General features: G+C 38.6%; 2 protein-coding genes and 2 long non-coding RNA genes across 6 annotated transcripts in view; 1 reads left to right on the forward strand and 3 right to left on the reverse strand.

Annotated features, from left to right (window-relative positions):
• Nucleotides 1-31856: 31856 nt before the first annotated feature.
• LOC112167299 (fatty acyl-CoA reductase 1) lies at nt 31857-35067 on the reverse strand. Of its 2 annotated transcripts, XM_024304306.2 has the most exons (10): nt 34974-35067; nt 34777-34880; nt 34439-34641; nt 33761-33861; nt 33345-33540; nt 33076-33237; nt 32872-32953; nt 32398-32667; nt 32163-32290; nt 31857-32065 (listed from the first exon to the last, which is right to left on the reverse strand). In XM_024304306.2, exons 1-10 carry the CDS (start codon nt 35050-35052, stop codon nt 31909-31911), a joined length of 1482 nt encoding a protein of 493 aa, XP_024160074.1. In that variant the 5' UTR covers nt 35053-35067; the 3' UTR covers nt 31857-31908. The 2 variants fall into 2 exon arrangements, with proteins under 2 accessions (XP_024160074.1, XP_040362910.1); XM_040506976.1 differs by lacking the exons at nt 34777-34880; nt 34974-35067 and adding an exon at nt 34696-34721 and having other exon boundaries at nt 31861-32065.
• Nucleotides 35068-48590: 13523 nt separating this feature from the next.
• On the reverse strand, nt 48591-55417 carry LOC112167528. Its single transcript, XR_002923821.2, has 4 exons — nt 55217-55417; nt 55030-55144; nt 49909-50406; nt 48591-48605 (listed from the first exon to the last, which is right to left on the reverse strand). It is a non-coding gene; the product is annotated as an uncharacterized LOC112167528 (long non-coding RNA).
• A 2164-nt stretch (nt 55418-57581) lies between these two features.
• On the forward strand, nt 57582-60400 carry LOC112168201. 2 transcript variants are annotated; one of them, XR_005800650.1, is made up of 6 exons: nt 57582-57805; nt 57959-58158; nt 58543-58700; nt 58943-59038; nt 59170-59248; nt 60069-60400. It is a non-coding gene; the product is annotated as an uncharacterized LOC112168201 (long non-coding RNA). The 2 variants fall into 2 exon arrangements; XR_002924132.2 differs by having other exon boundaries at nt 57583-57805; nt 59165-59248.
• A 9584-nt stretch (nt 60401-69984) lies between these two features.
• The window catches only part of LOC112202108 (fatty acyl-CoA reductase 3), a 7289-nt gene continuing 5184 nt past the window's right edge, over nt 69985-72089 (reverse strand). The window contains exons 6-10 of the mRNA XM_024343023.2: nt 71450-71611; nt 71258-71339; nt 70879-71145; nt 70371-70498; nt 69985-70267 (exon numbers count right to left, since the gene is read on the reverse strand). Of these exons, the coding sequence (XP_024198791.1) occupies nt 70114-70267; nt 70371-70498; nt 70879-71145; nt 71258-71339; nt 71450-71611 (793 nt within the window). The 3' untranslated portion in view covers nt 69985-70113. The remainder of the gene's footprint in view (nt 70268-70370; nt 70499-70878; nt 71146-71257; nt 71340-71449; nt 71612-72089) is intronic.

Consider the following 72089-nt stretch of genomic DNA (forward strand, 5'->3'; position numbering starts at 1 on the left):
CTCGAATCCTCACGGATCGAATAAATCGATCGGTATGAAACTGTAAAAATCATAACAATTTCATACGAACTCCAAAATTTGTATATAATATATCAAAACGCTCGTATCAACGACTAGAACATATAAAATACCAAAAAAGTTCTCCACATGGCCGGAAAGCCACCGGAAAGCCGCCACAGACCGTGGTGCACCGCCGCCGGCCAAAACTCAATATTTCACAAAACTCCCAACATCAAAAATCTTCATCTAAGCATGCTTGTGAATTCTCATAACTAGCTCGAAGTCAGAAAACAAGCATAAAGGGTCGAAAACTACCTCACAAACTTTGAATTTTTGCTCAATCTGAGTTGAACCGATTTCCACATAAACCAATCGAAACAAACACCATAGATCGATCAAGGAGCCTCCCACGAACCCAAAGATGGAAGCTTGTAGCCTTGACGTCGCCGGAACTGTGTTTTTCGGTCGGGTCTGAAAACACCAAGCTGCACCACCTTTCTCCGTCACACACCGTAAGAATCAACGCTAGAGAATACCACAGGGAGGAGCGCATGGAGGAGGCGAACTGATCTGGGCTCGTTTCAAAGGAAAAGGTCGCAGGAGCTGTGAGTTCCGACCGGGTCGGATCTGCCGGGTTCGGGTCGGGTCAGTCGAAAAACTTCGTTTCTGAGGGAGTCGACCGAGAGAGAAGAGAGAGAGAGAAAAACCTTTCCGGAAATGGAAAGTGAAAGAATGAAAATAAATTCCGATTTTTCTCTATTTATACCAAAATGGAAACTTCTTCCGATAGCCATAACTTTCACATACGAACCCGATTGACGCGTTCCGCATGTCCACGAACTCGTATCGACGCGCTCTACAACTTTCGTGAAGGAAGTTTTCCGAGAATCCCAACATATAAAAAGTCAAACTTCACACGACCCCCTAAACTGTGAAATTCGAATAATTATACGTACAAAAACTATTCCACTTCACATACAACCTACGAATAAAGTACAATAACAAATATTCGTACAACTGGTCCATTATTAATTACCAAAATTAAATAACAGAAAACCAGGTCATCACAGTCTAGCCTCCTTAAAGGAATTTCGTCCCGAAATTCACGCTTGTTAACAACAAACAACTGTGGGTACTTCGCTCTCATATCTGACTCCAACTCCCAAGAAGCATCACCCTCGTCATGGTGACTCCACAATACCTTGACCAAGTCAACTTCCTTCCTTCGAAGTTGCTTTGTTGACCTATCCAAAATACGAACAGGTTCAACAACAAAGGTCGTATCCGCATGCACCTTAATCGTGCCATAATCGATCACATGTGACTCATCCTGGACATACTTCCTCAACATAGACACATGGAATACATTATGCACACCAGACATACTAGGAGGTAAGGCAAGTCTATAAGCCAAATCTCCTATCCTTTCCAGAATTTCAAAAGGTCCGACAAACCATGGTGATAACTTTCCTTTCTTGCCAAATCTCACCACACCCTTCATGGGCGAGACCTTCAAGAACACATGATCACCCTCTTTAAACTCAACCTGCCTCTTTTTCAAATTTGCATAACTCTTCTGTCTACTCTGTGCTGTTCAAATCTTGTCCCTGATAATTGAAATCTTGCCAGTGGTCTCCTGCATAATCTCAGGACCCAATAACACCTTATCTCCCGCCTCTGCCCAGCACATCGGTGATCTACATGGCCTACCATACAGGGCCTCATATGGTGCCATGCCAATACTGGAGAGACAACTGTTGTTGTAGGAGAATTCAATCAACGGCAGATGATCCTCCCAACTTCCTTTGAAGTCCAACACACAGGCTCTCAACATATCCTCCAACACCTGATTCACTCGCTTAGTCTGCCCATCAGTCTGAGGGTGAAATGTCGTACTCATATCTAAATCAGTTCCCATGGCCTTTTGGAAACCGCTCCAAAATTTTGAAGTGAACCAAGCATCACGATCAGAAACAATTGACACAGGCACACCATGAAGCTTCACGATTACCTCGATGTAAAGCTCGCACAACGTGTCAACTGAATACGTCATTGACACCGGAAGAAAGTGCGCCGATTTCGTCAAACGATCCACGATCACCCACACCGCATCGTGACTTCTTTTGAACCTAGGCAGTCCAGTGACAAAATCCATTGAGATCTGCTCCCACTTCCATACGGGAATAGGTAACGGCTTCAACATACCTGCAGGTCTCTGATGCTTAGCCTTCACACGTTGGCAAGTAAGACACTTGGAAACATACTCTGCCACATCCCTTTTCATTCTATTCCACCAGAATTGCCTTCGCAAATCCCGATACATCTTAGTGCTTCCAGGGTGCATAGTATACCGCGATCGATGCCCCTCACGAAGAATCTCTCCCTTGAGGTCAACACGATCCGGAACATACAACCTATGGTTCATCCTCAAACCACCATCCGTTCCCACCGACCACTCCGATGGAACGCCAATTGACGAATCCGTAGCCAACTCTGCCAACTTCGCACGTGAGAACTCATCCTCTATCTGACCTTGAATGATCCTGGAAATCAAGGTAGGCTGTACCGTGATACTTCCAAGGAAACTCCCATTCTCAACTCTTGCTTACACAAGGTCAAACTCAGATGCAGTCTCCAACATAAGCCACTCCTGAACCATAATAGAAGCAACAATACCTCTGGGCTTCCTACTCAAAGCATCCTCCACCACATTGGCCTTTCCTGGATGATACTCCAAGGTGAAATCATAGTCCTTTATGAGCTCCATCCACCTTCTCTGTCTCATGTTCAACTCCTTCTGAGAGAACAGATACTTCAAACTCTTATGATCCGAAAAGAGTTCGAACTTCTCCCCATACAAGTAATGCTTCCAAATCTTCAAGGCAAACACAACCGCCGCCAACTCCAAATCATGAGTGGGGTAATTACGCTCATGCACCTTCAACTATCTAGAACCATAAGCGACAACACCGCCATGCTGCATCAACACACACCCCAAACCCTGATGAGACTCATCACTATAGATGACTAAACCACCACCGCTTGTGGAAATAGTCAACACTGGGGCTGTGGTCAATCTAGCCTTCAACTCATTGAATGCTCGCTCACATTCCTCAGTCCACACAAACTGGACATCCTTCCTGGTCAACTTGGTCAAAGCCGAAGCAATGCTAGAAAATCCCTCAATGAATCTTCGGTAATAACCTGCCAAACCCAGAAAACTATGTACCTCAGTAACAGTAGTGGGTTGACCCCAGTTCATCACTGCCTCAACCTTAGAAGGATCCATGGAGACTCCATCCTTCGAAACTACATGACCAAGGAACTTAACCTCCCTTTGCCAAAATTCGCACTTCTCGAATTTCGCAAACAACTTCTTTTCTCTCAAAATCTGTAGCACAATCCGCAGATGCTTATCATGGTCCTCCAACGTCTTGGAATAAATCAAGATATCATCCACGAACACCACCACGAACTTATCCAAGTACGGACTAAACATACAGTTCATCAAGTCCATAAAGGCAGTAGGTGCATTGGTTAGACCAAAAGGCATGACAACAAACTCTCAAAGTGTCCATACCTAGTCCTAAAAGCAGTCTTAGGAACATCATCATCCTTCACTCTCAACTGGTGATATCCAGATCTCAAATCAATCTTCGAGAATACAGTAGCTTCCTTAAGCTAGTCAAACAAGTCATCAATCCTAGGTAAAGGGTACCTATTCTTGATCGTCACCTTGTTCAATTGCCTATAATCCACACACAACCGTAGTGAACCATCCTTCTTCTTCGCAAACACCACAGGTGCACCCCAAGGAGAAGTACTAGGTCTAATGAACCCTTGTTCAAGTAAACCATCAATTTGCTCCTTCAACTCTTTAAGTTCAGTTGGTGCCATCCGAAAAGGTGCCATGGATACAGGTGCAGTACCTGGTATCACATCGATAGCAAAATCCACTACCTTCCTTGGAGGTAACCCTGGTATTTCCTGAAATACATCACTGTACTCGGAAACCACAGCAATCTCTGCCATAACCGCAGTACAACTCACCGACTCCACATGAGCTAAGAATCCTGCCCTCAAAGCAGTATCTGATCTAAGACACCGATAACGAAACACTGGCTGTCCAGGTATATGAAATGACACTACCATTTCAAAGCAATCAATCATAGCATGATTTGGCCTCAGCCAATCAATTCCCAAAATAACATCATACGTATGATCTGCTAACACAATCAAAGTTACAGAAAGCTCCCTACCACCGATCACAATCGGACATGCATCACAAAACATATCAAGCTCAAGGGAAACACCAAGTGGGGAAATAACACACAAGGGTCGAGCAAGAGGCCTAAGAGTCAATCCTAACATATCAACCACAGGGCTAGATATGAAAGAGTGGGACGCTCCCGTATCAAACAACACTCTAGTAAAGAAATCAAATAAGGATAAGGTACCTTCCACTCTGGTATTCTGCTGACCAATAGCAAACACCCTAGCCTGCCCTTGAGGCTGTTGCCTCTGCTGATTCCCTTGTCCTCTACCCTGCTGGGTACAATCCCTTGAGAAGTGCCCCGTCTGGCCACAGGTGAAGCATGCCAAGTTCTTCGATTTAGTGCAAGCTCGAGCAACATGGCCCATCTCATTGCAATTGAAACACTTCGGGTTCGCCACCGACCTATTAGATGTAACCCTAGCAGGTGCAGCTGCAGCCCTAGCTGGCGCCTGCTGATTAGTCCTCTGTCTCTTCCAGAATCCACCTCGATTGCCAAATGTTTTACTGCTCCGCGCAGTTGCCGTTCCCTTTCTTTGGAAATCCCTCTCAGTCGATTCATGTTCCTGGAAAGTCAAGTTCTCCTGCTCAATGGCCATAGCCTTAACGAAAATGAGCTCTACCATCTTCAGTCCCAGAACAGCGACATCGCACTGGATCGAAGCATTCAATCCCCACTGAAACTTCATAGCTAAGCTCTCAGCATCCATCTGCCTCACAAAGCGAAACAACCTTGAGAACTCAACCTTATACTTTCTCACACTTTTAGTCCCTTGGACTAACGAGATAAACTCCCTTTCCAATTGCTCCCTCACAGAAGGCGGAAAGTACTTCTTCCTGAACAGTTCCATAAAACCGTCCCAGGTCATGGTGGACACATCCATCACTCTCTGTGTGCCATTCCACCAGACCCGTGCATCGCCTTGGAGCATAAATGTGGCAATCTTCCTCTTCTCAATGTCGTCGCAAACGACCATCTCGAAGTAGGTCTTCATGTTCTCGATCCACTGATCTGCCAACATGTGATCTGTACCTCCCTGAAATGGGACTCCCCCCAGTCTCGAAATCTCCTTTGCCAACTTTGACAAACGAGTGGGATCTATAACATTTTCAACCTCCACAACAGGTGGAATAGGCAGCTCAACATTCGATGCCTCCACATCATTCTCGAACATATCCTCAACTGGAGGAGGAATCCTGCCCCTACCTCGGGCTCTACCCCTGCCTCTGGGTCTACCTCGACCCCTAGCTCTGCCACCTTGAGAATCCATCACCTAAGGAGCATAACAACATGTGGTTAATACAAGTATAACTCTCAAACACAAGTATAAGTCAACGCTATGACTCGATCAGTCATAGTACTACGTCAGAGGATACAATTCCATCCCATACTTCAATCTTGAGTTAAAACTAAAGGTCATCATTCCTTAAAAGTCTTTAACTCATATAAGCTACATTTAGCTCCTACGCTTCCTCCCCTGAGCCGACACTACCCAGACGACTCACAACCTACCGCTCACTACATACCCAATGACTATATCAATACCGAAGAGCATCTGATTGGGATCCACTGCAGACGGGCCATCACTCGAGGAGTATTGATTGTCACCAAATATGTACTTTACGCTCCGATACCAATCTGTCACGCCCCTGATTTTTAACAATAATAAAAATCGATATATATAATCTCATAATTATACATGCGCGATTGTTCAACGATCAAGACAAGGTACATGGAGACATCTTCCCTTTACAGCAAGTACATAATGATGCCCTGAACCCACAATGTCAAATATTGACCCACTCCACAGAGTCATATATTACAAAACTTACGAATTAAATTGTCATCACAAAATAAAACGTAAATGCTCCTCAGAGCTTACTACATAGCGGAAGTCATAACAATGGCAAAGCCAACAAAATTTGCTTCCTACCCGTTCAACTGCCAACAAGCTACCTCAGCTTAAGCCACGATTACCCTGACCTGCAGGATTAACCCCTACACCAAAAGAATGGTGCACCGGGTTTCCACACAACAAAACCCGGTAAGCTTATGAAAGCTCGTAAGAGTAACTCATGAACATCAATCAACAACTCACACACATCAGCTAAAGGAAACCATGCAACCATGATTCCTTCTAACACTCCATAACCTTTCCATCTAAAGGACAACATAAATCACCGCTGTGACAATGTTCCATTTGCTAACTTAACCATCAAGAAGCAATTCAAGTCTCATCTAGACAATAAAAGAAGAATACTCAAGGAATTCTCCTTTAACTACATACTTATGAGTCTCCAGCAACCTCGACCGTTACCCCCATAATCTATAATGGCAGGCAGACTATAGCTCTATTGAAATCGTAACCACTCGTCCGACTACGGACGTGATTACCTATTTCCTGCCTTGGTCACCATCTGCGACCTGTCACCATCTGTGACATGTGGTTTCAGACCCCGTCTGGTCTCAAAATCAACATTAAGGTCACCATCTGTGACACATGATCTTCAGACCCTGTCTGGTCATGAAATCAAACATCAAGGTCACCGTCTGCAACCTGTCACCATCTGTGATATGTAATCTTCTTAGACCCTATCTGGTCTTAAAGTCAAACGTTAAGTAAGTCGCACCCGACCTAAAAACGTTACAATCGTCTAGCTTCGGCTTTCCTAATCCCTGCTCACAATCTGTGACTCTTGGTACAAGGACCAATACATTTAAAATGAGTCACGCTTGACTCAAAAATGTAACATCAAGCTCAATACTTTTCAAACAATAGAAAACATCTTTTTCCACAATATTGTTTCTTGAAAAGTCACATTTAACAATAATATGAATACCATCATGCATATTATTATTCATCACAATCATCCACAAGGATATATATATATATATATATATATATCTCAAGTAATATATATATACGTAGTCATTCGCTCAGGAATGCCTACTAATACCAACTATAGTTTGCAGTCAAATGATTAACGCCAAAACAATAATGGTAATTCTGTTCATAAAGAACCTTGTGAGATTACTCACCTCGAACTCTTGCTGCGTCTTCAATAAAGCACAAAGCTGCCAATTCACAAATAATCGTCCAATGTACTTCATCAAGTACCTAATCACATACGGTTCCAACTTAGTGACGATTCACATTTGATTTAAGTTTGAAACCCCTGTTTTGAACTAAAATCCTCAAAGTGGTGCCAATCGAGGCAAAACCACATCCGAGACCTCCCAAAGTCTCCGGAATACGTTCACGATCGATGTGACCAAACCACAAGTTGATCGAACACTCGAATCCTCACGGATCAAATAAATCGATCAGTATGAAACTGTAAAAATCATAACAATTTCATACGAACTCCAAAATTTGTATATAATATATCGAAACGCTCGTATCAATGACTAGAACATATAAAATACCAAAAACAGTTCTCCACATGGCCGGAAAGCCGCCACAGACTATGGTGCACCGCCGCCGGCCAAAACTCAATATTTCACAAAACTCCCAACATCAAAAATCTTCATCTAAGCATGCTTGTGAATTCTCATAACTAGCTCGAAGTCAGAAAACAAGCATAAAGGATTGAAAACTACCTCACAAGCTTTGAATTTTTGCTCAATCCGAGTTGAACCGATTTCCACGTAAACCGATTGAAACAAACACCATAGATCGATCAAGGAGCCTCCCACAAACCCAAAGATGGAAGCTTGTAGCCTTGACGTCGCCGGAACTGTGTTTTCCGGTCGGGTCCGAAAACACCAAGCTGCACCACCTTTCTCCGTCGCACACAGTAAGAATCGACGCTAGAGAATACCACAGGGAGGAGCGCACGGAGGAGGCGAACTGATCTAGGATCGTTTCACCGGAAAAGGTCGCCGGAGCTGTGAGTTCCGACCGGGTCGGATCTGCCGGGTTCGGGTCGGGTCAGTCGAAAAACTTCATTTCGTAAGGAGTCGACCGAGAGAGAAGAGAGAGAGAAAAACCTTTCAGGAAATGGAAAGTGAAATAATGAAAATAAATTCCGATTTTTCTCTATTTATACCAAAATGGAAACTTCTTCCGATAGCCATAACTTTCACATACGAACTCCGATTGACGCGTTCCGCATGTCCATGAACTCATATCGTCGCGCTCTATAATATTCGTGAAGGAAGTTTTCCCAGAATCCCAACATATAAAAAGTCAAACTTCACACGACCCCCTAAACTATGAAATTCGAATAATTATACGTACAAAAACTATTCCACTTCACATACAACCTACGAATAAAGTACAATAACAAATATTCGTACAACTGGTCCATTATTAATTACCAAAATTACATAACAGAAAACCAGGTCATCACATTTTTATCCCACTGGGTTTTTGTTACCTGGCAAGGATTTTGATGAGACAACATTAAGCGCGTCCTACACCATATCATTTAGTGGTGGACATCCAAGGGGGAGTGTTATAAATATTATATAAATGTGGTTGTCCACTGTAAATATTCATTAGTTATGTCCTTATGATGTAAACATTACTCCTATATAAAGGAGTCTAATGAGAATGAAATACACACTTCTACCTCCTCCTACATTTTGTTTCTTTATTCTATCTCTCTCTAATTCTCTAGTTTATAACAATATGTATTTAATGAAAAGATATTGTGTATTAAGAATGAGGATAGTTTAGGAAATTTGGAGTTGTGTTTGTAGTAAAATATTAAAATAAAAAAGTTAATAGGTTGTGTATTAAGTAAGAGATGTATATCTATCATTTCGCAATGTGTGAATAAAATTTCTCTATGTTTTTATCTCTCATAAGCCACAAAAATATAAAAAATATCAATATATATTTAAACGCCACCGCATTTTTAGTTTTCATTATTATGAAAATTGAACCACATAAACAACTATTATTATTATTAATTGAAAAGGTACTACCAGCGAACAAAGAAGCTACTGTCAAATAAATAAAAAGATTTTGTCCAGGATAATACTTGGCTAACCATAGCAAGGCTAACCATAGCTAATGACAAGAGGAGACGTGTCCATTTGACAAGGATAATAATAATAGTTTATTGTGATGGAATCTTCTTTAAATTTTTGTCAAACACTTTTAACTAGTAATTAGACAGGTGTCCTTTTATTATTAGGATAACCATAACTGGTTAGCCAAGTATTGTTCTTTTGTCAATGAACTAGAAACCGATTGTTATTCTTCATAAAAGTTACTGTCATTCATTGGAAAAATCACTACCATCATTCAAAAAGCTATTGTCCTACACTGAAAAACAATTGACATCTTTCTAAAAGCTATTGTTGACAAAACCATAGAGCTAATTATAAATAATTATTTATAAGTGTCTTTTTAAGACTTATATTATCAATTAAGTTACCATATATTTTTACCCACAAGTGTCGCGAATAACTATAACTTTTCTAGAAAAATGACAGTAGCTTTTTGATTCATTGATAGTAGTTTTTTTATTATTCGATCATGTGGTAGTAGTGTTTTTGGTCATTGCTGGTAACTTGTTTGTTCATTGGCAATAACTTTTCAATTAATGACAATAGTTATTTTGAAACAGTGATATTTTTTATAAAATAATAAAAATTTAAAAATGCGGTGACATTTTTAAAATATTAATATTTATTATATTTTGTTGGCTTTATGAGGGGAAAAAAATTATGTGGCGTGTGACCTTATATATCACCGACCCTACAAATTATGTAAACAAACCCATCTTAACTAGGGAAAAAAACAATAGCAAATACTGATAACCAGCTAAAAAAAAAAAAAAAACTAACCAGTTGATACATGGAGAAGTATCTCTAGTTTGAAACATTTGTTTGCAAAGCTTAAGACATGCATAACTCCAAAAGTATTTACTGCTAGTGAAATATCATATATATCTGCACACAAACATATATGTAATGTTACATGATAATATACTTCTTTAAGCTTGAAAATATAAGATATGTATATATGCATATATATGGCTTATTGCAATTGGTTAACCTTGTGAACTATAGATCGAACATTGTGTTAGTCCATATTCTTCCAGTTTCATCAAAAACACTCTTATACCTACCAATTTAATCAGTCTAATTCAATCGTTAGTGATTTAGTCACATTTGATGTGACAATGACATGGATAGTGGCATAGCCATAAATCCTATCAAGGAGGGTTAAGAACATGATCGAAATAGTTCACTAACCTCATGTATAAAAGAACTAAATTTTCATAATAAAACAAATAATAGTTTTATGGTTTTTTCGTATGTTTGGGCTTTCTTCTTCTTCTTCTTGTTTTTTTTTTTTTTTTTTATCTTAGTCCACCCTACCCTTACATATATCAGTAAGAATCGAACTCATGACCTTTACACTCTTGAAATTGTTCAAGTAAATCCAGAATATGTGTCTGGCCCAAACTCTAGGTTACTTGACCGAGTGGTAATATGGTTAGAATTAGAGATAATCTCGGAGAATCTTGGAGATATCCAATCAATGTAATATTACGTTTCCTTGTACAACTCTGATTCTATGCATTGTAATCCTCTATATAAAGAAGCCCCTATTATCAATGAAAGCACGACAATTTTCTCTCCCAATTTCTGATTCCCTAAAACACTTTATCAGCACGAAGCTCTAACCCTGAAATCCTAAAATCGTAGCCTTCAAACCCTAACAACCACCGACCCCCACCTTGAAGCTCTCGATCCCAGGAGCCCAAAACCACCGGCGGAGTCACCGAAACCCCCCGGAAAAGCCCCGAACCGACCCCAAGAAGAGAAAGACAGTCCCCTGACCGGTTTACAACCTTCCAGTCCGCCTCCTACCATAATATTTGGTCACCGTTGGCACTTGTACTCCAAAATCCGGGAATCGGATAATTAACTCCCTGAACCGGCCATAAAGTAACAGGATCGGCCAACAAAACCGCCGTACAGCTTTGAATCGCCAGATTCTCAGATTTCTGCACCTGCATCCCGCTCCAGTCCAGCCTAGATCCTTGGAGAAGTGGCCCAAGCAGAAAAGGAAAAAAAAGTGGGCCTCAAAAGAAGAAAGAGAGGCGAGCTCAGAAAAGGTTGAAGAAAAAAAAAGGAGAGATCGAGGCCTGCCTGGTGACGCAGCCTAAAGCCCACAGCTGAAAGGAAAAAAAAAAAAAAAGGAAGCAGCCCACCGCCAAACACCTTTAACTACCACCTTCGGCGACCACCTCTGGCGACGTTTTTCGGAGAATTTCTAGCACTTTTTCAACCACTTTTCGGCGACTTTTTCTGGCAACTTTCCGATCACCATTTTGAGGTTTTTTTTTTACTAAAAGTTACCGTTTTTGAGTTTTTTCAATTTCTCTTCTTTTTCTGGGGACTTGCAATCTCGCTTTTCTACCCCCCTTTCTTCTTCAGAGGGGAGACCAAAAGCCGGACTGTGGGGGTTCGTGCTCACTCCAAGGTTGGAGCTTGTTGAGATCTCCAAACTTAGAGTTTGTAGAGAATTTATGATCGACCACTTACATCATTGTTTCGATCTAATCCAATACCTCTTGGAATTGGGTTTCTTAGAAGCGACTACGCTCAGAAATCCGTAATTTCTTGGAAGCGATTATGCTCAGAAATTCATCAAAAATTCATAATTTCTTGGGAGCGACTATTCTCAGGAATTTTATATATTTTCATGGTAGCCTTTTTCACTTCGAAACTAACCCTTTTTCTTATTCTCTTTTAGGATGAGTAACCTGAACAAACTGGACTTCGCTCCATTGGGAACAACTGGCTCTGGATATCACAAGTGAGTTCGTGACGTCCGCCAACATCTCAAGGCCGATGGAATCCTAGATAAGATTCTCAAGCCTAGCCAGGACGTGCTAACTATTGAGTAAGCTCAACATTTGGAAGCAAATAGAGCTGCCTTAGAGGCAAATAAGGCGAAAGCCATCATCCTAATAACTCGTCATATGGATGATTCGCTCCAGTACGAGTATATGAATGAAGAAGACACCAGAAGGCTGTGGGTCTCACTCGAAGAAAGATTTCGCAACGTCCCTGACTCCCTGCTTCCTGAACTAGAAGTGAGATGGCATACCCTCCGCTTTTGTGATTTCAGGTAAGTTATTGGCTACAACTCGGAGACACTTCGCATTAAATCATTAATGAAATTTTATGGAAAAGATATCACAGATGCGATATTGATTGAGGGGACCCTCTCTACCTTCCCCGTCTCTGCTTTGATGGTTGTAAAGAACTATCGAATCGATGTTACTGCAGGACGGATTACAAGGTTTCATAAGCTCATTGGAGTCATGAATGTCGTTGAAAAGCATGAATACAACATCTTTTTGAAGAACTATAATTCGAGACCCGTGGGAACTGAGCATATTCCGGAGTCCAATTATAGTCGCGCCCCTAAGGGAGGGCGCCAAGAGCGAAACCCTAAATCTAGGGACAATTCTGGATGTTTTGGTCCATATTCTCGCTCTAATGAGGAAGATAACTGTCAAAATAGGCGAACACAGAACCGAAGAGGTCAACGTGGAAAGAGAGAGAGAGGTAATGCCTCTGGCGATGTTGGTGGCACCACTAGCACTAAAAGCCATCCAAATGACACTTTCAAAACTCCTTAATCAATGGAGTCTGAGCACATAGATGAATGTTCTCAATGTGGAGTATTCGGTCATTGGGCACACATTTGTAGAGCTCGTGAAGAAATTGTCACCGCCTATAAAGCATATTGTGAAGCAAGAGAAGCTCACTATATAGAACAAGAAGATTAAGAAGATGATCCAGAGTGAAGGGTTGAAGACTTCAAACCTGGCTGGGATCAATAGATCACCAATTCTGTTTAAGTCTTTATTTTTCCAAGAGATGTAATAGGCAATTGCCATATACTTTGCAGTAAATGCCATTGGTTTAGTTTTTTTTCACATAGGCTCATCCAAAATGAGTGTGATGTCTAGGAAGGTTTTGAGATAAGTGGTACTTAAGCGAGCTTTGCTCCACCGACATCTCTCTACTTAAGCGAGCATGAATCAAAAGTTGAATCCTAAACTAAGTGTGACCGCCGCTGCTGCCTCCGACACCACTGCCGTCCACCACCAATTGAAGGCTAGCACAATCCTTATCCATGATGCCATGGATGGAATCCATCATGGTGATGGCACCCTAGGTGATGCTGCAATCATCAACTTTTCTTCAAATAGCATTTCAGACGCTCAGGCCCAACCATAATTCTCATCGGTTTCTTCTAAAGCCTCTCGCTTGTTTTACAAAGCCCATTCCTGAGGGAAATTAGAACTGAGATCGTCCTATGCAAAGTATATGAACATACTCATTCTGCTCTTACATAGAATCCGTGGGGATTCTGTGGGCTGATTCAACCAACTTGCGGACGTTTAAATATTTCATGATGTTGGTTGACACGTAAACACGCTGGTCACGTGGTGTGCCATTGTCCACCTGTAAATGTTGCTTATACTACAGTCCTAGAACATATCATATGACAACGGGCTCACTCCCCGGATCATCCTATTCAGTCAATTGGACTTGACAATGCTAGAGAGTTTACATCGAAGACTTTCGATGCTTATTGTTGTTCAGTAAAAATTGCACACAGTGAGCGAAAACATCACCCAACATAATTTTACTCGTATTCATTAAAAGAATAGAGTTTTAATTAGTTCAGGTTGGACCCATTCAAGACATAATGTGTCTATCAATTACAATCCCTATTATAGGGAACCACCCTTTGATTACTATTATGAAGAAATCAATTGTAGGGATGTGTGTGTTTGTTTGTTTTTGTGGTTGCACCCAGATATCTGAATAGGTTGCCTACGTACCTTTGGAGAGGGATCAAGCCATTCGTAGTTCAAGAATTCCAATGAGTGAATGACCCATTGGAGGGTATTGCTTTTTGGAATAGGAATAGTGTTTGGACGAATTTGGTGTAAGTGAACCAGGGATTCGATTTTGGATTTGTTTAGAAAGGCTGTGACATTTCCAGGTGTTTGGCGGAATTTGACTATGAGGTCAGGGATTAGGATCGGGTGAACCAAGGAGTCAGAGATTTTGTTTGGACTTGCGGTTGCATCTAGTGGGTCGCTAAATTACCTACATACCCTGGAGGAGGGATCAAACCGTTGTAGTTCTTGAAATTTATATTTCTGGTGTTGGGAGAATTTTTGTGTCGACGGATGTACACATATTTATTTTTGAATCCGTCGAATGTATTTCTTTTGCAGACACCTGAATTTAATTTGGGAACTCGATGTGTTGAATTTTGTACTGGGCCGTATGAATGGGCTTTTGTGTTATTGACAAACTAATTTGGCCAAGCCCGAACATCGAGATGAACTGTGTGCAAGTGGGCTTTAAGATTCGTGGATGGGCAATTCAGCAAGTCCACCAATTTGAGCCCAATATGAGTCTTGCACAAGTGTGAAACTCTAAGCCCAACGAAGGAAGCCCAGTCCATAAACAAAGAGAAAAGCTTGAGACTCAATAAGGTTGAGAGTTTGGCGTGATCATCAGAGCCTGAGTTAGAGGTTGAGTCGGAGATGGACACCAGCTATTGTAGTCCAAGACGGAGAAAAAGCTGTACCGCCGAGGCTTGTATAAATGGATTGGATCCGGTACTCCGATCTTACACTCTGTCTCTTGTGTCTGGGATTAGGTAGCAGCTTCAATCCTCATTATCTTCAGAACTGGTACGTTGTTGGAACTTATGGGACTTTAGTCCCACATAGAAGAAAGGTTTAAGGGTGATAGCCTTAATAAGACCATTTCCTTGCAATCAATTAAATGGATGACAAGTCTTGATATAGACTTTGGTGGCTTTGGTGGCCTTTTCCTCTTGGATTTCCCATAGGAATAAGCATATATATAAAAGTCATAGATGGGCCTTAGGGCTCTTGGGCTCTATTGACTAAATCTGATTTTATTTTTTGAATTATTATTAAGAAAAAATCTAACAGTTGCAAACGGATGAAATGAAACTGCCGACGCAACTGTTCGTTTTGGCTTCTATATATGGACGAACCAAGGTCATCATTCATCATCGAAAAATCCTCTTCTTCTTCTTCCTCCTAAATCGTTTATGAGAGAAGCATAAAGTAAAATTCACCAAGGTCAAGTTCTTGTGCAAGAACTTGACCAGATAGTTGTATCCTCTAGATAAACGTTCAAAAACTATAGCACAAGTGGGGGGGAATTTCTGTCTTAGGTCACTGCATTGCAGGCCTCTATATGATCAAGTTAGTAAAATTTAATTTCTGTTCGAAACTAGTTGATTTCAATGTCGTTTATTTGTTGTTATATATATTTTTTATATTCGTATTATATTCTGTTTGTACATGCATATACTGATTGGATGTAACAGTACGGACCCATTTCGGTACTTCTCTTCTAATTACCAATTGCCTGGGTTTAGTTGTAATTCAGAGATAGAGCATCTTCTTTCTTTTGTGTTTTGCTTTGATTGAGAGATGAGCACGTAGCATTATGTTTCTTGGTCTGATTTGTATTCAAAATCACCATGCTGCACACTTGTTCAAATACATATATGTTTTTGAAAATCTTGACTTGCAGCACACCTTGTCATCTTGACTTGCAGCACATTTTTGACAAGATTACAGCTATTTGCCGCCCCCCCCCCCCCCCCCCCCCCCCCCCCCGAGGGGGGGCAGGTCTTTGAAAGGTAAGCTCGTTTGCACAGCATCACTCCTAAAGGCAAAGCAATTGTTAATTAACTTTGTTCACCGCTACTCACTGAAAACAGTTAATATTGTTGCACTTTGCCTTTGTTGTTGTCTTCCTAATGTCAGCACCTCCAAAGATTTAATTAATTAACAGGCCATCTTTTTGTCCTCTAGCTTGTGACATACAAAGTTTAAGTCTTTATTTGACTCTTGTCTTCTTACTGACTTTGTATAGCAAGTGTAAGATTGAAACAATTAATTGAATTATACTTGCCACCGTTTATATTTGTTGCTTCCCAGTTTGCATCCACGATTTCAAAGAAGTCATATAATTAAACTTGCTACCAATAGCTTTGCTTTGACCATGTATAGCAACAACTAAAATTTGACTTCATTTGATCGCATGACAGCGTCAAAATAGCTGCTCCACCACCGCCTCACAAAGCATTTGATAACTGTTTTTTTATTTATTTTTTATTTTTATTCATGAACATCAATCTAGCCTTTTCATTTCAAAGATTTTATGCTCTGTATGCAGGCGTCGTTGTGTCTCCACCGCCAAGCTTTGCTGCCAACCTTTCAACCTTTTAGAATGGTAAGCACTGCAAAGACCGGCAGTGCTGCTAACTCTCTTCTTTTATTTCTTTTTCTCATCTCAACAATTGCATTAGGACTGATGTTGGACATCATATATCCCCATGAACACACCCAATGGTCTCACAGAAATGACTACGATAGTAGCGCGGACATTAGTAATGCGCACCAATTCCTTATATCCGCTTAGGGTGATGCAATATCGCATGCAACTATACTAATTCGTTTATGACCCACTGCCACTTAATCTACCTCTACGTTATAGCTAGTGACTGGGTACCAGTATCTCGTACTTACGCATATTTGAGTGTGTTATTTAGGTCCTTACAGACGAATGGGCAACCAAGTTGGATTTGAGACTCCAACAATCGTCCGCCACTTAATGCCCTTGCTAGGTAATCTCCTTACCACTATATTTTCGGATTGTCACTTTGATGAGACATTCTTCCCGTCATTAAGGGGAGATAAGAACATTGATGTTCAGCAGGAATGACAGGAATTATCGTGGCTTGTCCCCACTATGTCTCCTCTCGATCCCTGCTTAAGTGACGAGATCACACATATCTGCTGCAAACATGCCTGCAAGGATGGATGTCCCTATGAGAGGACGTAACGCCAACCTACACGAAAGTAGGCATGGTGCCAACGCCATAGAGAGTGGCACTCTAGTGTTACAGGTCATGGCCCCAACTAAGATGCATGGGAGACCCGTGGGTTTGAAGGATACTTTGACACAACTCAATCCTTGGATCATCGACACTCAAAATCTGTCTCATGAGAATCTTTAGATTATGGTTATCATTGGGGGACGCCTCAACGTTAGAACCTATTTTTGAGAATATAGAGCTATTTGAAAATTACACTAGTGTACATGAGACGTGGGATAGAAACTCCATCATGATTGATGATGTATTCACGCATTTCATAGTGCATGAGTTTGTTGAGTCAGATGATATCGAACCACACTCCTTTGATGAATGAATGCCAACGTAGAGAGATTTGGCCTAAATGGAAGGATGTGATCCAGGTTATGTTGGATTGTCTAACGAAGAGGAAGGTTTTCGAGCCAATGATGCCAACAACTCCAAACAAAAAATCTATTGACTAATGGATCTTCGTTAGAAAGTGTGATGAGAAAAAGAGATGGAATCTCGCCTTATGGTCCAATGCTTTTCACAAAATGCCCTGGAATCGACTGCGATGAGACATATTCTCTCGTAAGGATATTATTGTACTCCACTACCTTGTCAGTTTGGTAGTTCCGAATAACTGAACATGCAGCTTATAAATGTGGTCATTACGTATCTTTATGGGGATCTAGCTACTGAAAATACATGAAGGTTCATGATGAACTTCATTTACCCAAGTCAAGTGGCTCTGGACCACGGAGCGTGTTTACAATGAGGTTGAAATGCTAACTAAAGTGACTACTTGATTGGAAAGGGATATGCCCGCGCATTTCTAAGACAAGTTCCGGATTCTATCGTGGTTCATGTTGGACATGATGTTCATTGTAAGCCCTTAAAGAGTTAAGGGAAATAGCTAACCACTTGAAATCCGAGTTTGAGATGAAGGATTTTGGGAGAATACGATTATGTCTGGGTTTGGAACTTGAGCATCTTGTTGATAGATGTTTACACATTTTGACAAGGTCAAGCCTTCAAGCAACCCCATGATCGTCTATAGTCTTGATCCTGAAAAGAATCTTCTTCGTCCAAGGGATAATGACGAAGATGTGCTATAGGCAGAAGTGCCTTACTTAAGTACAATAGTACAATAGGCGCATTATTGTACTTAGCTCAAAGCACAAGACCAAACATCTCATTTGTCATGAGCTTGTTAGCTAGATATATCTTTGTGCCAATGTGACGCCCTTGGATTGGTGTAAAAGATATCTTTTGGTACTTGAGATGCATGATTGATATGAGCTTGTTCTATCCCTACAGAGCATAGTTAGTAAAAAACTGGACGTGTATAGTACACGAAAAATACGTACGTGTATTATTCGGACATTTTATCAAATAGTTCGTTGAAAAGTTCGGCAAAATATTTTTAATTAATTAAATAATTAAAAAAATTAATTACAAATATTCATTTATATTCATTTTTGTTCAATAATATGTGTAAAATACGTAAAAAAACGTAAAAATCGTGTATAGTACGTCTATAATACTTTTGGCATCAAAAGTACGGGAAATTTAACGAGTCTCTTTCAAAAATACGAAGTACAAAAGTATTTTTCAATAAAATGTAAGTACGTGTTTTATTCGCGTATAATACCAAAAATTACTAACTAGGCTACAGAGTGGATCCATCATCTGACCCATCATATGTCAAGAACGCCATCAATAGTGGTCTGCGTTCCCTCCCTCTCCCCATCCCAAAACAACATTAGTGTTTTGGAAGGTTTTGCTGATCTGGGTACCTCTCTAACCCACACATAGGTCATTCCCAAACTGGTTAAGTATTCACCATGGGTAAGATCGCGAGGTCTTGGAGATCTACAGAACAGACCCTAGTCGTTATATCTTCGAACTATGCAGAGATTATTGCTCTTCACGAAGTGGTTCGTGAATGTATATGGATTGGATCCATAATAACGCATGTTCGAACAATTTTGGTTTGAAGTCTACCACAGATGAGCCTACGAGCATTTAGGATAATGCTGCTTGTTTTGAATAAATGAAGCAAGGCTACATCAAAAGCGACAACATCAAGCATAATCAGCAACAACAGACTCTCCTCAAATTCAAAGTGAACTAGGTTCGATATGAGGATAGTGTGGCAGACTTGCTCACTAAGTCATTACCTGAAATGCACTTTCGAGAAACATGTTGGTAGCATCATTTGTGGAAATTATCCGAACTCCCATGACCGTTGTCATCAGAGGGAGATGCAGACATCATGGGGAGATGTCTACATATATGGTATCGAAACGTGAATGGTGTGTAGTGCTCTTTTTACCCTTCGACTGAGGTTATTTTTGTCACATTTGGGTTTTTGTTACTCGGCAAGGTTTTTAATGAGGCAACGAGAGGAGCACCACGTTTGGGCTACACAATGGAGATAATTCAAGTAAATCCAAAATATGTATTTGACCCAAACTCTAGGTTACTTGACCTAGTGGTAATACGGTTAGAATTAGAGATAATCTCAAAGAATCTTTTTTTGACTTTGTCAAGGGGAACCCAAAGGCTTCCTAGGCCCAAGATAAACTCCTTCAACGCATGTGAAATGCTCCAAATATGCATTGCAGCACAGTGCCTGGCCACTTTGACAACTTCAGGGTTCGAACCTAGGTTGGGGAGCACACCCAACTAGGCAAGAACCACTAGACCACTTGCAGTGGTTTAATCTCAGAGAATCCAATCAATGTAATATTACGTTTCCTTTACAAGTCTGATTCTATGCTTTGTAATCATCTATATAAAGAGGCCTCTATTATCAATGAATCAATGAAAGCACATCAATTTTCTCTCTCAATTTCTGATTCCTTAAAATATAAATTATAATTTACTAACAGGTCATAGCTCACCGACATATTTAAGCTTAAATTTATTAATACTTAATTGATTTATAAAAAATAAATAAAAAATCATAAATGTCGTAAAATTTGAAAAGAAATAAAGAGGTCAACAAAAACTTTACATTTAATGTAAAATTAGAAATATCAAATAAATTTAGGGAAAATGGTCCGTACGGCACCCGAACTTCTCCTCTTTATAACTTTTGGTACCTGAATTTCAAAAAATATCACTTTGATACCTGAGGTTCTCAGCCCGACCGAAAATTGGTACCTAAACCCGTTACGTCCGTTACGAAAGTTGCCAACTGGCAATTTTAAACTTTAAATGATTGATTTACCCTTTGTTCTTTTTTTTTTCTTAATTCTTCTTTTTTCATATAATAAAATATATATATATATATATATATATATATATATTTACAGGAATATTCATCGTCACTTATCAGTTCTTCTTTCTTCTTCTTCATTTCCATTAATCTGTGAGTGTCAACAGTAACAACAAGGATTGAACTTCTCTCTCTTTCCCCACTTCAACTTTGAACCATCTTCTTCAAGTTTCAGTCAGGAGAGAGAGAATCCATACACACCCAAATCATAAAATTCCAAACCTCTTCTTATCTTTCTTGGTTTCCTCCCCCTTTGCTTTTTTGGGTTTTCTCCCTCAATTTGATTCCAATCTCGTCCCACCTCAACTGTAATCAAAGTCCAAGACTTGATACTCTCATGTAAAGCTATTTGTGGCTGGTGATTATGGTGAAGAGTTTGAGATTGTTGCGTGTAAGATCTAAGCTTGAATTGGAATCTGGGTTTCCGAAACATTTCTAGTGTGCTTCTCAATCTTTGAAGAAAATTAATTGTTTTACAATACAATTCTGAATTGGCCATGGTTTTTATGATTCGGTCTTGGGTGTAATTGATGGCAAGTGACTTGGATACACATTTACGCAAGCGTACGTATCATTGTCAAGATAGGGAAATATTATGCCCAAAGTTTATCGTACCACTGGGATTAGTGGCTAACCCACAATCCTTGGGTAATCGGAAATAAAGACACTTAGCAAACAAAGAAAAGAAAAAGAAAATAAATAAAAATGTTAATCTAAGGCACCAAGTTTTAGCAATGCTCGGTGTTGGTTCTCACCAAAGCCTAATCACAACTAAGAGCCTAGTGATGATTATCTACAATGAGTCGAAATTCAATATTTTGAGAGATGATTTTAGATTAACAAAAATGTAATGAAATGTAAAGCAATTAATAAAAATGCAAATAAATTAATAAAAGTGTAACCAAATAAATGGGAATGTCGGGTGCTACGGAGGTTCCTTCACCCAAATTCTATGTGTCGAAAGATAATCTAATGTAGATGCAAATCCCTACTTTGGCGGTAGTTGTATCCAAGGCGGTTCAAGGCTCAAGGACCGAAATTCTCTTTCATGGTATTCCTACTCCGGTTCAAGGGTCGTAATGTGATGACCTGGTTTTCTGTTATTTAAATTTGGTATTTAATAATGGACCAGTTGTACGAATAATTGTTAGTATGCTTTATTCGTAGGTTGTATGTGGAGTGGAATGGTTTTCGTACGTATAAATATTTGAATTTCACTTTTTAGGGGGTCATGTGAAGTTTGACTTTTTATATGTTGGGATTCTCGGAAAACTTCCTTCACGAAAGTTGTAGAGCGCATCGATACGAGTTCGTGGACATGTGGAACGCGTCAATCGGAGTTCGTATGAGAAAGTTATGGCTATCGGAAGAAGTTTCCGTTTTAGTATAAATAGGGGAAATCAGAAATTATTTTCATTTTCCTCATTTCCTTTTCCGGAAACCTTCCTCTCTCTCTCTCTTCTCTCTCGGTCGATACCTTCGGTATCGAAGATTTCTGTCTGACCCGACCCGAAACCGGTCGACCCGACCCTTACTTTTCCGGCGGACTGCGGCTGTCTCCGGCGACGAAACTTTCCAGACAGGTTCGCCTCCTCCTCCCGGTCGTCCCTGTGGTGTTCTCTAGCGACGAGATCCACCGTGTGCGGCGCTGCAAGGCCGTGCAGTTAGTGTTTTCAGACCCGGCCGGAAAACACAACTCCGGCGACTTCATGGCTTCATTCATCCTTGGTTGAGTTCAGAATAGGCTTCCTGATTGATCTATGGTGTTTGTTTTGATCGATTCACGTGGAAATCGGTTCAACTCAGTTTGAGCAATAATCCAAAGCTTGTGAGGTAGTTTTCGATCCCTTAAGCTTGTTTTCTGACTTCGATCCAGTTATGAAAGTTCACAAGCATGCTTAGATGAAGCTTTTTGATGTTGGAAGTTTTGTGAAATATTGAGTTTTGGCCGGCGGCGGTGCGCCACCGCCTGTGGAGGCGTTCCGGCGGTGTTCCGGCCATGTATGGGACTGTTTGTGGTATTATATATGTTCTAGTCGTTGATACGAGCGTTTCGATATATAATATGCAAATTTTGGAGTTCGTATGAAATTGTTATGATTTTTACAGTTTCATACCGATCGATTTATTCGATCCGTGAGGATTCGAGCGTCCGATCGACTTGTGGTTTGGTCACATCGATCGTGGGCGTATTCCGAAGACTTTGGGAGGTCTCGGATGTGGTTTTGCCTCGATTGGCGCCACTTTGGGGGTTTTAGTTCAAAACAGGGGGTTTCGAACTTAAATCAAATGTGAATCGTCACCAAATTGGAAACGTATGTGAATAGGTACTTGACGAAGTACAGTGGACGATTATTTGTAAATTGGCGGCTTTGTGTTTTGTTGAAGACGCAGCAGGAGTTCGAGGTGAGTAATCTCACAAGGTTCTTTAGAACAGAATTACCATTATTGTTTCGGCGTTAATCATTTAACTGCAAACTATAGTTGGTATTAGTAGGCATTCCTGAGCGAATGTCTACGTATATATATATTTACGTGAAATATATACATATCATTGCGGATGATTGTGATGAATAATAATATGCATGATGATGTTCATATTATTGTTGAATGTGGCTTTTCAGGAAACAATATTGTGGAAAAAGATGTTTTCTATTGTTTGAAAAGTATTGAGCTTGATGTTACATTTTTGAGTCAAGCGTGACTCATTTTAAATGTATTGGTCCTTGTACCAAGGGTCACAGATGGTGAGCAGGAGTTAGGAAAGCCGAAGCTAGATGTTATAACGTTTTTAGGTCGGTTGCGACTTATTTAACGTTTAGCTTTAAGACCAGATAGGGTGAAAGAAGATTACATATCACAGATGGTGACAGAGCACAGATGGTGACAGGTTGCAGACAGTGACCTTGACGTTGATTTCATGACCAGACGGGGTCTGAAGATCATGTGTCACAGATGGTGACAGAGCACAGATGGTGATAGAGCACAGATGGTGACCTAAATGTTGATTTTGAGACCAGACGGGGTCTGAAACCACATGTCACAGATGGTGACAGGTCGCAGATGGTGTCCAAGGTAGGAAATGGGTAATCACGTCTGTAGTCGGACGAGTGATTACGATTTCAATAGAGTTCTAGTTATCTGCCATGATAACTTATGAGAGTAACGGTCGAGGTTGATTGAGACTCATAGGTACGTAGTTTAAAGGAGAGTTCCGATGGTATTCTTCTTTAATTGTCTAGATGAGACTTGAATTGCTACTTGATGGTTAAGTTAGCAAATAGAGCATGGTCATAGCGGTGACTCATGTTGTCCTTTCTTTGGAAAGGATATGGAATGTTAGAAGGAATCATGGCTGCATGTTTCCTTAAGTAGATTGATGTGAGTTGTTGATTGATGTTCATGAGTTACTCATACGAGCTTTCATAAGCTTACCGGGTTTTGTTGTGTGGAAACCCGGTGCACCATTCTTTTGGTGTAGGGGTTAATCCTGCAGGTCAGGAAAATCGTGGCTGAAGCTGAGGTAGCTACAGGCACCTGAACGGGTAGGAAGAAAATTTTGTTGGCTTTGCCATTGTTATGACTTCCGCTATGTAGTAAGCTCTGAGGAGCATTTACGCTTTATTTTGTGATGGCAACTTAATTCGTAAATTTGTGTAATATATGACTCTATGGAGTGAGTGCATATTAACTCGGATGGTTTCAGGGCATCATTATGTACTTGTTATTAAGGAAAGATGTTCCAGGTATTTGTATTGATGACTGAACATTCACGCATGTATAATTATGGGATTATATATATCGATTTTCATGTGTGTAAAATCAGGGGCGTGACACGTAAGAACTCACTTGACATAAATTAGAGCCGGTTCAAGGGTCCCTAATTCACATCAAGAGGCGTAGAGATCGAGGAATTAGACTACTAGGCGACCCGCCCGCTCAATCACGCAACTGGTGTAAATCACCATGCTTATAAACCCTCAAATACGAAATTGAAGGTTTCTAGTTTAGGAATTAGAGGGGGTCAAGCCTCTAACTCCGTCCTAGACATGCTCAAAATACACACCCTAGAGTTGACTAGGCTCCTAGACATGCATTTTAACCCAACAAATATAGATATAAGCATCCATCATATGAAAATTGCATCATTACATTAAATTAAACATCTTTTACACAAAATTTGGGTTAGGGACACAACCCTAAACCCCACTAAGAAAATTACTCACAACCCATAATTATAAACATCAAAGATACAAAATTCAAAGGGAAAAGAGTATAGAAGTGTAGGAGAAAACAAGATTAATCACAAATAGCTAAAAAGCTAGCATGACTAGTCTTGAATTACAACTCCCACAATTACCCTAGCCTTTGATGAATCCTTGAAGCTTTGGGTGAGTAAACCCTTCAAATCCCTAAAATAAAACTAAAGAGAATATGGAAAAATGGTGGAGAAAGATGGGGAAGAGAGCCTCTGTTTTTAGTGTGGTGCGGCTACTGATCTCCCTTAGGGTTCTGTGAATATCTCTATATATATACGTGCCGTCTGTGACTCGAGCTGGGAAGAGAGGATAGTGAACTAATTATCAAATGGATGGCTAAGATTCAAGGGAGGAAGAAATGGGAGTCAAGGAGCTGTTTCGGTGGTCTTCCAAGAGTAAGAAAAAGCAACAAGACTGCCACGTGGCAATATTTGGTTGGCTAGAGATATAAAAGAAAAAGCTGATGGCAAGCACGTGCACTTTGGAAATCATGGTGAAGATTGCTTTTGTCTGCTCTTTGCATGATTAATTAAGTAATTAATCATTTGATTAATTAACTTAATTAATTATGCACCATTTCTTTTCCTTGCTTTTCTTGTTCTTGGTCTTCTTTTGTATTTTTTTCTTTCTTTCTCGCGACACTCTAGCATATAACTCCATGAGTTGGACTCCACTTTCTCACTCGAGTTGACCATGGTTGATCAATGTTGACTTTTCGTCATTTTCTCAGAACCTTCATTTTGCTCCAATTTCACACAGCTTATTCTGAAATCTACAACTCCGCTTATTTACTACAAAATAAATAAAAATGTATTAATTAGATAATAATTGACTTGAGGATTAACTTAATTCTAGTGTTTAGATACAATTACATGCATAGAAATACGTGTAATCAGCAAGCTTTGTTCGACTAAGGCTCAGGTAATGGGTGTGATTGATTGAGAGATTTTTCTTTGATCTTTGATATGAAAAAGAGGGAGAAAACCCAGAAGACGAAGCAGAGTTGGAAACAGAGGAACCCACTATTCCATTAGCCCCAACTTCCTTGACCTCTTCTCTCGTCGAAAGGTAAAGCTTCAAGCTAATCTCGCCTCTGATATAAGAAAAGAGGCTTCTTTTGTCGAGAGTATAAAGCTGAGGAATCTCCTCACCTTCTTTGGCAATATTGGACCCTGAAACTCTGACTTTACCTAGAAAATTTCTACTGTTGTCGGACCTCCTCTCGTTGAAAATGTTGACCTCTATGGCTTTGTAGGGAAGATCAGCCACCTCCTTGACACGAAAGACTAGCTTCTCGTTCCAGACCGGGTTCCCTAATTAGAAATCCACAAACACAACTATCCAAAGGTCAACCCACCACCCATTTTCATTAGCAATCCACATGATTAAGCCACCGCAAACAAACAAGTAACCCCAGCACCCAAAATCAAAAACCCCATTTCAAAATTCAGAGTCGGTAATCCTTTCGGTTCGTTTTTGGTTTTACTCTAAAATTCAAGTGAGGCTAAAACAATGGCGGTATAGAGAAGTGAAAGCTAACGAAACGGTTCGTTTTGGTGCTCAATTCTTGGTCGGAGACCAAACGGGAGAGCTCTAGAGAGAGAGAGAAAGGGGGTCGAGAATAAAGAAGAGAGAGAGAGAGGCGTGAAGAAACATAAAGGATGAGGCGGGGGGAGGGAGGGAATAAACAAACCTGAAATGTGAATCGAGCAAATCGACATCGGAGAGCAGCTTTGGACAAACCCAACCAATTCCAATTTTCGAAACGACGATGGGGTTCAGGTCCTTGTACTTGACCTGGGTTCGGAGCCTCTGGTTTTCAAATTCGATTTCGACGAATGGGGACGATGAGCCTTCGCCGTCTTTGGGCATGAGGTTGTGGGCCGCCACAACCTTCACCACAAGGCGTTCTTTGTCGGTACTGTTGCTCACAGTCATGGATGGGTTTTGGTGAGAAAACATAATCACAGTCATGTACTACCCAGATGGAAAAAGCCTTCTTTTTTCCTTTTTCCAAGGTACCCAGATTGAATCTATGGACTTTGACGGGTTATAATTCCATTACAATTGATATTCAATAACTTGACAAATAACCATACCCAGCAATTAACACTAGTAGGTTCAATTAAAGATTCAGAATACAGATAAGAAAAACAATGAAGGAACGATTGAATTGAAACAGAGGAAGGAGGAAGGGTGGTGGTGCATTTTTTTTTATTTTTTAATTGCAGATAGAGGAAAAATATATTTAGAGAAAAAAAAATTAATGGAAGCCCTGAAGTGACGATAATATCCTTCAGCTGACGACCTTTGTAACGGAGGTAACGGCCATATGTACCAATCCTCGATCGGGCAAAGAATCTCATGTACCGATTTGATATTTTTTTAAGTTCAAGTATTAAAAGTTATAAGGAGGAATAGTTCAGGTACAATACGGACAATTTTCCCATAAATTTAAAAGCCAATGAGAATTGACCGCTCCTCTACCATTCTTTGCTATGCCCGTGCACATGTAAGTCTTCGTCAACTCAGGGGCTCCACTTGAGTACGCGGCGTGCTGCACACTGTTTGTCCGACCAACTAATTATGATATGGCCTGCCAACCCGAAGAGGGTATTGTGATCTGAGGACAGTGATAAGGCCATGAGGGTAATGGCGTGTACAGAGTACCCTGAAATATTTATTAGTAGTGTTATGATATGGTCCCTCACAATTAATAGCGACTCCGGTCTTCTTTGTCAGGGAGTGGTTTAATCAATTATGTTCTTGTCTATGTTCACACTTCCTGTGAATATAGAAAACCATTTGGGAAATAATATTAAATAAAATACCATTTTTCAAGCAAAAGAAGAAGAAGAAAAATTAACTGCCAGGTAGTTAACTAGTTATGGTACGTTAATTACCATTTCTCATACATATTATATTTTATGTAATATTTATTACTTTAAAAACTCATGTTATTTTAAGAATTAATATAATAACCAAAAAAAAATCTTCATTAAGGTAAATAAGATCCTTGTTAGAGTAAAAATATGTTCTCATTTGAGTAATTAAGTGCAAAAAGTTCAAGGGTGGGAATGGGGTGGTTTTTTTTTTTTTTTTTTTTTTTTTAAAGTGCAGAGAGTGATAATTATATGTATGTTAACATATTGTAGAATTTTCCACTATAGGTCATTTACTCGTTAATTCACTTCTAAAATCGCTATAGTATAAAACTTAGCCAAAATCCCCCTTCAAAAAATAAAAATAAAAATGAAAACTCAGCCAAAATATTATAGTAACTTAACAGAAACTTCAAAAGTAGACTAGTACTTTCGATCGATCATTGAAAGCACCATAAATGTGGTGCAGATCCCTCCCTGCAGCCTCTTACGTACACACATAATTTACAGTAGCTGTACATGTTCTCTTTGGAATGGTGTAAATGAGAACGTACATGTATAGTTGGGGTGTAAAATAAATATGTTTCAGAACGGTGTAAAGACGAACATAGATAATATATATTGTTGGACAGCCAACAAATATGCAGGTTGAAGTGATAGTCTTACCTTTCGTCAAAGTTGGTAGTGGCTGCGGAGTTGAATATGATCTGCATTTCATTGAACAGTTCTTCCATCAATCTGGGTATCTTCACTCCGAAGTTCTCGAAAGTGACATCTCCCGGTAGAGCAACAACTTTTTCGGTATGCTGTCAAACTCCATTGCAAATAAACAATGTGAAACCTGGGGGTGGGGATGTTATCCTTGGTTGAGCTCTTAATCGAAAGCGTACGAGGATGTTTGCTTGTATTTGGTAAGTTCTAAATATAAAAGGCTTGTTTAGGTTTTATAAATAACCGAGTACATAACCAAACTTAACTCGCTAAATTTATAGATGGACAATTTATTTCCTCAATGACATAATGAAGCCGGAATAGTTTAAAATTAATGTACCTGCTAACTACTAACTGTTAGTTTTACAATTTTCACCTAAAACATACAAGGATGATTGCTTATAATACGTAAGTTCTAAATATCAAATGCTTGTTTAGGTTTTATAAAGAAGTTAGTACAGACTCATGGGCGGAAACATGATTTGATCTTTGGGGGGGTCCAGACTTACAGTATCGATCATATAACCGAACTACTATATGATAAAAGAATTCAGTTGAAGATTTGATCGATGAAATATCAAGTTTAGACAAGAAAGAAATAAAAATATAATACAGCAAAAAGAAAAAGTATCGCAAAATACCTTTCACAGTTTGCTTGTTCAGTGGCTTGGTGCAAATTAAGAGAGAGAAAAAAAAAACCAAGTTACGAATGCAAAGCACGGATTACAAACCCAATATAGGAAATATAAATACTTATTTATTATTATTATAATTTTTATTTCTTATTTTATTGCTTTTTTATAAAATAAATATTATTATTATTATTATTTTAGTACAAACTGACGTTTGGGTTTAGGGAACCAAACTTAACTCACTAAATTTATAGACGGACAATTCATTTCCGGAAAATTTCATAGTACATACCAGTATCTCATACACACATTTTCAAATGTGACAACAAATTTGTTGTCAGAGTGGTAATGTTGAGTCCTATTTTGTGTAATCTTAGTTCTAATAATGGTAATTACACCTCTTACGACATTGTTACAAGCTTTTGAACAAATTCATTGTCAATGATGTAATTTTTGTTTAACTATATGCAAATAGTGTAAATGAATATGGTAACTTTTGTTCTCAATGTTGTAATTTTGATTCAAATAATTGTAATTTTTTGTTCAAATAGATATAAAATGAGTGTATGAGATACTGATATGTATAATAGTTTGTCTCTTCATTTCCTCAATGATATGATGAAGTGTGAATAGCTTAAAATTAATATACCTGCGAACTACTAACTGTGAGTCTACAATTTTAAATCTACATAGGATGATGATATTTATTCATTGATCCTTCATTTTAGTGGAGACTCACATTGGTCATTTGCCGTCCAGCATAACAATATCATGGTATTAATATTGACATTGATCGATATCTCTTTGCTCAGGTAGTCATCACCCAGCCTCAAAATAATTGCTGGATATCAGAGAGGTTGCATCTGCATGCATAAGTATTTTCTGTTGAATTATATTGTCCTAGTTAAATTATGTTCCTAATCTTAGTATCTTTGTATTTACTTCAATACAATGTAATGCATATTGGTGGAAAAGAATAATATCATAGAATATTATTGAATCCCATAAAAATGACATGGTTAGGGCTTGTTCAATCTAGAACTTGGTTTTCTTTAACACATAGAAAATTTATGAGCCATTGCAGAGTCAACTGTTCTCTGCACACCCATGGGCCATGTACTGATCTTCTGATGCTGATTTAATTTATTTCAATGTGCAGTGTAAAGGAAAATGAAAGCATATTGAAGAAAAAAAGGTAAAATAAATAAACGGCCTAAACAGCTTGCTATGTCATGTTGTATGCTGCATTCCAAATCACGTCGCAACTGCCTTGTTAGCTTGGGTATTGGAAAAAAATGATGTTCACTCTTATACTTAATACGCTTTTTCTCCGTAAGTAGTTCTCGATGATGAATGCTAAGTAGACCCTGTTATAATATGAATGCACGTGTAGACACTTTGATTATATTTTTCAAAGGTTACGTGTCTTCGTTCACACTGATATTCAGGTATATATTTATAAAGTAATTTAGGATTCACATCTAAAATCAATTGGTAATAAATGGGATATATACTCTTATAAACCAATAGGCAAGGTTCCCATTTTTTCATGTGCGATATATACTCTTAACACACTCCTGAACGCATGGTTAATTTTTAAGCCTATAGGTGGACAACTTATATTGGGACAATTGGGTGACGTCGAGCCCGTGTGGCCATAAGGCATGCACACTGGGATAACTCGCTCTGATACCATGATATAGTAATTTGGGGATCACATTCAAAACTAATTGGAAATGGATGGATTAGCCCAACGCTTATAACCCTATAGGCAATGTCTCATTTTTTCCATGTGGCCGGGATCTATATATTCTCAACATATACAACGATCAACAATGTTTTCTTTAAAACCAAAAGAGACAACGGTAAGGTCGGTGTCTTCTTCCACACTGATCTTTAAGTATATATATAGATCAACAATGTTTTCTTTAAAACTGAAGGAGACAATGATAAGGCCGATAGCTTCTTCCACGCCGATCTTCAGGTATATACATCGATCAACAATTAAAACCGAAGGAGACAGTGGTATCATTGAACTTGAGGTACCATTGTGACTACATGGCCATCAAACGTGACTACATTGCCAAGTGCATAGCTTAATAAATACTTGCAATGTGCAGAATAGTACAATATGTGGAAATGAAACTGCCAGTAATTTGATCCATTTCTATTTTATAATTGTAATGGTCTGGACACACCTTATGTTGAGTGAGGAGGTGAGAGGCAATCAAATATAGCAGCGCGGTAGTCTTCAAGTAATGTCGTTGTTGAAGGGTTTTGACTAAAATTTGTGGATCTTGAATTAGAGATGATTGGTATCGACCCATACAAAATTGATAGATCCACTAAGAAGTAAATAAACTGGGATCTAAGACAAGGTGCTGAGGCTTAAAAAGTTGAAGGAATGATTCATTGGATGATGGATTGATGATTTCAGTGAGTACGTTCAATGAGAAGAGAAGAAGATGCGAGTGTAAGAGGACTGAAGGGAGAGAATAGAGAGGAGAGATAAAGAAATGAATATAATAGGAACTATGAATGACCATTATCAAGTTTTAGTACAATAGGAATTTCCTTATCCACAATTATAAGCAGTCGTGAGATAAAATACCAACTGCATTGCACTCAAACAGTGAAAGCTCCCACCATTGTTTAATTCGTGGCAAAGCAAATGTTGCATTTGCCGATTATTATAGTATTGATATAATGAATACATAATGTCATTTTGAAGACTAAATCCCTAAAAGAATAACACATCCCTTAAAAATATAAAAATAAAATAAACCCGAAACAACAAAGAAAAGCGATAACTTATAATATTGGATCAACCACAACGATAAACTGATCATCTATATATAGGAAAGAACTTTGGACCACATAATTTCCTTCAAATATATGAGTTATAACAAGATTCATGTATGACGTGTGACAATGCATGTGCTTCTCAGATGTAGTTATCATTTGATCAAAACATGTTTTAGGAGGCCAGGAATGTGAGTATGCATGATGTACTCTTCCCAATCTATGCATGTCGCATCAAAATTAAAACTTTCAACCTCTATGAAACTGTCCCTTGCAGTCCTCCACAACTTCTCTGTATTGGTGTCATCAAAGCTACATAACACACCAAACATACTTAAATGTCAATGGATGATTATAGTCAATATAAGAAATCATTAAGCTAAATAATTCAATAGAAAAACACACGTACATTCCTTTGAATAGCATATAGGGTTCGTATAGCTCTACCAAGCGCATGACTAAGTTGAGTTTCCGACTATAGTTGACATATATCTCTTGGAAATACTGGCCGAATGCTTTGTTCATGAACTTCAATCCCTGAAAAGAAGAATGAAATTAAAATTACAAAGAACAAGAATCGTTGACTGTTAAAGAAAAAGAAACAATTATTCCATGATATAAATTTGTAGCTTGCTTGAACAAACCTTCAAAGGTAGCATGTAGCGAATATTCATGTACATGCGAAAAGTAGCCATAGTCGTCAATACTGTACCCTTGGTAACAATGACAGGCTTACCATCCTTATCAAGCCATGGATTCTTGGTGAAGTATTGGAAGATAAAGTTGTGCATTTGAAAGAAATTCAAAGGGTTTCTCAGTGAGGATCCGACATGATAAATAATATTTCCAGAAGACTGATTTGCATTTGCCACCATTGCTATGATTATTGAATTTACCAACATGTCAACAGGAATCTGCAGCCAAAGTTCAAAACTTAAGGCCCTTTAGATCATTCACATATCAAGCAAAAAAAAAAAAAATTACTGGTAATTGACCGAATGACTTACCATATCGAGTACTCTTGCAGGATCGACAAGCAAGCATGTCAGCTTGCCTTTGCAATAACCAGCAATTACAAGCAAAAAAAAAAAATACTGGTAATTGATTGAATGACTTACCATATCGAGTACTCTTGCAGGATCGACAAGCAAGCATGTCAGCTTGCCTTTGCAATAACCAGCAATTACACTATCAATAGTTCTGCATACACCAAGATTGAATAGTGAGTAATGACATGATTAAACAATGTTGGGTGTTTGAATTAGACAAAATTAATTTTATCACCTAAAGCTCATAAAGTGCATTGAAGCTAGTTGTCTTACCTGAAACCTTGGATCCAACCGGAAAATGGTTCTTTGTAAGTGCTAGTAACTATTGTTGGACGTACGACCACAAGAGGCAAATTGTCTTTCGAGCGTTGTAGAAATATTTCACCCATTGCTTTCGTGAACACATACGTGTTTGGCCATCCATATAGTCTAGCCCTAATTAAAGATTAATTTGTGTAGACAAAAATCCAAATAGAAATTAAATAGGGTGATAATAGTGTAGTAGCTAGGCTTTGTTAATGCATGGATGCTAAGTTGAAGACCTTTTAATGCCAAAATCCTTCATTGTGTTCGTAACAACTTCTTCTGAAGCATCTATTGCTTTTAGTTCATTCAATTTCTCCTGCACAAGGCCCTTTTCCACTGCTTCAAAATCAAAATTACCCATCTCCTTTACCATCTTATCCATTGAAGATGAGTCTTCTAGTATGAGCCCCGCCCTTTCCCCACACACGTAAGCTGGAAACATATAATTCACCATCAGTACGTGAGGAAATATATATGATATTTCTGATTATATTCTTTTTAGTTTATATACACTTCTAGTACGAGTCTCCCCCTTATCAATTAGTTTTCTTTTTCACTATACTTGTAAGCAGGCCGCCATTAACTGAACCAAACTACAAAATTTATTATGTAGACCAACCCATCTTAACTAGAAAAGAAAAGTAATCCTAACCAGTTGATACATGGAGAAGTATCTGTAGTTTGAAACATTTGTTCGCAAAGCTTAACACTTGCAGAACTCCAAAAGTATTTACCGCCAGTGAAATATCATATCTGCACACAAACATATATGTAATTGTTATATTGTGTAATTATATATCATAGTAATTAGCAGGCTGGGTTACTATGAGAGAACCGGCGGCTGGCCAATCATGGCAATGCCTCCAAAGTCCCCAAACCACATTTTCTTTCTAGTAGAGGGGGTATGGGTACTTTTCACCCTCCCTCTCCCTCTCCCTCCCTGCATTATTGCTTTTGGCCGAGGGCAACTTCGATGGTCAGTTGACCAAAATATCATCAGTAGTTCACTTCAAAAATAATCAAATTATAAACTACTCAAACAATTTTTAATATCAGCAAGACCATCTTTTTAAAATGTGTGAATCGAAACTTCAAAAGTAGACTAGTACTTGGATGGATCATTCAAAGCACAATAAATGTCGTGCATGCAGATTTCTCTCCCTCTCTCCCTCTCTCTCTGCAACCTCTTAATTTACAGTAGCTGCATCTTCTCGTACTTATATGGTTGGGTGTAAAATAAATATGCATAAGGTCTAGAAAGGTGTAAAGATGAACGTACATGTTATAGTTGCCTCTTAAATAAATATGCAGGTTGATGTAATGGGTTTACCTTTCGTCAAAGTTGGTGGTGGCTGCAGAGTTGAATATTATCTGTATTTCATTGTATAGTTCTTCCATCAATCTGGGTTCTTTCACTCCGAGGTTCTCGAAAGTGACATCTCCTGGGAGAGCAACAACTTTTTCGGAAATGAAAGAATCAAAATCTGTCCTCCATTTCTCCCTCAGAACCCTGAACAATTCCTTCCCTATAATCTATATAAGATATTGAAGATCTATGTTAGTCAATTAATAATCATAACGATTTACCTGCATCACGTACAAATTACATGAAAATGTAAGTCGTTTAATCTCGTTACTGATTAGGGCAGCTGTGAATTATGTACAGACCTCATCTTGCATGCGATGTGTTGCTGACTTGGTATCAGAGGCTCTTACGAGAAGATAGAGCTTCTTCACATTTGGTTGCACCCTTAGAATTTTCTCCACAAAGACTGCATGCCATGCAATATCCACATATTCACAAGTACTCAAATGTGCGTGTGTGTGTGTGTGTGTGAGAGAGAGAGAGAGAGAGAGGTATATACCCATTCCAAGGAAGCCGGTCGCACCAGTGATCAAAATGGTCTTATTCTGCAGATAACCTAGTATGCTGTCCAACCCCATTGTACAGAAAGAAATCAAACAATACAAAAACTCGGGAGTTGATTGCTTATGTTTGATGATTCAAAAGCTTGTTTAGGTTTTATAGAGGACCTAGTAGGGAACCAAAATAAAGTTAATTTGAGAAAATTATAGATGGAGAATTTATTTCCTTGGGACTCGTTTAAATTAAATGTACCTGCCAACAACTAACTATGAGGAGTTTGCAGTTTTAATGTCTGACAAACTAAAGTTGATTTTACAAAATTATAGATGGAGAATTATAGAAGCTTTTCTGTAAGTTATGAGGTTTTGTACTTTTCTGCCCAAATTAGTGGTCCTTCTTTTTGGTAGAGATCAACATGTCATCAGTCATTTGGTCGTCCGGCAAGAATTACATGGAATCATATCAATATTGGTACCGATATTGATATCTTTTACCCACTTGTCATTAACTCATATGGACTTTGCTTCTTCCTTAATCAAAATAATTGCAAAATGCGATAGATAATGTTCAAATCTTCGGCTCCCATGCTGGCTAACGTTGCAACCACACACATTAATGCATAAGATTTTTGTTAGGCTATTTTTATACACCTAAATAGATGCATAAAATGCCTATGACTTAACTCTATAAGAGTGTTGAAAATAGTATATGTAAGTAGAGATCTCTTGCGGAAAAGATTGTAGTCTAATCACTAATCTAAAAACTTAAAACAAAATAAAACTTAAACTGTCCAATTATAAAGATCTGACTGGCAGACGACTCTAAACTATTTTAAATATCACAAAAATTTACACACAGACTTTAGACACGATAAATTAACTACCGACAAAGTTTGATAATTTTTGAAGATGTTTTGGTTAACAAAATGATTTAATAAAGACTAAATAATAAATGACTCTGAAAATAAAAAGACTTGATTCAGGGTTTTGAAAATTAAAGATAAAAAAAGTTAGAGGATTTGCTTCCACCACCAATCAATCATGCAAACTAATCATGTTCAACCTAATTACATTAATCTATGGATGAAGATGCTCAAGTTAACCCAACGCCTGAATTAACATATTGTTTTTCCTTACTTGTATGTTAGGTGAGAGACTCTCTACACCTAACCTATTTTCTAAATGCAACCTAGGTTGACGCTACTCTAGATTTAACACAAAGAAATCATTACACAATATAAAAATGAGACATCACAAGGCATCTTTAGTACGACACATCTCAATTAACCTAGGAACCTAATCACTTGCCTTATAGACAATTTACTACTCTAGAACTCTCAACGGAACCCTCGAAACAAGGCACATGCAATGATTATTCTTAGCAATAGAACCCTAAACATGCAATCAAAGTTGCGCACCAAATAATACATGCAAAGGAATCATCAATGTAAAAATAGAAATTAGGTTCTCATCCAATAGATAAACAAAACTAATTGAAAGTCATATCAAGCTTACAATCATGATTTAGGGCTTCAACAACCCCTAACTAAAGAGTTAGTTTCTCATAGAAGAAAAACAAAAACAAAATAAACTAAAGAAAGGGAAAAAGAAGTCGCGGAACATGAGAAGAAGAGAGAAGCTTTTCAGATTTGCATAGCCCTTTTATATTGCTCCTTGAGTCCTCTTTCATTCCTTTTTTGGTTTGAGATTCCTTCAATTGTAAAGAAAACCAACTTCTTAATTCTCTATTTGATTTAGGATTCTCCACACTTTGTCCAATGAGAATTTGTCATATCATCATCAATATTTTCTCCTTTATTGCTACGTCATCTCCATGGATTGGACTTCTCGATTAATCAAGGTCACTTGCTAGGGCCAGGACTTCAAGATTTGTTTATTTGCACATCTTTCCTCCATATTATCTTCTTTTTGTATATTTGTCCCCAAAAACCTAATAAACACAAAAATAAATAAATAAAGGGAAAATAGAATAAACTAACAAAGCATATTATTATAGGGATTAACATTATAAACGTTGATAAAATGCTTCTATCAAACACCCCCACACTTAAGTTTTGCTTGTCCCTAGCAAACAATTAGACACTAACTATCCAAGACATAGACCTAATGCCTTCCAACATCTTAGAGAACTCTTAACACCCACACATATGGTCAACAAGAATCAAGCTTACACGAGATCAAATCCATAATCAGACTTAAAAGCTAATTTACTTTGATAACCACCATACTCAAAATATAATGCAAGGATAATCAAAACCAATGCAACAAAAGAAAACCCAACATCTACATGTTTCAAACAAACTTCATGATAGGACCTGCCCTGGATTTCACCCTGAAATCCGAAATGGCCCTGTGGGGCCTACCTTAGAAGAAATTCTACCAAAAATTTGGCGGAACTTCCTCTAAAAAGGGACTACCCAAAACCTGTAGAAAGACATTTTGTCACCCCCCTGATTTTACACACAAGAAAATCGATATATATAATCCCATAATTATATATGCGTGAACGTTCAGTCATCAATACAAAATACCTGGAATCTTTTTCCTTTTAACCAAGTACATACTGATGCCCTGAATCCTCAAAGTTAATATACACTCGCTCCATAGAGTTATATATTACAATGCTTACGAATTAAATTGTCAACAACAAAATAAAACGTAAATGCAGCTCAGAGTAACTATACAATGGAAGTCCTTATGAACGGTAAAGTCACAAAGATGGCTTCCTACCGTAAAGCTGCAAAAGCGCTACCTCAGCTTCAGCCACGATTTCCCTGACCTGCAAGATTAACCCCTACACCATTCCATTGAATAGTGCACCGGGTTGCCACACAACAAACCCGGTTAGCTTATGAAGCTCGTATGAGTAACTCAAAACCAATTACACAAATTTCACAAAAGCCTCCTGCTCATAACCTCAATCCTAGCATTCAATTACACAAATTTCGGTCAAACAAGACTTCCTCAAGCAATGTTTGACGCCACCCTAACGCACTACAACGAATTCCAAAATCACACTCATCTCCCATTCCCCCTAGGAGCTTTTGTCATCAACATGACATCAAAGGTGAAAATCAAAGAATCACCTTCCTATCCTCAACACAGAGTACAATTCGTCACCACTATGCTCTTAAGATAAATCAAACCATCAATCAATATAATCAAGAAGAATCAAGGCAATCACATATCAAACAAGCAAAACGAATCATAGTAACCCCTGCATATAATTTAGTTCAGGAGGTCACATTAAGTCAAGCAATTCAAGACGAAGTAGTCATCGAAGTCCCACACTCTGACGTCTGTAGGTAGCCCCAACCATCACAGCAGTCCTCTCGATCTTTGTTAACTTAATAACAACTCAGCTCCGCTACCAAGCAATCATCACACTGATCATCACCTAGATTTCAAGGATCATCACATAGATTCATGCAGATATCGCCAATCATCGCACAGATAGCGATCATCACATAGATTTCGCTGGTCATCGCATAGATAGCGATCATCACATAGATTTCGCTGGTCATCACATAGATAGCGATCATCACATAGATATCAACCATCCTACTCATATTCCTACACAAGCTACACAGATATTTCTATACAAGCTTGACATAACAATCATCACAGAGATTCACCACGAAGTCACTAATACATGAATATATATGTGTATATATATATCCCATAATATATATATAGACACACATAGTCATCCACTTAGAAATGCCACTAATACCAACTATAGTCGTAGTTAACCAAATAACTCCAAGACAATAGGGTAATCATGTTCATAACAAATATTGATCATATTCATAACAAATATCAATCCTGCTCATAACAAATATTGATCCTGCTCAAAACAAATATCAATCCTACTCATAACAAATATTGATCCTGCTCATAACAAATATCAATCCTACTCATAACACATATCGTGAGATTTACTCACCAAACGATAAAGGTATTCCATTCATTAATGAACCTTGTGAGATTACTCACCTCGAAACTCCCGCTGCGTCTTCAATTCAGGACAAGGGAGCCAATCCACAAAATAGCCTTCCAAGGAGTACTACGTCACGTACCTAAGGAATTACAGCTCTCATTCAGTCAACGAATCACAAGGGATAACGTTCGAAACCCTAAATCGAACCAAAATTCCCAAGGTGACGCCAAATGAGGCGAAACCACATCCGAGACCTCCCAAAGTCCCCGGAATACGTCCATGATCGATGTGACCAAACCACAAGTCGATCGGACGCTCGAATCCTCACGGATCAAATAAATCGATTGGTATGAAACTGCAAAAATCATAACAAATCCATTCGAACTCCAAAATTTGCATATTATATATCGAAACGCTCATATCAACGAGTAGAACATATATAATACCAAAAACAGTTCCTTAAGTGGCCGGAACACCGCCACAGACTGTGGCGCACCGCCGCCGGCCAAAACTTAATATTTCACAAAACTCCCAACATCAAAGTTCTTCATCTAAGCATGCTTGTGAACTTTCCTAACTAGCTCGAAGTCAGAAAACAAGCATAAAGGGTCGAAAACTACCTCACAAGCCGTGAACAATAATCCAATCCGAGTTGATCGAAGTTTCACGTGAATCGACCCAAACAACCACCAAGGATCGATCAACGAGGCTGCTCTGAGCTCAACCAAGAAGACTTGAAGCCTCGCCGACGTCGGAACAAGGATTTCCGACCGGGTCCGAAATTGCCCAACTGCGCCGCCTTCCACCGCCGCCACCACCGAGAATCGGTGCTAGAGGACACCACAGGGATGACCAGACGAAGGAGACAAACTGATCTGGAAAGTTTCGTCGCCGAAGACCGCCGCAGTTCGCCGGAAAAGTCGGGTCGGATCGACTGGGTCCGGGTTGGGTCAGTCTGAAATCTTCGATTCTGAAGGTAGCAGCCGAGAGAGAACAGAGAGAAGGGAGCTGGTTTCCGGAAAAGGAAATAAGTGAAAATAATAAGTTTCTCCTTCGGGAAACTTCTATTTATACCAAAATGGAAATTCCTTCCAATGGCCATAACTTTCTCATACGAACTCCGATTTAAGCATTCCACATGTTCATGAACTCGTATCGACGCGCTCTACAACTTTCGTGAAGGAAGTTTTCAGAGAATCCTAATGAATAAAAAGTCAACCTTTGGCAACCCCCTAAAACCATATTCTTCAATTAATTATTCGCCCGAAACACTTCCGCTCCATCCACGAGCCACGAAACCTTCCAATAGTTATAAAATTAATTCCGGAAATCCTCGGAAATTTCCGGGGCATCACACATTTACACTTCGAAACCATCCATCCTTATTCTCCTGGAGCCACCATGTCCCCAAATCTCAACATCTCCCATTTCACAAGTACAAATCTCAACCGAATAACATTCATCCCACAGGTTATCAAAGCAATTCTAATATAAAAGGTAAACAAGGAAAACATGGATAAAATTGATATGCGGAAGTTGTGCTGTTTGCTATGCCTTAACTCCATGTACGCCTGACCTCAACTATTCTAGCCTGCAAACTGGGCATTTGAAACTGAAGGGCCAAGCGGAAAGTAATTGAAAAACAAGTAGTGTGAGTGGGTAAAAATAAATAATTAAGATGATTTAAATGAAGCAAACTTGAATACTTTCCCACTTATTTAAATTTATAAAACCTCGATGCATGCAACGTTCAAAAACATATTCCTTTTAACTCAAATCTCGTGAAAACATACCAGTCCCGCTAGTTAAGTAATAATAGGATATGGGGAAGAAGAAATCACCATACGGGTAAAGGAGCCCCTTAGGCTCTACCTACCCTCGACTGCCACTCACACATAGATTGTGTGAGGAGGAAAACTAATAACCTCGACTACCACTCACGTGAGGAGAAGAATCCTTGACTGCCACTCACAAACACAAAGTAAGTGAGGAGGAGACACTATAGAACGACCCCAGTATGGTGAAGAAAATAATCAAAAACCAGTAAATCCATAAATCCATAAAGCTTCCCCAATATCTAAGAGAAAAATAAGTATATTCCAATGACGTGGCCCCGCACGCCAAAATATTCTCAAATTCATAACAAATAGGCGAGAAATAATATATATAAATAATTTCCTCGAAAATCTCACTTCCGATATTAATCCAGAAAACTCCACATCAACTAATAAAGTATAATATAAATTTCCAGAATTCTCCTCAGAAAATATTCTTCGATAAATCACATAAATCACAAATTTAAAATCAAGCGTAGTAAACTTCAATTCAAAAATTCTAACGATATAACAAATAAATATTTAGATCGGATTAATATGCTCAATAATTTAAAACAATAATTTAAATCACAATTCCATTTCCCAAATCATTATCGAGATAGAACATCAGTTTCCAAAGATAATCAATTCAAGTAAATCTAAGAGATAAATTGATATCAAATTCCAAAATTAAATTATATGCTCAAAATATAACGTGATAAATTAAATAAAGCATTAATTCAAGAAAATAAATGCATGCATCAACATTTAAAACAAAAGTCCACTCACAGTATACGGCTCAGCTTGCAGTTTATTCGAAGTTTCCCCGTGTGGTTTCTCCTCACGTCCTGTATAATATAATGCTCGTAAATAAATAATTACAGGACAGAAATTTAATTTTATGATAATTATATGTCGAAATTCTAAACGTTTCCCTTAACCTCAACTCCTTCAATTCACTTAGATTTCCATCCAAACTTCATCAATAATTTCTATTTGTCGATTTACAAATTCTAAAGTAAATTCGAGAGGAATCCAACGGTCGGATTCTCGTAAATCGATAACCAAAATTCAAAATTTTCAGGAATTTACAATCAATTCAAAACTTACCCAATCTTCACCAAACTTCATATATAAGCTTTACAACATTTATAGGATTTAATAGGCTAAAAAGTCGAAGTCAGAAACCTGCTTAACGCTCCTCTACGCGCCACCCACAATGGCGACACGTGGGCCCCAAGCGCCGTCGGCCGCCACCTTAGGTGGCCACCAAATTTTGGCAACAGCTTCGTCTCAACCATACGAACAACTTTCTCAACTACAACAAAACCAGAAAACGACTAGAAGTACCTCAACAATTAAGGAGAACCTTGAACCCGATTCGTGAATAGTGACCCATAGCTTCCAGCCTGCAGTTCTTACTCCACGTTTCGATTCTCGGCAAAAGCTTTGGGGAGGATGATCTACGTCTCAAGCCGCTTCTGATCGGCCAAGTTTGGCCAGTTTTGGTGGCCGGAATCTGAAGAATGAAGCGTTGACCGAAATCGGTACCGTGGTGTTCTCGGCCTTGGGTCTTCGCTTTCCGGCCTAGGCGCCGTGAGTTGTCACCGTGGGAGTGGCTTGGAGGTGGAGACAAGTTGAACGGCGTTGGTTGGGCGTCGATTGGTGGCCGGAGTGGAGAGAGCGATGTAGTTGCAGAGGAGAGAAGAAGAGAGAGAGCTCGGGGAGGGGAGAGAGAGAGAGAGAGAGAGAGAGAGAGAGAGAGAGAGAGAGAGAGAGAGAGAGAGAGAGAGAGAGAGAGAGAGAGAGAGAGAGAGAGAGAGAGAGAGAGAGCGCGAGGGAGGAGAGAGAGAGAGAGTTACAGGCCACAGTAAAAGATTTGAATATATACTATCTACCATGAACAGTAACTTTGGTATTTCGCTTATAACTTTCGCATACGAACTCTGATTTTTACGTACCACATATGCACGATCTCGGTTTACCGTCCTCTACAACTTTCATAAATGAAGAATATTTTCTTAAATTTTGACCCGAACAAAAAGTCAACTTTTAGGGCCACTAAAAGTATCAAAACAGAGTTAAAAGTGAAAGTAATTGTCATTTACTGTCCAAATGACTTGTAAACTGATAAATTTAGGTTCGGGACGTAACATTTCAACTCAATTTCTCACAAAGATGATCTCAATTTCTTTTCCCTCATGATTTTCTGACTTGATGCCTAAGCATAAGTATTCACTCAAGTTAAATGTGAGAGAAATGATGTAATAAGGCAAACAAATAGCTCAGATATGATAACAAGAAAGAAAAGCTTTTTCCAATTTTTTTATTTTATTTTTATTTTTTTATGATCCCATGATTGGGCCAAAACTCGAATGAAGGCCAGTGATACCATATGCTCACCCTTCTGCACAAGTCTCCACAAATCGAATATATGCACAACTTCAAAGATCAGAAGGTCTTTATTAAAGGTTGTAAAGGGGTCAAGGTTTGAGGTTTAATGAAAGAAATGATAGGATATCACAAAAATTCTAAATACTAGTGGAGCGAGTAATGAAGTAAGGGATGAAAAATCGTTAAAGTCCCCTCACATCTAAAACATTCGTTAAGTAAGACAAATGTCAAATTCTTCATGTTGGGCCTTCACTTCTAAACAATCTCGTTTTTCACATAGAAAATCAGATCCAAACTTTGTATTATTTTTTTTTATTGCCGAATACTTTTTTTTCTTTTTCTTTTTTTTCACGGCAATAAATATTTTTTCTTTGGATCATGAATCTGATTCCCCAACACTTATTTTTTACAACAATCACCTTGAATGAAAATATTTCATGAATGTAGCTCCACTAAATCTTTAGACTATGGGTAAAGGAAAAACTATACTAGACTCAAGGTTTAAGGATTATGTGGGTGATGAAAGAAAAGGCTAAATGTAGGTTCAAAGGGGTTAACTAAGGGGGTAGCACATCTTGTGTGCATACAGGGACACATGTTAATTTGGCTTTGGTGGTGATTTCCGAATGTCTTCATCCCTTCCCATCCATCATGCAATTCGACCGTAAGATTCAAGAGGCTTTGGGGCAAGTTCTAGCATTTTTCCTTATATAAATATGCACGTCTAATCCAAGTCTCAACCAAGGCGCATAAAAGATGAGATCATGCAAAATCCTCGTCAAGAAAATAAGATGATCTATACTAAGCAGTAAGCAGTTAGAAAAGAAATGGCACATATAAAGGCTCAATAACTCACAAGAGACTAAATCAAGTTTAACTTGTTCTAGCATGCTTCCATCAAATTTTCAGTTATCACATAAGCCCTAACCATCTATTACACCTTGGATCAAACATAATAATTATAAAAGTCTATTCGCAATTACTTAAGATTATGAATCCAAAGTCATGCTTGCAAGCATCTTGTAACCATATAATTCAAATAAATAGTTCATGCACATCATAGGGTTGGAAGACTCCTAAAGACTCAATAAAAACAAGAACAAAACCTAAAAAATAAAATAAAAATAAAACTTTTTTTTTTTGGACGACCTGTCGGTGAGCTTCTGATCCTGATTGAAACACACAAACATCGACTAGTTGGCTGACTTCGACGACTGTCGGTGGATTTCGACAAGAACATGAAATTGAAGCCAAAACTCCTAGAACAAATACTCTAAACAAAACAACACAGTGTTAAACCCCCCCCCCCCCCCCCCCCTCCCAACTTGATCCAAACATTGCCCTCAATGTTTGACTATAAAGCATAACAATGGACAAATCGAGCATAAAGAAAAAGATCAAACACAACAAAAACACACAATAGAGAAAATATAATCAAAACATTGCCCTCAATGTTTGACTATAAAGCATAACAATAAACAAATTGAGCATAAAGAAAAAGATCAAACACAACAAAAACATACAATAGAGCAAATATAATCAAAGAACATAGATAAAAGAGAAGAGACAGAGAGATCAAATCTATTTGGCGAGCAATCTGTGCGGCTTCCAACTCCTCCATCATTGGGTTGCCTCCCAAGTAGTCTCGGTTTAACATCCTCAACCTGACACAACAACTCTTCAGTAAGAGTAATAAGGAGGTTTAGGTCTTGGTTCCCTCAAATGTTTAACCCTTGTAAGTGAAGTTTCATGGTCTCTTAATAAGAACTTGGGTAGCTTGGGAGAAATGGAAACATGGGATTGGATGATCCTCTTCTTCTTCTTCTTTTTTTTCTTTTTTTTTTCCTCTTCTTCCATTGTCTCCATCTCCTATGAGATCCACCAAGTATGGATAGAAGGATATCCTTATCAGATGTCAGACGCTCAATAATTACCATCTCCACATGATTGACAAAGTTTATGGTTTCTTGGATGGAAGGAACATGTCTAGAGCTCCAATGTGGCAAGGGGGAATCAAGTGGTGTACCATGTGCTAGAAATGGAGGCCCCGCGATATGTGATTTGACCGTCTCCTCTTCTAAGAAATCACTCATGTCATTATTGAAACATTCTTGGTCTTCATGAGGTATTGTGATTGCTTTCGGCACATTGAACTCATTGTCATAAAGCTCCTCCTTACTTTCTTGATTGTAGAATTCCTCATCATCAAAGGGATCTTCCTCCTCCATCGCTTCAAGCTCAGTTGTGTAGCGGATGATGTAACCCTCATAAGTCTCGACACTAAGTTGTTGATTGTAGGTCTCATCCAAATTCAAATCTTCAACTCCATCTACGATTGAATCAAGTGATGCATTATGAGATTGAAGCAAAGCGGTGGCTATAGGGGGTTCCCATAGAGTTGTCATATGTGTAGAATTGTGCTCTTGAGGTAATGCGCTCTCCCAAATCTTGTTAATTGTCGGCCAATCATCCTCCTCATTCGTGAAAAGCTCTTGAATTGGTTCTTGCTCCTTTGACTCTTGATAGAAGGCTAAAAGTGTGTCAAGATGTCACCCAATCTTTTAAAAAGTTTCATGAATACTTTGAACATGACCATCTGCTTCTCTTGCCCATGAGTTTCCATGATTTGCTCATAAGCATCAAGTTCCTGCATATAAGATTGCAAACTCTGCGCCTAAGAAGAAGCATCATTAACAATAGAAGCAATCAAATCTGCAGGATGGCTATCTTGAGATGTTGACGATTGATGATCATGGTATAAAGATAGGGAAGCTTCAAACGCATTTAAGGATCTTTGTTGGGCATTTGGATAGCCATTCCACTCAAAGTATTGAGGATAATCCCACACTAGATTGTACACTGAGGCGCATACTGATCATTCCAATGCCCTTGGTTTGCTTGATATCCTCCAAACATGTTATTTTGATCGAAGTAACCTTGATATTGTATACTTGGACATGTCTCCGTTCAAAGACCAACCAAAGAGCATATAGAACACGTCTCGTACGATTGATGCCACTTTGCAAAACAAAAACAAAAAGAAAAGAAAGTTAGTATAGATACAAATAAAATTAAAAAAAAGATTAGCAATTACAAATAACAATCCCCAGCGACCGGCGCTAAAAATTGATAGGCTATTTCCATACACCTAAATAGATGCACAAAAATGCCTATAACTTAACCCTACAAGAATGTCAAAAATAGTATAGGTAAGTTGGGATCGTTCCCGCAAGAGATTGTGGTCTAATCACTAATCTAAAGACTCAAAACTAAGTTTCTAAAAAACGTTAGGCGCTAGTCGGGCGGTGACCTGGGCACTAGCGCCTAGTGGACTAGACGGGAGCCTAGGCAGGGTCTAGGCGGTTTTTATTTTTTTTATTTTGTGTAAAATTTTCTTAGGTTAAGTGACTTGAAATAAGAAATTACGGAGTTATCAAAAATAATAAATACATGATGAATGCCAGTTGCAATTTGACACTAATTTAATATACTTGTCTCTCCCTTATTGTTTGAACAATTAATCTTTGAGTTGAAGTAGCCATACAACCTTGGCCCACTATCCTTTGCCTAGGCCCTAGTGAATGACAGAATGAAAATAACAATTCTCCTTTGCCCAGCAAATGACAAAACAGAGAGTCACAGAGAGAATGAGAGTGGTCTATGACCATGTTTTACTGAGACTCTTTAAAACGACGTCGCAAGAAGAACGTCATTTATTAAAGGAAAAAAATTGAAATAGCAGCGCTGTTCATCTTCTTCATCACTAACCCCGTGCCCGTTTTCCTCTTTCCACCATTATCACATATTCACAGAGCATAGAGCTTTGCAAACTTGAGACTTCAAAATAACCTACTCAAAACTTGAGGGAGAGAAAGAGAGATATAGAGAGAGCTGTCAAGGAGAGGGTCGGGTTGGGTCACCAACATGGCCAGCTAAAGCTTAACAGTGGATGCCAGAAAGGCGAAGACAGATAGAGGGCTTAGAGAAGAGAGACAGTCAGCGCCTAGCACCGCCCAGACCCTCCCAAGTCCGCCTAGGACCGCCCAAACCCGCCGAATTCACGCCTAACATGATGATCGCCTATTTCACTGATTTTGAAGAAATCAAGTCTGTTGCTGGTCGCCCAGCGTCTAGGCGTCGCCTAGACCGATTTTTAGAATACTGCTCAAAACAAAATAAAACCTAAACTGTCCAATTATAAAGATCTAACTGGAAGATGACTCTAAACTATTCTAAATGTCACGAAAATTTACAGACAGACTGTAGACACGATAAACTAACTACCGACAAAGTTTGATAATTTTTGAAGATGTTTGGGTTAATAAAATAATTTAATAAAGACTAAATAATAAATGACTCTGAAAATAAAAAGACTTGATTCAGGGTCTTGAAAATTAATGATAAAACAAGTTCGGGCATTTGCATCCACCACCAATCAATCATGCAAACTAATCATGTTCAACCAAATTACATTAATCTATGTATGAAGATGCTCAAGTTAAACCAACGCCTGAATTAACCTATTGTTTTTCCTTACTTGTATCCTAGGTGAAAGACGCTCTACACCTAACCTATTTTCTACAGTACACCAAAAAATGCATCAGACGGTGGGCAAAAATTGTTGTGTGATTTGGAGGCACACTGTTGCGTATCAAAGCGTTGTCTGTTGAAAATTTGCACAACGGTGGTGCAACGTTGTATGATATACAAACACTCGACATCTTTTTCTTATCAGAGTTGTGCCTTCTCTCGGAAGATGCCCTGACATCTGCCGTGCAGCATGACAAGTGATCCCTCATACAACAGAACTTGTTTCCAAGCTGTTGTTGGAAAACCTAGTCAGACAACTTTTTCTTTAATTCCACTGTCATCTGATTTCTTATCACACTTTCATTGTAGAGTAGGGTTGTTGTGTGAATTGATTTTGGACAACATAGTTCAATTTCGACCATTGTGTGAATGTAAAATAAGAAGAAATATATTTTTTTTAAACCATTGTGGAATATGTAAAGAATGCATTTAGTGAATGACCTAATTTTCTGTATTCAGACAACGTTGGATTGCCATTAATCTAAAAATGTTGTACAATCAATTTCATCTCCTGGATTTTGTGCATAACAATGCTCCATTTTACCTAATGCACATCGATCAATCGGCAAGAAAACGTATTGCAAACCATCATTGAGTAATCCAATCCATCCTATAAACCTCAAATGTTACAAAGAAGCATTTCCCAATCCTCCAAGCCAACGCTAAAAGAAGAAAAGTAATCTAGTACATTCCCATATACTTGGGACATCAAAAGTTAATACACATATTCTTCCAAAACATGCCTCTTGTGAAGTCTGTATTGATGGTTGGCAAATTCCTTGCACAAATTCTTTACCATCTCAACTTTCTGGTATTCTCGACCACTGGAAATGTAACTCATTGCTACTTTGAAGTTGTGCTCTCCAATCTGTCTGCAAAACATATAGGAAAAGTACTTTTTAGTGACAAATTGATCATTTAGTACTAATTTTTTCAGTCTAAGGTTTGATAAGCTTTCTCCTACATCAATATAGACTGATGTTCAACTTGGCCAAAACCCCTTTATGAAATAGAATAAAGAATAGGGACAACAAATGCCACAAGAACAAGTCAGAAAGAGAATCTAGAACTTGTTGCACAAAATAAACCTAAGGGCTAATTACTAGTTAGTACCCTGTGGTTTAGGTCTAAAATCAATTCAGTCCCTGGACTTTTAATTTCATCAAAAACACCCCTGCATTTTCAATTTTGATCTAATAGGTCTAATTCGTTAATATTCTATTATGGGTTCTAGTTATAGTTGGATTATTTGTTGAAAAATTATTTATTTTTAATAGTAGGACTCACTCCTAAATTGACTATGCAGACTACCTCGACACCACATCATAAAACATAGGCCATATATGAGCCACATTAACAAGTTATATAACTCAATTGTCGGAAAACTAACAAATTGGACCTATTAGATCAAAATTGAAAGTGCAGGGGTGTTTTTGATGAAATTAGAAGTTTAGGGACTGAATTGATTTTGGACTTAAACCACAGGGTAGCAATTTGTATTTAGCCCTAAACCTAAACTCTGGAACCATATCAGACCTGAAGACAAAGGAGAAAAAAATAATAGAGACTGCAAGTTCATTAACTTTTTTTTTGGTAGATAAAGCTCAAGACAAACACAGTTCTGTACTTTTGAGTTACTAGTAACAGTCCCGGTAACAGTCCCGTTCACCTGGTCAACTACTGACCAGGGATCATTTGCTTACCGTCTGATTGAATTCGAACGGTTGACAGATCTCATCCCCCAAAATCCAGATAACTGTCAACCGTCCGATTGAAATCAGACAGTAAGTGAGCAAATGATCCATGGTCAGTAGCTGACCAGGTGAACGGGATTGTACCAGTAATATAGAATTGGTCTATCCCTACAACAACAGATAGCAATATCAAAATTAGCCTATCCAGATTAATAGGAAAACAATTAGCTATCATATTTCCATGTTTTCAAACTCAAAAACTCTAGAGTGCTTCATATGAAAAAAAATATGTTTATATGTATAACATTAAATATACCCACACTTTGATCGCTGAGCTTCTGTTATACCCCTTTAGGAAATTCATTTACTTTTCCCTAAATTCTCGATCAAACATGATATGCTGTGAGAACTTCAACAACAAATAAAATATAAAAAGAGAAGAACATGTGGGTAACAAGCACAATTGCAGGAGGGGATGAACCTGAGGCCAACAAGCACAATTAAAATAGGCCTTCAGCCTCATTTTCTGTCATTGACCTTCCATGTCCTCTCAAGTCCATGGCAAATACTCGAGTCATCCAAGAGTTTCTCAAGCACTACCCAAGGGCTACACGGAAATGAAAAATAATGACATTAAAAAAACCAATGAATGTATATAGTTCAGCAAGAAGCTTGTTTTGAACACCTCGAATAAACGCCAAATAATCATAAGTTCATATCAAAAATAGAATGTATGGTTGATAAAACAGATTGATGAAGTAACATCAAACTTTTGAACACCTTAATTATACTGGTGTATTACATATTTCATTGTATTACATATTTCATTGTATTACATAAGTCCAATAAAAATGAGGTACTATTGTCATGTTCACAAAAAAGATCTCAAGAAAAAAGAGGATTCGTAAAGTTAAAGAAATGGCCAGATCCATCCTGAAGAGGTTCCACCCTCAACACCATCCTGACCTTGCCTTCCTCACTGCACAACAAAATATTTTCAATATCTCTCATTTTTATTATATGTAATCATCTAATGAACATATCTAAACTGCACAATGAAAATGGTATAAACAAAAATCAGAGGAGGAATCCAATGCATGCCAATTCTACAAGTCTATTTCAGAGAAAACAAAATAAAGGTAAAAAAATAAAGACCATGTAATCTGAAAACAGAAACTTGACTATTGTAGCAGCAATAATTCCACAGTCCACTGTTTAAAGTCGTATTAAGTTCATGTTGTGCAAGAAAACAGTCTAGGAGTTTGTCTTTCCAATCTATGTTTACTCCAAAACTGGGTTAACTACATAACGAAGTTGTGTTCTGTGGCAACAGAACCAAGATATACAATAAGCCAAAACAGATAAGCAAAAAATAGACAAAAGCAACCACAACAATTTGATAGGCTCTTAACAATTTAGTCACCTAAACCATAATTCGAGCAACCAAATAACAATAGATGTACTTGAATGTAATATTCTAATCTAAGTGCAATAGCCATCTTACCAGTTCTCTGTGTAAGAAACAACAATGGTCTTGTCAAGTAAGGGGAGGCTTTCTACATATGAATAAGCCAAGCACTACTGATATACACAAACCCCAAGCTTTTTAAATTGTCTGCTCACAAGGTCAACTCAAAGAAGAGGCATCTGCACATTTTTTTCATAATGTTGTTTTCATCTCTACAATTGAACTTTCATGATCAGCTAAAGGAACAATGAAAGGCACAAAAATATAAGCAATATGAATAGGGTGGCAGACACAAAACGAGCACACCTGCTGCAGTTACCTTGTGTTTGTCTTCTGAATGGCAAATGGTTATTGCTCTACTTGGTCCATATCAAAACTAGTGATCCAAGGATCGCTTCCTGCTATTGCTAACAACCAAGAGCGTGCTGTCTCCTTAGACAAAGCTGTCATGTCCAGTGAACAATATAAAACAAAGCTCATGGGCAGAGAACTCATGCCTTCTCCATGCATGTCTAATTCAAGCACATCCAAAAGACCAGTCATTGAGAATTAGCGACCAATTTGAGACTGGCTCACCAGGGGCATCAGAATTTCAGAGCCAAATCAACTGGTATTTACTGGTCCTAAGAGTTGGAATCAAACCTATTCTAAGCCAACCTGAAGCCCATTTGTTCGGTTGAAGGCCCAAACCCTAGAAGCCCCTGATGAAAATAATTTAAACACTGAGTCAGCTCATCATGATCAATGCTTGGACCTGTGTTTTTTTGGAAAGAAGCCTTTCACAAGGGCACTACATGCCAGGCTATTTGGGGTTCGTACCCTCACAGTGGCCACACCCATCCAGGCTCAAGTAAGCCAATCCTCTTCTGAAAGTCCTAACCATAACCTGAACACTACACTCCCAACCCGCGAAGCACAAAATCTCTAAAACCCAGCTAATTCCTCCAAAAGGCCTGCAAACCCAATTGAGAGTGAGGATGAGCCCAATTCTAAGGCATGTAAAGTTGGGGAGGATAAGAATGAAACTGTAGTTAGAGGTTCCAACGCAAATTCCCCTCTATGCTGCAAAGGAAGCAGAAGTACAAGGAAACAAAGCAAGAGTGACCTAGGCTACTTGAAGCAAAGGAGAGTGGGAAAAATTTTGACCCCTACTAGTCAATTTTGTGATGCCAATTGTACTTACATAAGCATTTGCAAGCATAATTAGCTATAATGAGCCACACTCATGGTACAGCCAGCGATAACAATTACCACCAACTGTGTGACCTACAGAGACATAGCCAAACAGACTACCACCTAAGCACCGGCTCACCCCCAGATCACCGCTGACGCGCCGCTCCAAGTTAGCATCAGAAGCTTCAGAAGCTGGGAACTGAAGCACATCAATCCCACATCAAAAACATGGAAGAGCTCAGCCTCTTCCCCACCGATAAAAGGTTCTCTCCTCTCTCTCCTCATTAATTACGCATTTACTACTTACCTACTGTTACTTTGTCAACATAAATACATTGACTAACTTAGGTATCGAAGAAGAGAAGACCGCCCAACGCGGTCTCCCTCTGACGCCCTCTGTATTTCACTTGACAGGTAGCGGAAGCTCTGAGAATATCGTAAGCAGCGGTCCGCTCATTGGACCAGCGCTACCCAAGATTTAGCTATCGCTGGATCTCAGACATCAACACCAATCTAATGGATGTTCAGGTGGAAGTTGTTGATTCTTCACCTGCTGTCAATAATATGGAGGATATAGAGATGATGAACGTGGTGGTTAACTCTACAGGCGGTGGCGGCTAGCCTTTAACAACCACATCATCGCCATGATACATTTAGTCAGGAATTGTCTAGGACTTAGGCAATCCTCGACAAAGAAGGCTCTTAAGGAGCAAATTGTGAAGCACAGGCCCTAACTGGTTTTTCTTTTAGAAACACATATGAAACAGTTCATTTCTTGGATTTCCACCACCCTAGTAATAGAGAAATGAACTCTGACCTAACTAAACCCGTCTCGGTTGAGGAAATCAAGCTTGCAGCTCATCAGTTAAGGCCTCTAAAATCCCTAGGAGAAGACCGTTTCCCAGGACCCCTTCTACACCAAGTACCAAGTTTTGGGAAAATATCAGTGAAGCGGTTCAAAATGCTACCTTAGATTTATTTTACTCATGGGAATCTACTTAAAGCTTTCAACAGAACCCAGATTGTGCTAATCCCAAAAACTCGCTGGTTAGAAGAAGTTGGTAGTTTTAGGCTTATCAATCTTTGCAACTATGCTTACAAGATTCTATCTAAAGTGATTGCGAAAAGACTTAAGCCTATCCTCCCTGACCTGGTCTCTCCTTTTCAGAATGCTTTTATTGGAGATAAGCAAATTCAAGACAATGTTCTTATCGCTCACGAAGTTTTTCATCATCAAAAGCTCAAAAAATCAACCAAGCATTTTGAGATGGGCATCAAGTTAGATATGAATAGAGCATACAACAGTATTGAGTGGGATTTCTTAGAAGCAATACTAAAACTTGGGTTCAACACTTCCTGGGTTGATTTGATCATGGAATGCATCACCACTGTCAATTTCTCTGTGGTTTTAAATGGAAAGACAGGAAAAATCTTTCAACCTACCAAGGGTCTTAGGCAAGGAGACCCTCTATCTCCTTACCTATTCATCCTTATCAAAGAGGCTTTGTCTCATATGATAATGGTGAAATGTAGGAACTCTGAACTTCAAGGCATTTAGATTGAGAGTGGACCAATGATTACATACTTGTTTTTTGCTAATGATTCACACTTGTTCCTAAATGATACCCAGCAAAACTACACCAACATGAGTGATACGCTAAATAAATACTGCAAGGCTTCAGGTCGAGCTATCAATTTTGACAAGCCTAATATCTTTTTCAGTCCCAACACACCTACAAATTTGAGGTCTTAGCTTACTGATTCTTTAGGCATCAAGGCTACTGAAAACCCGGGTAGCACTTAGGAATGCCCACAATTTAGGGACGCTCAAAGAAAGAGGCCCTAGGCTATGTCAAAGAGATAATTTCAAAGAAAATTCAAGGCTGGAAGAATTACAACCTTAATCAGGCTGGAAAGGAAGTGTTTATCAAAGTTGTGGCTTTTGCTGTCCCAACATACCCAATGTCAAGCTTCAAATTTCCAGCTAACTTATGCAATGAGATTAATTCCTCAATTGCTGCTAATTTCTCGTGGCGGAGCTCGGAGGAGGCTAGCAAGATACATTGGAAGAATTGGCAAGGTTTGTGTAATCCTAAACTACCTAGAGAAATGGGTTTTCGTGATGCTGAGTCATTGATAACTCTACCTCTTTCTGCGGCACACGTTATGAAAGGAATTTATTTTCCAGAATTGGGACATTATGAATGTGCTGAAAAGCGGAAAAGCCTCTTGGGCTTGGTCTAGCCTACTTGAAGGCAGAGAGATTATTACCAAGGGAGCAAAATGGCAAGTGGTGAATGGTAGATATGTTAGAATCTGGGCAAATAATTGGTTGAATAGCAACCCTTTTGACCACCGTTCTAACCTTCCTATACCGGTCGATGCCCCTACATACGTTGCAAAGTTGATAGATGAAGACCTACAAGACTGGGATGTGAACTCAATCAACAGTATTGTCTACCTCTTAACAGAGGAAGAAGTTCAAGAGATAAAAAAGAATAGCAGTAAGAGATGCCAACTCAGAGGACAAACTTGTCTGACCTTGTGATAAATTGGGGAAATATTCTGTTAAATTAGGATATCATTGGATTCATGAAAGAGTCTAAAAACCCAACCTCAATCCCCACTTATCTCATACCATTGATCCCTTAGTTTGGAAACTGCCATGGCACTCCCAAAAAGCAAAAACTTCCTTTGGAAAGCAATCTCTAACTTCATTCCTACGATGATGACTTAGTTCAAAAGGAAAATAACTAAAACCCTTCTCTGTCCTATATGCAATCTAGCCCCAGAAACTACAGAACATATGTTATTTTTTTGCAAGTGGGGAGAAATGGTTTGGTTTGCAAATCCCATCAATTACAAACCAAATGTTCAATCCATAACTAGCTTTGATCGATGGATTTCTGGATTAGTATATAGCAGAATGTTCAGCAAAGATCAACTATACTAGATTCTTACCCACATAGCCTTCATCTGTTGGCATATCTGGAAAGCAAGATGTCCTGCAGTGTATGAGCATAGAGGTGAAATGATGCCCATACCAGGGAGGGCATATGCAGCTGCCACTGAATTCCTGCCAGAAGAACAATGATAAGTGTTGAGCATAATGAAATTGCAACTAGAGTACAAAATCAAAGATGGGTACCTCCAAAGCTGATTTTGTGAAATTGAACTCTGATGGTTCTTGGTTGAAAAGCACATGTGAAGGGGGTTTGAGAGTAATTGCTAGAAATGCTTCGACCCAGATAATTAGGGGTTGTGCAAACCACGTGCAAGGCCAGCGATGGAGTGGAAGGTGTGACAGAGGCTTAGTTCCAGATTTTCGTCAGTGTCCTCTTATGTAATGTATTTGTTATAGTTGGTTTTAGAAAGTTTTTTTTTTTTTTGTCTTTTACTGGAATGTATTAAGCTGTATCTGTGAGTTTGGGCTTGATGGCCAGCTCGTGCTTCACCTTTGAGGCTCCGATTTTTGCCCATGTGGCACAGGCTTAGTGTCTTTATGCTTGGTGAAAGTTATCTACAGACCCAAAAAAAAAAAAAATTGACATGACAGTGATATGTGATTTTTTCAATTTTATGATAACGGCAACAATTTGTGTTAACAGCAAAAACTATAAAGTTTGTTGCTGTGGTTGAGGTGTATTAGTTACCACGTGTCAATGATGACATGGTTTGACCGTAGCACTGAAAAATTTATCTTGATCCTCTATACAATTAGGGGAGTGCTAGGCTCACACTCAGCTGAGTGTGTGTGAGTCACACTCGGACAAGTGGCAAGTTCTCATAATTTTCAAATGTTAAATTACACAATACTTAAGAAAGCTGTTTTTAATTTATATGGTTCCATTTCTACCCTTAGTCAATTTCCACAACATCATGAACTACTCTCATAACTGAGCCTCAGTCCCGGCACCATCTCGGCGATTAGCTCCCACCGATCCGACAAGTCCTCGGAGAAGCTCACCCACGCGGCCACGCCTACTCGAATAGGTTGTCCTCCGATGGGCAATGGAGCTCAGGCAACTAGACTGAAACCCAATGCAAAGCTATGATCTTTGATCTTCATACGTGGGTATGTTTGAAATTTGATAACATGGGTTTTGTGGGAAAAGAGAGGAGGATCTATATGGTTTGATTCAAAGAGAAATGGGTGCCCAGAATTGGTGAGATGTTAATGTTTTTTTTTTTTCGATTATGAAAAGCAAATTACAACTTTGTGGTTAGATGTTAGAATTGGTGAGCAGAATATGCTGGATTTGTTTTATGAAATGGTGGAGGAGGTGAGTCTCAGGTGGAAACATAATTATGGGATTGCTTTTGTTTCAAGGGATTTTACTGTTTTTAGGTATCTGACTGAGACCTAGACCCATAATTCCCACTCATCAAAGCTCGGACCTTTCACCTCAATTCAGTTTAAAATTTCCACAATTTTACATGATCTGTGCGGAGTTTGAACAGTTTAAGAGAAATCCATTTCAGGTTTTGCATCCTTTCTTAGAAATTCACAGTGTTTGTTATCATGGGATTGATCTTAAGGTTCCAGGATGAACGTGATGGGTTCATTTCGTGACTGCGGGATGAGAAAGACGTGGGTTTGGGAAGAAACAGATGCGAGGAGGGAAGAGAGAGTGAAAGAAAATTGAGGGCAAAAAGGGAATAATCTATATAAAAAAAAAAGAAACTGACATGTTTTGCTTTCCCTATGCTATTTTGATATCAGGAAACTATTAGAGATCGCCACTTGTCCGAGTGTGGCTCACACACACTCAGCTGAGGGTGAGCCTAGCACTCCCCATACAATTATATTTTGAAACACTTAATCTTCTATGGAATTGTTCGATGTTTATTATTATTTAATAATAATCTCACTAAATTAATAATTTTCTCTGGTCCCAATATTGCTGATTTATGAAAGTTTTAATGTGTCAAGACTCAAGACCTTCAAAAACATTCTGACAAATTATGAATAAAGATATCCATGACTGTATATTAGAAAAAAAAAATGCATTCATACAAAGTTTAGAGCCCTACAACATCGTTTGCAGCCAATATTTCTAGTATTAATTATACAATAACACTCTAAAGGAAGGTTGACTTACGTGAATTGGGTGTAGACTAATAAGAAAATATGTATGAATTTCTCCCCATACTTCTTTAAGAAATTGGGTTTGCATCTAATTTTCTATTTCATTAAATTAGGTCTATAACAAAAATAAGGGCAAATTTTTTTTTTCCCGATAAAGAAGGGATATGAGAAAAGATGAAGAATAGCTCAAATTGATGGCCGTCGCTTTACTGAGCGGTAGTGTCGACAAAAATTGCTTCAAGACATTTGGCTTGTGCTTTTGGGCATCAGTCCCGTGCAGTCATTGGGTTCTAATTGAGGATTTTGCTACTGTAGCTTAGGAACAGCGCCGGCTTCAGCCCAGCTGGTTATGAAATTATGAATTTTCCCCCGCTTTGTTAAAATTTACGCCTTGCCATTGACTATAGGTATAAAAACCCACCGACAGCTGCCACCCTTTTTATCTTTTCCTCTCTCTCGCTCTCCTCTCTTCTGCCTTCCAAAAAGAGAATTCACTGTTCAATGTCAGATTTCCTCTCAAACTCTTCCCTAATTTGGTTGATGAGATTGATTGGGATAGGGTTAGGTTTTGGAATTCAATTCTGTTTTTGCATTTGAACTATTTTCATTATATGCAAGGTTTCCATCTTCCGCCAACTTAAGATTTAGGTCAGAAGTTTAAATTCATTTTCCTTCATTTTTAGGGAAAGTATCTGTGTTATTGCGTTTAATCTGAGGAAGAAGAAGACGAATTTTGGTTGTTTTTGTTTTTGGTGTTTCTTCTAATCGATTAAAGCCTGAAAGTTGTTGGTTTCTTCACAGTAAGCGTGGAGCTACATGCACGTACAACTATTGTTTCCCCGATAGAGATAGAGGTAGAAACCTATGCATGCAGCTATGCCAGTTTCCGATTTCCTAATTTCTGATTCTCCAAAATCCCTAACCCCCTTAACCCAATCGAATCAAAGTCCTTCTCTTTCCGACTCTCCTCTAGTCTCCACCCAATCCGGCCAATCCTAGAGGTATGCCCTGCAATTCAATGCTTTGCAGTACCTTGAATTTAATCTTTGATTCTAAAGATGCTTACTGACTCAAACGAGCCATCCATTTTTGCACTGGTTAATTCACCAATTAAATTTACAGCCCCCTGAATTTCTTGAATTGTTTCTGCAAGCATTTCAAAAGGATATCTAATTGGGCTAGGGGCACTTCTTCTTTTAGAAGCAATTCATTACGTCTCAGATTCACACTTTCTTTTGTTGGTTTCGATTCATGGAGTGTACCTGTATATTTATATACATGGATATTATTAAAGCTCATCACAACAAGGGAAGCATTTCCTATATTCATGAGTGAATTTCATCCTAAAGGTATACAGTGGTTTTTACTTAATATGGCCTTTGCAGGTTGCTGAACTGCGGCATTGTTTTTTCCATTTTATTTCTCGAGGAGGCTTGCTGGTGATAGACTGGGTGTTATCCCTGCCTCCAGATTTCAAATAGTGCACAGCAGATTTGGAAAGTAATCAAAGAGAAACAAAGACCTGGATCTTTCTGCTCACAAGGTTTGTTAGTTTCCTTTCCTATCGGAATATAGTTCACGGTTTTGACTTCTCATGCGCATGCAATATGTACATGCATTATCTATAATTTAATCAGGTTATGTTGCTACTTTTCGATGTGAAGAGATTGCTAATGGTTTTGACGTCTAATGAAGTATGTATCCATTTCTCTCCATTGAGAGATGCTTCTATTTATGGTATGATTGTGAAATTTTATTGGCAAAACTTGAATGAGCATGATGTAGGATTACATACGTTGGCATTAGAAGAAGCTATGCATAGTGGTCTGGTACCAAATTTTGGCAAACAGCTCAGCTTCACCTAGACACATACTTTTTTGAGTAAGTTCTACTTTGGTTTATATGTGGTTAATTGTGTTTCTGTTTCCATGCATCAGTAACTCATATTGTCAGTGATTTATGGGCTTCTATTGTCTCTACTTTATTGCCTTGATCTTTTATGTACAGCACAGATATGGCATGGAGGCCATCTACTTTGATGCAGGTGTAAGGAACTCAAGGCCACACCAATTGTAAATAAGACCATTGGATGTATGGCTACTCTCTCTCTCTCTCTCTCTCTCTAATATAACAGATTTTGGTTAAGCTTTTCCAGTTTGAAACGGCTCCTGGCAATCAGTTATGTTTTTTGTTTCATTACCATGCGTATTGTAGTTTAAATGTTGCTTTCGTCCGAACTTTCCAATTTGTGTTCCCTGCATATACTATTACTACCATGCTCGGGCATCTACATTCTAAATTTAATGCGTTGGAAAATTTTAAAGTGAGACCGGGGCAGTCATTAAACAAAGGAGAAAGATTTGAGTTTGACAGTGGATATGCAGGTAGTGTTTGTATAATTGAAATCAGGAGATTTTGTTGCTTATAATTGAATAAATAAATGGCTGAGATTTTATTGTTGGTGATCATCACATATTTGGGAAACACATTGTTTTTGTTGTTTTTTAACGTGCATTTGAACCACCTTGATGATTCTCCCCTTCCTTACATTATACACATGACATGCACTGTTGATTCCTTATATTATTTGGAAGAGTCAGTTCTAGCTGTATGACTACTATGGTTTGATTCTTGCTGGATAAACTTGAAACTTTTAGTTGAGTTACTGCTCATGGAACTTAAACATACAGCTCCCTTATTATGGGCATTGAATTTTCCTTGAATGATTAGCCTTTGGTTTAGGTTTTGTTAGAGAGCTCTTCATAACCTGAACTTTGTTTAAGTTTCTAATATGGTTATCTCAAGAACTTCTTTTTTTTTTCTCTGTTTATCTGCAAACTTGTCATTACTTGCTACATATTCAACTGGTATCTATTCTTATTCCCTTCTACTGCTTCTTACTTTGTCTTAGCTAATTAGGTGACCCTTGGTGAGGACGTGAAAGCAGTAACTTAAAGGATGTGGAGCGAAAACCAACAATTGCTCTGAATAAGGAACCAGCCATAGATGCGGAGTTGAAACCAGCTAAGGTGGTGAAATGGGAAACAGCAAAAGATATGGAGTTGAAACCTGCTAAGAATGTGGAGTTGAAACCATTAGAGAATAGTTATACAACATGAGTGCAATTATACTACCCGCAGCGAAGCGCGGGATCAGTAACTAGTCCAAAAAAAAAAATATGGTTAGCTGACCAAGTAGTGTAACTCTGATTGCAACTTCTAAAGCAAAACAATTTTTTTCAAAAACAAACCATTGCAAGTGGCCTAGTGGTTCTTGCTTATTTGGGTGTGCTCCCCAACCTAGCTTCGAATCCCGAAGCTGTCAAAGTGGCCAGACTCTGTGCTGCAATGAACAGTTGGAGCATTTCACATGCGCCGAAGGGGTTTATCTTGGGTCTAGAAAGCCTTTGGGTTTCTCTTGATAAAGTAAAAAAAAATATATAGAAAACAAATTTTGTAGGATATAGATACAAAATCTCTCTAAGATAGTATTCATGTTTATTAAGAAAGCTCGTTCACCAATTTTTATTTTATTTTTAAGCTTTTGTAGTGTTGGCAGTATAGGTGTAAAAAAAAAATTCTAAGCGTTTCTTAGTTCTCTCTTTGGCACCTCCAATGATCACCTGTGGCTTTGTCAAATTTTGACCCCGATATTGTGTTCTAGGTCATTATCCGTCATCTCCAAATCTCCTTTTTTGGTTCTCCTTGAAAATTTTCTTTTATTTTTTTGTTTTCTTTTGTTGTGATTTAGCTCTCTCTGCATGTCTCTGGTAATTTCATTTGGATCTTCTAGATTCTTGTTTTGTTTCATGCTAGTTAACCTCTTAGTGGTGGTATTGGCGCTTGTGTGTCTTTGATCTGGGGTACTGGGGTCTGGTCGGTGGCTTTTCTCTTCGTCAGCATGCAAGGGTTGCTTTTGAGTTTTGGCTAATTTTGGCCCGGTTTGGTGTTACATTTTGCTGTGGTCATTTAGATCATAGTGTTGTGAGGATTCCCAATTGAATGGGAGTGTACGTGCTACCCTTGTCTAGGCTGCCTCTTAATAGTTCTTGACTTCTAGTGTTGGATTCCAACTTGGGCTTGGGTTTCTATTTAGGGTCAGGTTTGATTTTGCCATCCGTATCTGGGTTCATGGTTTTTCACGCCTAAAGGTCGCTTGCACCTAATTTTCAACACTTGGACATTCTTTGAGTTTGGTTGCGGGATAGCATTGGTTTTTGGTTTTTGGTTTTTGAAACATTTGGTATATCTTGTCAACGTTTGTACTGGGACTTTTGGATCACTGTTGTCATCTTTCCCTTAACTCATGTTAGACATCCATTGATGTTTTGAGTTTTTTATTTTTTTTTTTGAGATGTATAGATTCGATTTGAAAGCCTCCCGCGTAACCATAATTTACAATGTCAAAGAGCAGAACTCTAGATGCTTCATCAGGATGATCCATTTACAAGATTAAGACTTAAGTTGGCAATGACATGTCAGTGAGCCGTGGCCTATTGGTTAGCTAGCCTAACTAACACTATAGAGGTCACGTGAACTTAATAATTTGGTTTTGAAGATGAAGAGTTTTCTTTGATTTATTTCTGGGGGAGAGGAAAGGAAATTAGATGACATCTTAGAAAGGAGAGAGAAAAAAAGTCATATAATTAATCTGAATCCAATGAAGAAGAGAGAGAGAGAGAGAGAGATTTGCAGAAACTGGAGGTGATAGAAGATGAAAACATGATTAAGCACGAGAACGTGACAGTTCACTTCAGTTGCTTGGAATTATGTGGTTTGGTCAAAGTTGACCACTATAGCTTAAATTAGTTATTTTTCTGATAACGTTTAGGATAAGTATGTATATATCATAACGTTTATTTATAATTAACTAACTAGTAATTTGAACAATTTAATGGTGGGTTTAATGCTTTGAATATAATTATGCAATCAAAAATTATCAGCAACATGAGAATCCTATACATGTATTTATTATTAAAATATTAGAATTAAAATTAAAAATAAAAACCACCCAGGTGCCCCCTTAGGCGGGAAGCGCTAGGCGCTTAGTCATAGTCCGATTAGCGCCTAGCGATTTTTAGAACATTGCTTGTAAATAATGAGATGCTCCTATTTATTTGCTAGGAAGTGGTTTTTTGTTGGTACCACAATTGCGCGTCTGGCCAATGGGGATGCTAATTAATGATTTTGCCCTAAAAGACACGGAGTTGCTTTTTGTTGATAAGTTCGCTAATTTTAGCAAGCTTATCATCGACTTGTAATGAGTCTGTTTTGCCTAGAATAAGATTTCTGGATTCTCTTGTCGGCTATCTTGTTGTAGGTACAGTTAGACTCTAGCCATTGGCAGTTTGCTTGCTATTGATCTTACAGCAATCAATTTCTATTTCAAAAAAAAAAAATTACTACCTGAGTTGACTTCTACTATTATTTTATACATTTATTGTTTCATTACTTATGATGAGCTACTAATTTCACTATCAATATCTCATTTATCTATACTATTATTAAAAGAAGAGGTGTTGTCAGCCGAAACTAAAAAAAAATGTACCAAATTACCCCTAAATATTAATAGACTTTAGTATTCATAAAATAGATAGGGATAATATAATTAAGGGAAAATGTCCATTTACCAAATTTAAGCAACACTAACCCCACTTACCTAAACATCTTATGAAATTGCCTACTTACCCAATAATTTACATATCTTTTGCCCTAATACCTAATCAAGTATATTTTTTTTTATTGTTTTCTATTTACTTTTAGGACAATTTTGCACTCTTTCTCTTTGTCACTTGGAGAGAGAGTCATCGGAGACTTCAACGGACTCCGGTGACCGACCGCGGAACTTAGGAGACCGGACGCTAGACTCCGGTGACCGGTCTCGGGACTCCAGTGGCCGAATTCCTGCAACCAGCCATCGAACCAATTACCGGAATCTGACGTCCGATTTTATTGTCCCCCAATAAATATTTTATTGCCCCTCAATAATGTTATTATTGTCCTCCAATAAACATTTTATTGCCGTCCAATATTCTTATTATTGCTTCTAATAATCTTTTTATTGCCCCAAAATTCCCCAATAAATATTTTATTGCCCCCCAATAAAATGCCAACAAGACAATTATAACAGTTAAACATCAGTACAATCAATCACCAATCTACAAAATCTACCAAACAGATGCTATTCTAGTACATAACTCGAATTAAAACATCATTTCTACATATTTTCTCATACTTTTCAATAAAATCAACCAAAAAAGAAGTGAAATGCTTAGCTCTAGCAACATAACAACATAGCAAATTCACCAATCTTCTTCTTCTTCTCATCTCTTTTCTCTTCACAATCCGTCACAAAATTAAAAACTAACGAAAGCTAAATGCTATCTCGACGAAACCAAAAGCTGATCATAAACAAATCAGCAAAATTTGCAAAACGATGACGTAACAAACAAAGATGAACAATCGAATAAAAAAGAGGAGAAATCAAAAGGCAAAGGCAGTAGAAAAGGTTCAGATTGGAAGAACATGGGGGAGAAAAGGGAGAGATCGAACCTTGCAGGGCCTGTTTTTGATGACAATGTAACCGTTCTTTTGGATGGTGCCGGCTTGTTGAGGATAGGTCTTGGAGGCTCCGACGTCGGCCTTAGACTCGAAGTGGTGCTCCTTGTCAGACATGGCTGGGCTCCAATCTCTAAGAGAAAGAAAGAGAAATGGAATTGATCAAAAGAGGAAAGACGAGAAGCGTTAGAGAAGAGAAGTGATGGGGATATATATAGGGATTTCATCGGTCTGATTCGCCGATGGCTTGAGTCGCCGATCTGATTGATATCATTCTACAATTGATGGTGTTGAGAGACCGGCGATTTGATTAGAGGGGGGCCTGGGTCGCCAGAGGCCTAGGTCGAGCGTCGCGGAGTTTAGTGAGTGAGAGGCAGAGAGAGAGATATAGAGAAGCCATCTGGGTCTGAGGAGAGATTGGATTGTGTTTTGTCTAAAATAGTCTTTTTACTTATAAATTGGGTAAATGGGCACACTAATCTCTTACTGGAGTAAGTAGAGAATTGTTCGGCCCAAATTGGGTAAATGGCCAAGATCCCTATAATTAAATTACAAAAAAAAAAAATAATGGTGAAACAAACAAGTACATGGGAAAAACTACCCACTTCATGAAAAATTACCCTTATATCATGTTTTTTTTCCCTTCTGTTTTTTGAAAAAGTGTAGTGTGGATGCCCTCAAGTCTTAATTAATGAAACTGTAGAGTACAAAGGGGGGATGGGACGTAGAGCCTGAACCCCAAATTATAATAAGCATAAAGGGAACCTCCCGGAATAATACCAGGAGTCCCCAGTAAAACTATGTATTCTAACAAGCATCAACTAATAAAGAGTGTACGATTGGCTACTCCATTTACTTTGACAAAGTGTACATGATAATATCGAAAAGATAACTCTATCCAGAAGAAGCATCATTACAAATAGCACAGCTTTCCCACTATGTTGTCGCACGGAGATAAATCTGATGACAGTCCATTTTATCCTGCCACTAGAAGGTTGCGTCCATTTGATCCAGCAAACAGCTCGCCTCCTCACTAGGCTAGACAAGGCACATTGAGTGTGCATACAGAGACAAAACCCACGTCGCCCTACCACAACTTCGTAGGGACTTATTACTGGCATAAAGCCATAATTAGCTAAAATAAAAAAAACAATAACTGAAAACAGAAAAATAACATGGGTCCAGGCCCAAAGCCCAGACCCAAAAACGAAACAGTCTTAGCCCAAGTTGGAGGTTACAACAGCCACAACCCTACCATCTTGCCTGAGCTTCACACGGCATCCCACCACCGATAGCACCCTCCCGCCACTAACCTCCAGCCCGCACAGCACGCCACCCCTCCCCAGATCAAAGCCCAACCTCCCAAACCAAATCGAAGCCATCTGATCTGACCCAAACACCGTAGTTCTCAGTGGCGCCTCAATACAGGCACCTCCAGGAAACCACCGATCTGGCATCACCACCTCGACCCACCCACCAGCCCGTCCACACTCCTATCTAGGATAGGGCAACCCCAACCTCGATTTCCTGCCACCCACCCGCCGCTACCTATCCCCATCAAGACATCCAAGAGCCTTAGACAACAACAACATCCTCGCACAACCTCTCCTTTGGCTGGACTCCCTTTTAACAGAATCTAGATCCATACTTCTGGCCCGTCTGACAACGGGGCGCGCCGCCGAACAGGGCATGCTCCCACCTTTGCAGTTTCTTTGTCAGCTAGCTTTTTTCTATGAGGTTCTACATAGGCCTCATCATTTAGCCCGCGGATCAAATGGGCCGATGGAGGCCCTCAAACCCTACATGTAAAAGCTCGGTTCAACCCCCATAAAAGCCCACAAAAGGCCCGCCTTGGTGGGTAGAGGGCCGGGCTTGGTTTAGGGGTTTGAAGAATGGCTTGCCATAGGCCCGTAAAATCTCGCCAAACCCGGCTCGGCCCGTAAAAGCTCATAAGTTAATATGTATAGTTAATTACTTAATTAGATACATATACATATATGTATATATATTATTTATTTTTAGAAGTAGTCATTTCCTATCTTCCTTCATCAGGCTAGACTAGGAATCTAAACTCCTAAAGTTGTTTCCTTAATTAGATACATATATATATATATATATGTATGTATGTATGTATGTATGTATGTATGTATGTATAGAAAAGCAAGACTAAAGACCTAAACTCCTAAACTGTTGTTGTTGTGGGTAATCTTTTTATGTGTCTGGTTGAATCATGGCCCGACTCGGCCCATCATTATCTAAAAATGTTGTAAGGCCCAGCTCGGCCCGGTCCGATCCATGCCTGCTATGAATGGATCGGACTCGACCCGACCTATTGATGACCCCTAGTTCTACTGTGATACCCCAGAAATTCGTATTTATCTTTCAAGGATTTTCTGAAATCTAAATTGTGGTTATTTGGCGGTTTCGTGGCTCGTGGATGGAGAGGAAGTGTTTCGGGCGAATAATTATTTGAAGAATATGGTTTTAAGGGGGGTGGTTACAAAGGTTAAATTTTTATTTGTTGGGTTTCTCTAAAAACTTCCTTCACAAAAGTTGTAGAGCGCGTCGATACTAGTTCGTGAACATGCGGAACGCGAAAATCGGAGTTTGTATGAGGAGGTTACGGCTTTCGAAAAAAGTTTCCGTTTTACTATAAATAGAGGATTTCCCTAAATTATTTCATAATTTCATTTTCTATTTCCGGAAAGTTTCCTCTCTCTCTTCTCTCTCGACCGCACCTTTAGAATCAAAGAAACCCGACTGACCTGACCTAGACCCTGCCGATCCGACCAGGCTTTTTAGGAGACCTCTGGCGGTTTCAGGCGGCGAAATCTTCCAGATCAGCTCTCCTCCTTGCTCTGGTCATCCCTCTCGCATCCTCTAGCGGCAATTCTCGGTGGTGGCGGTGCTAGAAGGCGGTGAAGTTTGAGGAAATCGGACCAGATCGGTTCTTCGATCTCCTACGTCGGCTAAGATTCAAACCAGGCTTTGGGAGCTCGCATGAGCCTCCTTGATTGATCTGTGGTGGTTGTTTGGATCGATTTACGTGGAAGTTGGTTCAACTCAGATTGAATAGTGATTCACGGTTTGTGAGGTAGTTTTCGACCCTTTTTACTTAGATTCTGACTTGAGGCTAGTTATGAAAGTGGTTAAGCATGCTAAGATGAACATATTTGATGTTGGGAGTTTTGTGAAATAGTGAGTTTTGGCCGTCGGCGGTGCACCACCGCCTGTGGCCATGTTATGGCGGTGTTTCGGCTATGTAAAGGACTATTTCTGGTATTATATGTCTTCTACTCGTCGATACGAGCCTTTTGATATATAATACGCAAATTTTGGAGTTCGTATAAATTTGTTATGATTTTTCAGTTTCATACCGGTTGATTTATTTTATCCATGAGGATCCGAGCGTCCGATCGACTTGTAGTTTGGACATATCGATCGTGGAAGTATTTAAGAGACTTTGGGAGGTCTCGGATGTGGTTTTTCCTCGATTGGCGCCACTTTGAGGATTTTAGTTCAAAACAGGGGTTTCGGACTTAAATCGTTTGTGAATTGTTACTAAGTTGAAACCATATGTGATTAGGTACTTGACGAAGTATTTTGGAACAGTTATTTTATGGATTGGCTGCTTTGTTCTATATTGAAGACGCAGCGGGATTTTCGAGGTGAGTAATCACACAAGGTTCATTTACGAACGGAATACCCTTATTGTTTTGAGAGTTATTTATTAACTGCAAACTATAGTTGGTATTAGTAGGCATTCCTAAACGGATGACTACGTGTGTGTGTGTATATATATATATTTATTTATTTACGTGAAATATATATGTATTTGTGGGTTTTGTTGATTATGAAAACAATGTGCATGAATGATGCTTTTTATTGTTTTGAATTATGACTTTTCAAAAAACAAATGATTGTGGAATTGTTGATTCGATTTGTTTTGAAAGGTATTGAGATTTGTGTATGAAAACAATATGCATGATTATGCTGATTTATTGTTTTGTGTTATGGCTTTTCGGAAAACAATGATTATAGAAATGTTGATTTCGATTGTTTTGAAAAGCATTGAGATTTGTGTAACATTTTGACTCATGTGCGACTTCTTTAATGTTTTATTCTAAGGGACTGAGAAGGTCGAGGAATGAAGGTCTATGACCTTGGGCAGAATATCAAGTAATCAAGTCTTTGGGCGGACGAGTGGTTACGAATTCAGTTAGAGCTCTAGTCTGTCTGCCATTTGTGATTCATGGGGTAACGGTGCAATGTTATATCTAACTCATGAGATTACGTGTTTTTAGGGAACAAGGTGTGAGTTGCTTCCTTATTAACGGTTTTTAAGGGGACAATGTGCAAGTTGTTTTTCTTATTAACGATTTGATAGAAATCAAGGTGTGAGTTGCTTTCTATGGTACAATTCGATAGAAATCAAGGAGTGAGTTGCTTTCTATGGTACGATTGATAGAATTCAAGGTGTGAGTTGTTTTCTATGTTACGCTTTGATAGAAACCAAGAAGTGAGTTGTTTTCTATGTTACGCTTTGATAGAAACCAAAAAGTGAGTTGTTTTCTATGTTGCGTGTTTTTAAGGAATCAAAGTGTGAGTTGTTTTCCTTATTTTCGTGTGAGTTATGTTGATTGTTTTTGAGTTACTCATATGGGCTTGCAAAAACTTACCGAGTGTTCTAAAACTCGGCAGCCCATGCCGCCTAGGCGCTGGGCAGCAGCAGACCGAGGCAAGTAGTAGCAAATCGGAAGCCTTAGGCGGATAGGATTTGGGTTGCCGCCTGGGCGCTCTGGGCGTCCGCCTGGGCACTCTGGGCGGCTAGGCGGTTTCTTCCTTCTTTTTTTTTTCCCTTTCCCAAATCCTAAACACGACATCAGTGAAACCTAAAACCCATTCAACTCCATAACTGAAAAAATAGACCACCACCGCGCTTCTGCTCTCCCCACCAAGCCACCGCGCTTCTGCTCTCCCCATATCCACCGAAGCTCCCCAGAGCCATCGCAGCTCCCCCCAAGCCACCACAGCACCACGCCTCCTTCGAGCCTCTATTCTTGGACTCTTGGTAATGATTAATGCATTCTGCCACTATGAAATGCATTCTGTTAATGAAAAATTGATGAAGAGAGAAGCCGGAGATGGTGGCTACTGGTTTCGCAAAGGAGAGAAGGAGAGAGAGAGAGAGAGAGAGAGAGAGAGAGAGAGAGAGAGAGAGAGAGAGAGAGAGAGAGAGAGAAGGGAGTGAAAGTGAATGGGGTTATTAATTGTGTCAAAGGCTCTCTGTGGCTGTATTTAGAGAAGGATAGGATCAATACACGTGTGCAGAGTAACAAGAAGTATAATTATAATTGCATACTGTGCTTCTTTTTTTTCTGTTGGATAATTGAATACACCTCTCTGCTACCTCAATTTAATTAAATAAATGGTTAATTAAATAAATATTTAGTTTATTTTTTTCTTGAAAATGATAAATATTTAGTTTATTACCCTTTATAAGTTTATATATTTTTAATTACATAAATAAAACCTATAAAAATAAAATTAAAATTAAAATTAAAAAATATAAAACTGCCTAGGAGCCTGGGCATTCCTCCCTAGCCCACCGCCCGACTAGCGCCTAGCGATTTTTCAAACCTTGAGCTTACCAGGTTTGTTGTGTGGCAATTCGGTGAACCATTCAAACGGTGTAGGGGTTAATCCTGCAGGTTAAGATAATTGTAGTTGAAGCTGAGGTAGCGCCTTTGCAGTTTTACGGTAGGAAGCTATTTTAGTGACTTTACCATTATTTGGACTTCCGTTGTAGTAAGCTCTGAGGAGCATTTACATTTTATCTTGTTGTTGGCAATTTAATTCGTAAGCTTATGTAATATGACTCTTTGGGGCGAGTGTATATTGACATAGTGGGTTCAGGGCATCAATATGCATTTAGTTTAAAGGGAAAAAGTTTTCATGTATTTTGTATTGATGGCTGAATGATCACGCATGTTAATTTCACCCTCTGGGTCATGAGCACAGTGTATTTCATGTCCTGGGTCACCCTGTACAGTGTTCTGGGTCACCATGGTCACCTGCACAGTGTATTTCGTGCCCTGGGTCACGGGCACAGTGTATTTCGTGACCCAGATAATGAAAATATACACTAAAAAGTAGTGAATAGTAGGTGACTTGGTGACCCAACGGATGAACTTGCTCTAACTATTGTAGAATTTTCCTTGTGACAAAGTACATTGTACATCATCATATATATATATAATTTAATAACAATTTTGTATCATAATTCGAACCCTTGTGATAATTTATAACAGACTTGAGTACATACAACACAGCGAGAGCGTCCAAAACGCCAGTTTCGAATATAATTGAATGAATGATGACCCATTTTGGATATAGAGTTCATTTAAACACGTATTTGACAACCCCAGCAATATGTATATTCATAAAGTAGTCTTCCCAATCTATGATCTTGGGATCAAAGTAAAACATATCGGCCTCTGTGGTGGTCTCTTTCACTGCCATTCGCAACTTCTCCGTGTTCATATCATCAAAACTGTCAATAAGAATCAGCTGATAGTAAATGCGGGTACGAATGAATTCTTTAAGATCTAATTTCTAAAATGAAAAAGTTCCTAATTAATCAAAAGAAGACATACACTCCTTTGAAGAACAAGTACGGCCTGTATAGTTCCACCAATCTCATCACAAATTTGATCTTTCTACTGATATTAGTATATGTGCCTTCGAAGTACTGACAAAATGCCATATTTACCACTTCCAATCCCTGTTTGTGAGAGGAAAAGAGACTATATTTCACATAAGATTTAAAGGGGTAACTTGTAATTGTATATTTTGGTTATACTCGATATAGCTATTCTATGAGCCGTAATCAGTGACAGATAAGCTATTCTCTATTACAGAATTGGACTCAAATTCATTTTGTGACACATATCACCACTTGTTTGATTTTTCTTCTCTAAAAAAGACACCATGAGCTTTAAAATTTATTGAGGTCATTATATGATGACAATTGAATTGAATGATACACTGTTGACATGTTATATCTAATATACGAATATAGAAAATAGTTTCCCAATCTAATCATGCAAGCCATATTTGGCAATGACAAAGTTGTGAAGTACTATTCAGAAGACATATGCATACCTTTAAGAATAGCAAGTAACGGAGGGTCATGTATCTGTGAAAGCTATCCATGCTGCTCATAACTGTGACCTTTTTAACCGTGACTGGCTTTCCATCTTTATTAATCCAAGGTTTTCTGGTGAAGTAACGAAAACCGTAATCGTGAAGATCATTGTATTTGACCGGGTTGCTCACAGAAGAACCCACTTGATAAATTACTTCACCAGGTTCATTTGCATGAGCCGCCATTGCTGCTATTATTGCATTCACCACCATGTCTGCTGGTACCTGCGCGCATATATCCATATTTAACACTTCAAATTTCTTTTGTTTTCTATTAATAATTTCTCCTTGCTGATATTTTATCGAAGCGCCTCCATATTAGGGTTTGTTAACTCACGATATCAACAATTGCCTCAACGTCGCAGAGAAAGAAAGTTAATTTTCCTTTACCATAACCAACTGCTACGCTATCAATGGTTCTGCATATATTCAACAAATGGAAGTTAAGTTACTTATTTGACGGAAGAATTAGTAAAATTAATCATCAAACTAATAGCTAAATAATGTTTGGTTTTGGTTTAGAACGCACCTGATGCCTTCAACCCAACCAGGAAAAGGTTCTTTGTAAGTGCTGGTTATGATGGTAGGGCGTAGGATGACAACCGGTAGATTTCCTCTGAGCTCTCCTATTAGCATCTCTCCCATTGCCTTGGTGAACACATAAGTGTTTGGCCATCCATATACACTTGCTCTAATAAAGTTCATAGAAAATAATATGCAAAGTTAGAAACATATAGCATGCGCTTTTGGATCTATTTTTGGAAAGATATAATAAAATAAGTTAATTATTTATTAAATGGTCACCGATCTTAACATATGTACGTTATATATGTGATATCATATTAGTCTGAACAAAAATTATCTGAGATAACCTGTATGATAGATAATATAAATAATGTAGTGACACATACATTTTCACGCATATGCAAATTTTGTCCTTTTATCAGGAAACCAAAATATTATCAAAATATATTTTCAAGTCATGTTTTTGTTAAGACTTATGTCTAACAACAATTCAACAGACATTTGTTTGTGAATTCAACAATAATCATTATCTTTTGCACATGTTTGCAATCAAAACCGAGGAAACAGAAGAAGAAGAAAACAATATATATCATTGTCACATTTTCGGGGAGTTAAAGAATTCTCTATAGTTACTTCAAAAGCTT

The sequence above is a fragment of the Rosa chinensis genome, chromosome 5 (genome assembly GCF_002994745.2).
Source record: "Rosa chinensis cultivar Old Blush chromosome 5, RchiOBHm-V2, whole genome shotgun sequence".
NCBI lineage: Eukaryota > Viridiplantae > Streptophyta > Magnoliopsida > Rosales > Rosaceae > Rosa > Rosa chinensis.

Excerpts from the sequence above, each read along its gene's own strand:
- LOC112167299 (XM_024304306.2), bottom strand. The coding sequence starts at position 35,052 with ATGGGGTTGGACAGCATACTAGGTTATCTGCAGAATAAGACCATTTTG. Across the intron at positions 32,954-33,075 it reads GGTTGGATCCAAGGTTTCAG|AACTATTGATAGTGTAATTG; the intron begins GTAAGACAACTA and ends TGGTGTATGCAG. Across the intron at positions 32,066-32,162 it reads TATATGCTATTCAAAGGAAT|CTTTGATGACACCAATACAG; the intron begins GTACGTGTGTTT and ends TGTGTTATGTAG.